General features: G+C 28.5%; 3 protein-coding genes and 1 long non-coding RNA gene across 4 annotated transcripts; 2 read left to right on the plus strand and 2 right to left on the minus strand.

The window, feature by feature from the left end:
- The first annotated feature begins 3491 nt into the window (after positions 1-3491).
- On the plus strand, positions 3492-4506 carry LOC107438005 (uncharacterized). Its single transcript, XM_016050159.5, has one exon. It carries the CDS (start codon positions 3739-3741, stop codon positions 4354-4356), a length of 618 nt encoding a protein of 205 aa, XP_015905645.3. The 5' UTR covers positions 3492-3738; the 3' UTR covers positions 4357-4506.
- Positions 4507-6924: 2418 nt separating this feature from the next.
- On the minus strand, positions 6925-28802 carry Ak1 (Adenylate kinase 1). The gene is made up of 6 exons (XM_043040820.3): positions 28674-28802; positions 28011-28041; positions 22056-22219; positions 12089-12205; positions 10578-10763; positions 6925-7480 (listed from the first exon to the last, which is right to left on the minus strand). The coding sequence occupies exons 1-6, from the start codon at positions 28677-28679 to the stop codon at positions 7409-7411; spliced, it is 576 nt and encodes a 191-aa protein (XP_042896754.1). The 5' UTR covers positions 28680-28802; the 3' UTR covers positions 6925-7408.
- A 4572-nt stretch (positions 28803-33374) lies between these two features.
- Positions 33375-36112, plus strand: LOC147813841 (uncharacterized). Its single transcript, XR_015432583.1, has 3 exons — positions 33375-33574; positions 34213-34351; positions 35964-36112. It is a non-coding gene; the product is annotated as an uncharacterized LOC147813841 (long non-coding RNA).
- Positions 36113-42027: 5915 nt separating this feature from the next.
- LOC107438017 (eukaryotic translation initiation factor 3 subunit G) lies at positions 42028-58276 on the minus strand. Its single transcript, XM_016050175.4, has 10 exons — positions 58060-58276; positions 56292-56335; positions 55566-55654; positions 53057-53116; positions 52860-52964; positions 50328-50484; positions 47443-47556; positions 46749-46882; positions 43362-43468; positions 42028-42293 (listed from the first exon to the last, which is right to left on the minus strand). Exons 1-10 carry the CDS (start codon positions 58074-58076, stop codon positions 42275-42277), a joined length of 846 nt encoding a protein of 281 aa, XP_015905661.2. The 5' UTR covers positions 58077-58276; the 3' UTR covers positions 42028-42274.
- Between the last annotated feature and the right edge of the window lie 1176 nt (positions 58277-59452).

Below are 59452 nucleotides of genomic sequence, written 5' to 3' on the forward strand. Positions count from 1 at the left end.
TTTTGAATGTAAAAAAAAAATCAACGAATGCAAATTTAATTAAAATAAAAAAAAAGCTTGAATGCATGTACACTATTACCAAATGAACAAAAAGTAAATAAAATAATAATAAATTTATTTGGAGATGGAATCAAAAATTTCTCTAAAAACCAGGATTGGAAAAATCTTTTTGTAAACTTTACAGCGTTTGCTAGCCTACAAAATGCATTCCCAGATGAAACTTTTACGTACCCAAATATCTTTTTCGAATGAAAACATATGAATGTAGCGATTATAACATTATATCAACATTAAGATCTTTTATTTTAATTATATATCAGAAGCATTAAGTATTATTAAAGAAGTATGTCTTAGATATCATTAAAGAAGTATTAAAACCGAATAAGCATTGGGAGTTGTTTTACATTTCTCGTTGGTTGTATTGCACGAATAAGTGATGACGGTGTAAATGCAGAACATTATTATTGGCAAAAAAGTTATCTGAAATATTTAGTGTCATTGGCTAGTGCATGCTCTTTAATTTGCCTACTTAATTACGTATAAAACAAGCAATGTTAATGCAATCATAATATCAAGAACAAATGAAGTTAATACACATAATTTTAATATTTTACCAAAACGTTAAAACATATTACAAAAATTTAATGAAACCCTTATCATACACTAAGCTACTTTCACTGCAGAATTGTAAATATGTTAATAGACGCATTTAAGTACAGGCGTATATTTCTGACTCTGATTTAGTAAAAGATAAAATGTATTGAGAAATTTTCAAAAATTCAGAAATTGGGAGGACACACATACAAAATATTTATAATAATTATAAATATTAACCATCTAGGAGGCTTAGCCCCCTGCTCGCTAGCGCTCACCAACCCCCGGAACTGCTTTCGCAGTTCATTTCGGATTGCTTCGCAATCCAATGCTCGCTTTGTTCGCTCATTGGATACGTTCTTAACGTCTAGTTTTTGTATACTTTTTTGAATACTGAAGTTCCGAAAACTTTTCACTGTAGAAAATCCTAAGCCTGTACATTTTAATATTAATTTGAAATTGCAAACAATTCACATATTTTTCTTAATCACACTATTCTAAATTTCAGTTGTTGAGAAAAGTAACTGTTGTAAGTTTTGTTTCAAAGTCTTTCCCACCAGAGGGCTAAAGCCATGTGTTGTAAAACAATATGAAATAGTAGTCTGCCACTGAACGCCGGATGTAAAGCATCGGCTTTGATGAAGATAGTTTTGTATTTTTAATTCTCTGAAGGGCGCCACCTTAATAATATGGAATTTGTAAAATAAATGTATGTATTTTTGATTGTTGATGAAGCCCATCATTTTGTGTTTTCATCAGTGTTCAGAAGCAGAACAACTATAAGTTTTTTTATCTTATCACAAAAATATAAAATGTATAAAAAACAAAGAAAAGAGTAAGAAAATGAGTATAGTCATAGAAAAAGTTAAAATTATAATATAGTATTTGTCAGTTAAAATAAAACTTTTTGTTTAAGTCATTGCTAACAATTCAAATTTCTCCGAGGCAATTCTAAAGTATAAATTAAGGTAGTATTGTTAAGTTGAAACACAAATAATGAAAGTAGAAGTAAAGTTAGCACTGTAAAATTAAAACAATATTTTTAATCAATGAGCCAAGTTCTTCAAGAAGCAGTTGTAGAAGTAGGTTGCTTATTTAAAACTTTTTATAGAATCTTTTTAAGAACACAATTGTTAATTTGGGCATTTGGCGATACAACACTTTTAGAATTGAAGGATTTGTTACGTCAAGCTCTCAGGTATCATATGGCTATGGCTGGCAACAGCATTTTTATTTTTTAAGTTGTTTATTTTTATTTCTTTTAGAATTCGTTATTTTTTAGCGAACTGTTTTTTAACCTAACAGAATTCTTTGCGACTATTTTCTCTATGAATGAAGAAAATGAATTAAATATTTAACTGTAGTGAAACGAATGTTATTTAGTTGTACAAAGTACTTCAGCCAAAATTTGGGAGCCACGTAAGAGAATTATATATTTTAGATCAGAAACACATCATTAAAAGGCAGAAAGCTTTGGTGTTTTCAAAACAAAGCAAACGTTGCCACCGGCGGAAAAGAAATACAGCCAAAATTTGGGAGCCACGTAAGAGAATTATATATAATAGATTTTAAATTATTTGCGAATACTCAACATTCATTAAATTATACAATTTCCTACAAACAAAAAAATTTTAATCCGCAAAATTAGATGATGGTTAATATTTGAAAATTATAGATTATGTTTACAGTTAATATGCTGGATTATTTTTTACAAATTATAAATGTAGACATACTTTTAGATTGATATTTTTTTTTCTCAAATACCAACTGCATAAGGACATCAGATTGAAAATAAACATCTATTACTATTTAATTAATGTTAGAAGAAAAAAATGAATTACGTTAAAGTCTATGCAATTAAGTAACACACTAAAGTTAACACGTTAAAGTTAATGAGTTACGTTAACACGCAAAAATGTAATTCTCCATGCAAATCTGAATAGTTTTTCCTCTAAGCACCCCTTTTACTTAAGCAAAAATATCTTTGTTATAAAGATAAGCAATCATCAGAATAAGTAACGTTAATTCCCGTACAAAATCTCTTTCTTTTTTTTCTCTCTCTCTGTGTGCTTAAGATACGGGATTAAATTTAGAGCTAACACACTACTATTAAAAATTTGCATACAAAAAGATATTAAATTATTCTTTGAACAGTTTTTAATTTGTTCAATTTTGCTATTTAACATCAATAGTTCAAATTATTATTTTTTTTACTGCAATATTAATACTTACGTTTTAAAATTTAAAAAAATATATTTTGCAAATGATATATTTGTTTAGAATTGGAACTTATTTTTCACAATCAATTAGTCTTAACGATCATTTAGAAATAAGCTTTCCTGTAACACGAGATTATTGTTTATTTTTCATGCTTTAAATTTAATAATATTCATTTTATATTTGGTTGTTCGGATTATTTATTTTATTGTACATGCAATTATTGGCAAAATTATTTATTTTATTATTGTCGTGATTCCTGCACTTATGGCCCATGCAATTAAAATTTTCGTAAACCGAAATAACGGAACTTCCATTAATATTAACTTTAGAAGAATTATATATGATATTGAAATTAGTATAATTATACATGCAAGAATTGGAATAAAATTTTTAGTCAGAAAAAATTTTAATTAAATTACGATAAAACTTTTCGACAAAAAACATTAAAAAAAAAATGTAAAAGCAAATCATAGGTTATTTTAATTTTATTTCTAATAAGAGTTATGGACATTTAATTAAATCCAACAGATCAAAGAAGAAAATTAAAATCGTATATGAATAGTTTAATATTTTATGTAAATACTATATTTTTTTTAGTAAGTAGTAGTGTCGCCATCTGTTGTTAAATTTATAAGACGTGGAAAACAACTAAAAAGTTCTGGCCTAACGCCGAATGTGCTGCCATCTACTAGAAATCTCTGGTGCAAACTAGATATTTCTAGAAATTTTCTCCAGAACTATAAATACGGAGTGATCTTTCCATCGAATTATCTTCATTGACTGACGATATACATTTGTTGCTATTGAGTGTTTCAATTTTATTGAGTTCGAGAACTTTTTCTCTGCGAACTAAGCTGTTGCTGCTAATTTACTGCTTCCTGTTTCCAGTGTTGAATTTTCATATTTTTGTGAAGTAAGCGAAATATGGAGCTGTCACTTTTTAATTTGTTCGATGATTTTCCATTGCGAGTTGTAAGTAATGGAAATCCACGAAGAAGAAATGCTACACCAATCATGCGCCGATTCCTTGACTTTATGGAGGAAGATATGGATCAAAAAGTTGGATACATATATCGTCGTTTGCCTGACGCTTTGCATGTTCTGATGAAAGAGTTTGACAAACGTGAGAAATCATCATCATCCAAAAAACGAAAAGCTGACGATTCCCTTACGAGCTATGAGCCTAAATCTAAAGTAAAATTGCTCCAAAAAGATGATAAATTCCAAATTGCTCTTGATACATCGCACTATCAGCCTGAGGAAATAACTGTGAAAGTCATCAAAGATCAACTGGCCATTTCTGCCAAACATGAGAGCAAAAATGATGATTGTTATGAATTCCACGAGATGTACCGATGCTTTTCTTTACCGGATGGTGTGGATCCTGATACCATAACATCCCGATTGGATGCTTCTGGGCAGCTTATGGTGGAAGCTCCCATGAAGGCTATCCAAGATTCTCAAAATGAAAGAACTGTACCAGTGGTCAAGATGAGTGATGATAAAGCTATAGAAAATTCAGAATCACCGACCAAAGCTTGAACTATTGACGGACATTTTTATATTTTTTCATTTGTGTTCATAAGTACTGAACTTTGTTTTCATTTGAATTTGATAAAAATCACATTTTTTTATCTGGATGTGTGTGTGTGTAAAAGTAAGTTTTTTTTAATAAACATATTTCTCTCATAATGTAGTTTTTATTGATTTGAAATTTTTCTAATTTGTTATTTTTTAATTCATATTTTATTTTTAAAGTGACTTTAGCTTGTTTGAAAGTATAAAAAAAGTTTGAAATATTTTTAATTAATTTGAAACTTGATAATTAGTACACTTTTGTTTAGTAGGCTAACAAGAATTTAAATTTTATAAATGAGGTATGATTCAGATAACACATTAAAAATTTTTTTGAAGAACAGTCAAATGTGTAATTTAGGGGAAATAGCTTTAATTATATTAAAAATATTTTTAAATGCTCAATAAAAAAGTTTATTTTGTAATGCTGAGTTGGAAGTTTTAAATATAATAAAATTATTTTATTACTAATTTCTTTTTGTATAAATCAATTGGGAAAATTCCTAATTAATGAGTGCAAAAAATCATCTGAATAATGTTTATAAATGAAATCAGTTTAAAGTCAAGGAAGAGATAATCATTAAAATATAAAATATTCTTCATTTTAATATTTTAAATCAAGGGACATTTTACATTGAGGTGTTTCTTTTTATTAATTGAAATTTACTCTACAAGTAATTTTAATTCTGATTTCTAACTTTTGAATATTTGTAGTGTTCAATTTAAGAAAAAATCATGGTGCTCTATGCTCTGAACCCTTTTTCATACAATATGGTTCAGAGTAAATTTAAAACTTTTTATCAAAAAGTTTAAAACAATTAAATGGATGATTTAGTGACAGTAAATTTTAAGCTCAATTTTTAAAGAAATTAAAAAAAAATTTTAGTTAGTAATTATTTTGTTAAAATAACTTGCTAAGTTTTGTTTACAAATTAGTTATCTTCAAGAATAATTATGATCAATACATTCTGTCAAAAGTTATTTTAAAAATTATGTTTGATTTAAAGATATTTATTTTATTTGAATTTAAGTGTTTTTGACATTTCAGTGAAACATCACATTTTTCCCTTAGGTGACATTTTTATATTAAATTGTTCCTTATCATGTTTTTAGAAGCCTGAATTAATTTGCTTATTATTTTGATTCAAGCCTTAAAATAATTTTACATAAAATTTTGGAAGTGTGGCAAAATAAGATTTTTTTCGGTTTTGATCAATATTAGAATAACTCAAACAAAACATTATTAGAAATTACAAACTTAACTTGGATTATCTATTTGTTGCATGGCATTTAAAATTAACCTGTCAAGAGTTTTAATATTTTAATTTGATCTCTAATGTGACAGTACATAAATATATTTTACTAATCTATTTAAGTGGACTATCAAAATATTGGGTAATTTATTAGCCAAATTTGATTAATGAAATAGTTAAGCACTGTTTTTGAATCTATGAGAAAAAATTATAAAATAAAGGTTAAATTGACTCTTATATGTCAATTGTTAGATTTAAATAGTGTTTAAAAGACCAGAAAATATTGAATTATATAATTAATCAAAACTAGGCATTATTAATGAAAAATAAAGTTATTATTAATAAATTAACTTGAATTTATTTAATAAAAATTGAATTTTCTTTTATATAATTAGTTAATGAAATGGTAAATGATAAATTTGTGAAACTGTAGTGAAATTAAGTAATATAGAGTTATATATACGTAGGTATAATAAAGGTTAAATTTACTCATATATATCGATTGTTAGATAATAAAAGACCAGAAAATATTGAATTAGCAATCAAAACTGTATATTATTAATTTAAAATTAATTTATGAAAATTATTGATTTAAAAATTTAAACCAATTTAGATATGTCTTTACGCACCCTATTAGTTCATCAATATGTTTTATACATTAACATCAACAAAGGAATTTTCATTGGTGTTTTAAACTTTTTGTCTTCAAATAATTATTATAATTTTCTTAATTAAAGTTGTTAAACTATAACTGTGCATATTTATTGCTTTGCTAACTATGGAAATATATAAGTTCTCTAAGATGTATTATAAGATAGGAAAAAAAAAGTAACTGAACTTTATTATTAAGCACAAGCTCATAATCTTTATAAATATAATGAAGTTTTGAAACCTGACTTATGAAATATCATTAATTATCACGAAATTTGTCTATTACATTACATATTTATTTGAAAAATGGAGCAAAAAAACCTCTTAGATTTAAGCACAAAGTGTAAAACATAATGGAGAACAGTTATTTTTCTTCCCTGGATAGTTACATTAATAAACTTTCTTCATTACTAAAGATATCTAACATATTTCTCTGTTTGGCTTTGAGAAATTTTAATTTGCAGATGATAATGCCAAATATCAAATTTTTTATATTGTAGATGATGTTGTGATATTCCCTGCACTGGAAAAAAAAATGTCTTTACTTAGAGTTACTTTGAATTTAAAACAAAACTTTTTTTTAAAAATTAAAAAACTTTGGTAAGTATTGAAAAACAAATATCAAAACCCATTCAACAATACAAATATTTTTAATTTAAACTAAAAGCAAACTAGAATGTCAATACTTAGTTCAAAGTTTCAGAGATTTTGAAAAAATGATGACAAACAATTCACAATCACAAACAGATTGTAAAAATAGCATTTGAAAATATTATAAATTCAGCACCATAAGCACATTCATAAGCTTAGTGAATTTTTTTATCCTTACCCTGCACTAATTTCTTGCTTAAAATTTTGATCCACGTAAAGCTATATTTACTGCTTTGCAGTTTTCACACATTTTTAACACAAAAATTATTTCTTGAACAATTGCTGGTCTAAAATTCTTCATAGCACGGAATTCCGGACATATATTTATTTTTTGCCTTAATTTGTTTTCAAAAGAGGTAGAAGAGGAATCCATGTTAGGATAATGAATGAGTGATGGAAAACCATGGTGGGTGATGTTAAAAAGTTTCTAGTGGGAAAATGGAATGAGTTGAAGAAATCACATTTCAGCATTTGCAGCTGTCGATCACTTTAGTGACTTGAGCAAAAATTTCATCCACTGTTCCAGTAGCGAGTATCTGAAAAAATAATAAACAATTAATGGACATTGAAATTCCTTAAAATCACTGCATTATTTAAAATTTATATTTCACACACAATGGAAATGGGTTTAGCAATTTTCCTAGTAAGTAGATTGCTGTCCTACTTGATGCAAAAAATAATTGGTAAAAAATAATCCCCAATAAATTTTTAAAAAAAAATTACATTTTCAACTTCCCCAATATCCAGAGGATTTCTGAATCAAAGAATTAAATCCACTAAATTTCTTATTAATTATGCAAACAAATAAATAAATAAATAAAAATTTCTTTGCGATAAGAAAATGAAAAGATTTTTTGGTACTTATCTGTTTAAGGGGGCTTTAAAAAACTTCTTACCATACCATATTAAGTACTATTACTGCTTCCACTGTACTCAGTACATATTACCACAATTAAGTACTTTGCCGTCAGTAATTTTTCAACTAATTTTTTATGGCCCCCTATATCGAATAACTACCTACTTTATTTTTTCTCTCTTAGGATGGATGATGTAGAAAAATAATCTAGAAACAGTTTAAAGTTGTTTAAGAAACAAGAGACCTTAATGGAAACTTAGTGTGTTTACTATTTAAACATAAACAATTTTTATACTAAACTTAAATACCCTTGACAATTTTATGAAATAGAGTTTTTAAATCAATGTTGACGCTAGAAACAATATTTTTCGATATGAAAAAATGTTAACGAAACCTCTGATTTGGGTTCAACTTTACGTTACATTTTGTTTCGCATATAACTTAGAAAGGCTATAAAACTTAGAAAATTTAAATCATGAGCGTGTCGAGAATGATTGACTTTTAAACCTCAGGGAGGTAAAATACATGCGCCCTGCAGAATGTGAAAATTCAACATACTGAAAGGGCCATTTGTTTTTTATAAACGTTACACTTTTTGTTTTGGACAACATTTTAATTTGTTTAGAAGTTATTACAGTTAAAAGTTCGAGTTTTTTTCCCTCACTTTTTGCTTAATCAATGCAATGATTATTTATCCATTTATATTGGAAATACGATGCGGTTGGAGGTGTTGATGAGTAATTGAAGATGATGATGAAATATTTTATCCAAATGACTTTCTAAGTGAAATACTAAATTTTGCATTATAATATCAATAAGTACAGACCATGGGCGATAAATCTCATGTGACCTGTCTAATCAAAAGCCATATTAAAAAGTAGCCATATAGTGATATAGTAAGCCTTTATAGTAATATTTAATCCAAATTACTTTTTAAGCGAAATAATTAATTTTGCATTAATTTAATTTAAATAATTAATTTTGCATCAATAAGTACAGACCATGGGAGATAAATCCCCAGTGACCTGTCTAATCAAAAGCCATATTAAAAAGTAGCATTTAATCAACGTTTTTTAGCACATGAAAGATCGATTATAGGCGCATTATCGAAAAAATACAGTGCCAAAAGAAAAGCCAATTCAACCTATCTCACGATTCCTGATTTCAATATCTAAATAATTTGATTACAGCTTAATCATGAAAAAGACCATGAAAAATTAATATAACCCTGTAACTGAAACATTTTTATGATTAGAGAAATAAAGCAGCTTAAAGAATAGAGTTAAAAATAGATTTTGATGTTCGTTTTAGTCCCGAGAGTGAATTAATGAGTTTATACATTTGTATCGAAATAAAAAGTTAGCCGTTATTGATTGTTAAGAAGAGAATAAAATATTTATATTTGCTTTTTATAAAATGTAATGAAAATTAGATAATTGGTATAATTTAATTAAAATTAGAATAAGATAAAAAAATTAATTAGGAAATTAAAGAAATTAAAAAAATTAGGAAATATGTAATGCAATGGGCATCACATCATTGTTGTAGAAATCCATTGGTGCATCTCTCTCGAGATCTTCTTATGAATTCACACTTAAATAGATATCAAAAGTAACAAAGAGAGATTAGATGTTACCAGACCATAAATCTTATTTATATTGAAATTTTTAAAAATACAAGACTTAAATCCAAAAAGATAAAAACCGTTTGTAATTTGATTTGTTAATTTGATAATTAATGAAATAATTTGAATTTATTTCTTCTTATTGTGTCCCACGTTCAGTATTCCGAAGTTTAATTTTTTTCCTGTACAGTTAATTTTTTTTATAATCCACCTTAATCGGCTCATTTCGTTATGATTAACTTATTAACAAAATGTTCTTTCATAAAATTATAATAATTATAAATTTCACTAAAACAATTATATTAAATATATATAGAGAGAATAAAACGACTTATAGAATAAAACGATGATGGATGAGAAGCAATTGTAGGAGTTGGTAAGCGGAGCCTTCTAGTAGTATAAAAAATGAAAGTTGGGTTTTAAAGACATTGTAGTGTAGCTAAATCGTAGAAGTTCAGATCATGCCATACTGCAGGTATTCTTAAGTTGTTTGCTGAACTGTAAAGAGACTTGATTTGATTTCGTTTGGCCCTCACAGACCTATGTCTTAAAGAGCAGTTTCATTTTATAAACTTCGTTCAACAGCCGACCCATTTCTGAGTTTACGACTAACAATGCCTTGTAATTTTGAACCCAATCCAGAAGACAAGAGAACTGATTGATCAAGTATTGGGAGTAATTTGCTTTCGTCAAGGACTGTTTGATGAAATCACATTTGAGTTACATGGAGAGGGAAACCGCGAAAACTTCCCCCCGGTTAGCCCGACAGCTAGGGGATTCTATTCCATGATCCGTCTACCTCTGTCTGAGGATATTTTACATCAGCACTGTGGTCGGTGCTAGCCGGATGCCGTAGCTGTATCTCGAATGCAGCTCACTTCATTGGGAAGCGAGTGCTCTATCTCTTGAGCCACCGTTACCCTATAGAGCAATTATCACATGAAGTTAAAAGATTTAACCATTCAGTCTCACATAACAACATATTCCTTAAGCATGTGGAACTAGTAGAAGCCATGCCGGAAAAAAAGCAAGACTGGATGAAAGGTGGCCAAAACTAGATACTGATTTAAGGTCTTTATTAAGTGGCTGTTCAGTATAGTACTATACGACTAAAATCTTAATGTAACCAAAAATAAGTAAAAAGAAAACTAACTTTCTTAACTTTGTCTCCATAGTAGTCTAGAATAGGCTGAGTGAACTTGTGAAAAGTCTCCAACCTTTTAGCTATTGTTTCTGCATTGTCGTCGGCTCTTCCACTTGTTTTACCTCTGTTTAGTAACCTCTCTATCATAACATCGTCCGGAACATCAAAATACAGCAAGAAGGAACATTTGCATATCTGTGGAGGGTATAACAACGTTACATTATTATGCAAGATATTACGGTTTCGAGGTTAAATATCCAGTAATATCTGAAGAATTAAGTTTCAAATTAAATCCATTCTAATTAGCCAAGTCCATTATAAAAAATTTTAAAAGCAAAAAATATCGATCATAAAGACATTTCTACTTTTAGAAAATATTTCTTTACTTATCTTTTGTGATTTTATGAAATTTTAAATAGCAAAATACAAAATTTGAACAAAATCGGTCAATTAGTTCTCGAGAAATAAAATTCTAACTATACGACTTTTTAAAAAAAAATTAACTCAGAAACTATTCGACCTATTTATTTCCAATTTTGTATTTTGCCCTTTAAATGTATATTTTTTAAAATGATATAAAATTTGTATACCTTACAATTCAAAATGTATCGACTATTTTTTTTAAAATAATAATCATTCTAAATTATTTACAGCGTGTAAAAATTATCTTTGGATTTGTGTACAAAAATATTTCAATTTGCTTTAAAAGTTCTCGAAATATGGCGAAATGCACAAATTGTAAATTTAACATCAAAGAATTTGAATCTGTCGATAAAAAATTCTGTTTATTCAGAGAAAGCACATTTTTGCGTCTGATTTCATTGCTTAAAAGATTGTCTGCAGTAACTGATTAGTAGATTTAAAGTGAGGTTCGATCTCGAACCATTCAAAATCATCTTGGTATGTCAAAATCCAATCATTAGATAAAAAGTTATTTAGGATGTTCACTTTTTTTTAGCACTGTATACCATTAATAAGAAATAATTTTATATTATTTATATTTAATAAGTTTTCACCCAACACAACTTAATACCAATGCGATAAACATATATACTGTTCTTCCACTGTAATAAAACGTATATCTAGACTTGTTTTAGTAACAACTGATTAAAGATAACAGATATCATAATGTAATTATATTTGTTCTTAATCTATAATAATAATAAACTTTTATTCTTCTCTTTTTCAGTTATATATTTTGTAAAATTTTAGAAAAAATTCGGGAATTTTTTAAAGAAAACCCATACATTTATAACCTAAAATACATGTCGGTACTTTTCCATTTTGCCGGCGCAATTATATATAAATTCAGCTGTTTTATTTATTTATTTAATTTTGAAAAAAATAACCACCATACACCTTTTAGGGCGAAAAAATAGTTTAATTTTTTGAGTCCGGTGATTTGCATTGGCGACTTTATCACCGACTTCAGCCAAATAGAGAAGTAACTCAATTTTCTCACAGAACACATGCGTACATTTCAGTTCAATGTGTAGTATTTCAATTTTCGAAATGCTCACCTGGTTTTCAAATTCCACAGCTTGGCCAGCTTCTCTTGGATAACCATCTATGAGAAAACCATGAGAATTCGCAAGATTTTTCTGTATAGCTTCCTTTAGTAAAGTCAGCACTTGATCCTAAAATGTTTTGTAAATTTATATTCCTTAATGAGATTCCCAATGTATAAATTTTTTCATTAGAAGTTCAGTTCTAAATATTTAAAACAAACAATACAATTACGATATATATTAAACTATTATGCTACGCAACTTTACTTGCTTTTATGCCAGTCTGTTTTGTGAGGGCAAATCTTGCAATCGCAATTTTCACCATTTTTCCCTAAATAAGGTGCTTAAATGTTGACTAAAACTCTGTGCAACACAAATTTTTATATCTTATTAAAATAAATAGAACTAAAACGAATACGAAGGAAATAATTTTATGTCTGTCGAAACCTGACATGAGAAACTTATAGTTATGAAATCAACTTCGATCACTATCTAAAAGTCTCCCTTATGTTTTTTGTAAATGATTCACCCTAAGCTTGTGATTTTAGGTGTAACAAAAATATAATTATTTACTGTTTTCTAACTCACTTCAAAAACGTATTTTTTTTTATTTAGCTTTTATTTTATAATGATTTTCTTGACCTATGCTTTTGTATAAAAAGTATGTATCAATACGCTTTTTTTCGGATAAAAGCTTTTTGAAGTTATAACTTCAGTAATAAATATTCATTTATTCTGAATATATAATTAACCAGAAATATAAATTCTACTCTACATTAAAAAATTTGCAGGACCCTTTTGAAATAGATTCATATATGTTACTTTCATACCAAAATAAAGGTTATTGAAGTTATACTTCTTATGCGACTACCAACAAGGTTGCGTTAAACGTTTAACGATACATTTTTATTGGCCGGGAAATCACGTGGTAGGATTCAGTTTTCCCTCATTCATTTCCATATTGTTTTGGTTCTCACTAGCATAAAAATAATAAAAGTATTGTTTTTCTATAAATATTTTTTTAATTTGATTTGATACACATGTAATTTAATAGGATTCGCGATCGCAACGCTCGAGTACTCCGTCTAGCGGGAGCCTGTAAATATCGGACATTAATTTATCACGTTTTCATTTAGTTCCATCAAAGTCATTGACTGAATCAGACGCCATTTTTTAGCAGCAAATAAGAAACAAAATTTCACTAAGGAAAAGGCCGAAGAACTTGAAAAAAATCGCCAGAATATTAGTAAATCTTTCAGGAACAGAACACGCCAAACATTTGAAGAAAAATTCCTCAATAATTTTTAATTTCTATTATCAACAAACTTGCAACTGCTGACTTCCGATTTCGGATACTGTTACAGATGTGTGTATTAAGGTAAAATGCATTTCTGCTGTCTTCAATTCATTACGAATTAAAGTGAAGTCAACATTGCTTTCGTCATTCCAGTGGATAAATATGAATTCAGAACATACAGAATTGTAATAGTTATAGCATATTCTTCTTCGTTATAGAATAGTATATATTTCTGTATCCATATAATTCGGAAAACAACAATAAAAAATTATCCAAGTTACTTGAAATAGTGCCATTTGTGCTGATTCTTAATTAATTTAAATCGTTTTCTTGGTAAGTTTTTTTTAATTTTGAAAGAATAAGTTCAACTAGAATTCAGCTATTCTGTTTTTAGCTACATATTCAAATTCATATCAATTATAAAATTTTGCTGTGTAGTATGTTATCTAAAAGTAATGAAGGTATAAACTATGTATCTATTATTTGAGAATAAAGTTTTCAAACAAGGAACTTATCATTTTGGAATTCTCCGGGAATCATAAATCAGGTAAGTGCAATGATTTTTACAATAAAAAATTTGCTTGTAAATAATTTTTTTTTCATTTGATGATGGTTCTCTACAGAATGGTTTTTTACGTCTGATTAAGAACTATAAGAATAATAAAAAAAGAAACAATATGAAAGTTTTTATTTCAATGTTAAGAATTCTTAAAATCGTTTTTTTTATCCTAAGAATTCTTTATTTTCCGTTTTTTAGTTTATAATTTTTTGATAAAAATTGTTCTCAAAATACTTTTGAAAAATTAAATGGTATAACATTATGTGTTTATGTATACTTCTTGTATATTCCAATGTTTGAAATAATATGATTCAGAAAAGTATGGAATAAAAATTCGGTACTTACTTATTAACGCCACCGCCGCTACAGATTTGGCGGTTTTTAAGTGCCGCCAATCTACACTTAAAATTTTTGCGACAATTCATAAAATAAAACACTTTATTTAAAATCAAAATAGTTAATCGGATTTCGGTGGAAAATGAGCCGATATAGAGTTTAGCATAGATTCAAAACAATCATATCGCCATATGAACTCTGATGAATAAGATTCCAAATGAAATAACATTTCCAAAACGTACGTTTACCAAGATAAAGTTTTATGTTGTGGGAATTGGTACATTTTCGTTTTTTCGGTAAAATATTTCCCTCCTGAAAAAATAAAATTGCATCTTGTTTTGTTTTTGGCAAATCCCAAAGACGAATATTCGTAGCACTAAAAATGGCGACAAAAAAAGAATTTTTTTTTTTTTTTTGTTTCGTCAGCATTCTTTATTTTACGTTTCTTAGTTTCTAAATAATGATTTTTATTGAAACTTGAAATTTTTTGATAAAAATTGTTGTCAAAAAACGTTGTTTACAAAATTAAATTTCATAAAATTATGAGGCTTATGTATACTTTTTGTTCATTTTAATTTTTGAACTAATATGATTCTTAAAACTATAGAATGTAAAGTTTAAATGGGCCTTTCATGTTATATCATTAAATTTAGTAATACTATTTCTCGGGCATTAGGTTTTAACTTTTATAAGAATATACATATTTTTTTCTGTTAATGTACAAATATTTTTCCGATGTGTTTCGGATGTTCATTCTCTAATAAAAAGAGATACCATTTTGTTTTCGGTTGTACAAGAAAGAATATCAAGCATTTTTCTTTTTTAAATTTAATAAGCCACATTAAAGAAGGAACGTTGCAATGCTACACGCTACATTAAAGACGTCTCCAGAGTAACTGAATGACGGTTCATATAGAAATCGCAGGTATGCGTCTCATACAACAACGCCCCCTATAGTTCGTTGCGATCGCGAATAGCACTTTTTATTTTCAAATTTAGTGGATAACAATTGTAAAAAATGAGTGAAAACAATCCCACGGACAATGCGACGGATTTAAGGATATGTCAAGGTACGTCTCTTGTGAATATCAATTGATTGTCAGGTTTTCTCTTTTGAAATTACATTATGACGCATTCACATGCATTATTAATACAAATACATTTTCCATGGCGAGACGATGAGGCAACCACAAGCACTTCCACTGGTTCAAGAGGTCCACGAGAGAAAAATGCACAATATTACGGTTATTATAGAGCACGGAAGCGAGCGGAGCAAGAAAAAGAGTCATTGAATAGAACTAGTGATCCTTCTACGACTGCTGATTCTTCTACAATTAACGTCGCAGGTTGCGAAGTTTAACTTCTTCCGCGCGGAGGGACTCCACGCACTATGAGTTTAAGGGCTATCTGAACATATGAGGTACATTTTCCAATGAAATTTTTGATACTAAATTGAAGGATGTAAAATTTAATTTAATGTGGTAAATAATTTTAAAGTTATAAGTCTTTTTATGAGGAACGCAATTCAAAAATATTAAATACTAGGAGGCTTCGCCCCCTGCTCGCTAGCGCTCGCCAACCCCCGGAACTGCTTTCGCAGTTCCGGGGTTCCGATGCTCGCTTTGCTCGCTCATTGGATACGTTCTTAACGTCTAGCTTTTGTATACTTTTTTGAACACTGAAGTTCCGAAAACTTTTCACTGTAGAAAATTCTAAACCTGTGGATTTCAATATTAATTTGAAATTGAAAACAGTTTGCATATTTTTCTTAATCACACTATTCTAAATTTCAGTTGTTGAGAAAAGTAACTGTTGTAAGTTTTGTTTTAAAGTCTTTCCCACCAGAGGGCTGAAACCATGTGTTGTAAAACAATATGTAATAGTACTGAACGCCCAGGGCCGGCTTATGCATGTCGCGGCCTCAAGGCAATGCTCGTCTCGGGCCCCCTCCCCTACCGTCTTCTAACTTCCTAATTATTATATATCACAGTATATTATATATAGTATATTATCACATTATTCAATAAAAATATTGAATCAAACGAAAAGAATATAAGTAATTAATATATGCATTTAAAAAAATCATACAATAAGCTTATATATTAACTCTTCTAACTTTTTTTGTTACAAAATCGTTCAAGACATCCTGAAAGTTAACCTTTTCCAATACATCATTTTCAATTGCCATTATGGCCAATGAATTTAAACGGTTTTGAGACATAGTTGAACGAAGACAGTTTTTAATTAATTTCAATTCTCGGTGGCTAGTTCTTCCCCTTTGTGGTTCTGTATGAGAAGAAATTTAAGGAAACGTTCAGCCGAAGTGAAAATTCAATTGCACGAAGTGAAAATTCAACGATTACATTAAAAATGTTTCAAAAATGTTGTCTATGACACAATACAACGTAAGTATTTAGCGGATCGGGGAATTCCCCAGTCATGCGACGAACGAACCAGTACTGCCAACCTTATTTTTAGCTTGGCCATAGAATATACATACCTATGGTAGGTACCAGAACAGTAAGTGGGCATTCACAACGTAGAATTTTGCGCGTTTTTCAAGCGTGTTGTGTTAAAAAAGCTGCACTTGCATTCATCTGATTAGTCGGCGTTAAAATTACCGCGATAAAATTGCTTGCGATTATATTACTGCGTTATATATGAACTAACTACCATAATATTAATATCTAATTTGGAATGCGTTCAGAAATGTACTAAAATAGCGTCGATGTAATGTACAGAGCAAGACAATCGTCATTGAAATTACGAATTAAATTTTTACTGTTTAAGAAACATTGTCAATTTTTTTCTCTGTAGCACAGGGCCCCTGAACGTGGCGGGCCCCTAGGCAGTTGCCTACAGTGCCTAATGGATAAAACGGCTCTGTGAACGCCGGATGTAAAGCATCGGCTTCGATGAAGATAATTTTTGCGAGAATTTTCTTGATAATTCGGTGAGAATTCACCCGATATGATACTCACTACATGCTCTTGCGCGCCGAAGCCTATCAATTAAAACGTATTAGCGTTTTATATAATGTAGATTAGCCATATGATGCTCACTACGTGCTCTTGCGCGCCGAAGCCTATCAATTAAAAATGAAAACTGTTGCCAACGCGAGAAAAGAAATATCATCGGTTTTATTGATGCATACGTACGTATTAGCGTTTTATATAATATAGAAGATTATATAAAGAAAAGTTTTTTTTTTCATCTTTTGAATTTTAACTTTTTGATTCCTGTTCTGAACTACTGGTCTGAAATGAAACCAAGTCTCGGAATTCGTTTCATTCAATTCAGGGCGAAACATGACGTAAAATAATTATTTATTCATTATTTAAAAGTTCAAAAGTGAGTCTAAACTTTTAACCAGTATGTTCATTTTTTTTCACTCAAGTCATTTCAAAAAGTAATTCAACGTTTCAACTATTAAGTAATACACCGTTTAAATAAACTAAACTCAGCGGCGCGACAGCCCATAGAGGGCCAAGGCCTACTGTGCCCATCTCAGTTTTCTTGACCTTGAGCTCTGGGGTGCAGGAGCAGATGTTCCGGTCAGGTGGTCAACCGAACGCAGAACCCCCAGTGTTTAGTCCCCAAGCATGCTTGGTACTACTCATTTGTCGACCCACTGAAGGGATGAAAGGCTGAGTCATCCTTGCCCGGCCGGAGGATCGAACCAGGGACCTATGGCACGACAGCGCGAAGCGCTACCGCTCAGCCACCGTGCGTCACCGATTAAATAATGCTGTTAAAATAAAAAGACCATGCATTACAAGATTAATTTTAGTTTCCTTATAGAGTTTTAAAAAAATCGATTAACAATAATGTTTTTGAGATGTCTGTGCCAGGAGAGAGATCTCTTCTGTCTGAACTATACTAAAATATTAACAGTCAGGGGACATCAAGTTGAATTTTGCACGCTAACTTAAAGTCGATTACACAACGTCTAAGTTCATAATTTCTTACGAAGATTAAACGATAAGCCTTTCTTGTCCGATCAGTTAAAGTTTGCGTTAACTGATCGGATGCTTTAAAATAAAGTGATACAAAGTTTCACTTCATTAAAATGAAAGGATAATATTTTAGGCACAGTGTAGTTATCAAAAACATCGATTCACCATTAAATTTCTCAACCATCACTCAAAATAAAAGGCTATTTAATGGACGTTAATGTAATTGCACAATTCATTCTATTTTATTATTTAGTTAGTGTATTTCTTTTCTAGCAATTTGATAGCTAAAAGTTGTAAGACACGACTCACAAGAATAAATTACTTTATCTACAATGAAGAGAAGTTGTAATCATTGAAATTGGCGTGTCTGCGGTTCATTTTTCATAACTTAATTTAAAAATAGAAAATACTTTTAATGGATGGTTTCTTCTGAATAGAAAAGAAGCGTAGAATAACAAGGGGAGAATAATTTACTCGAGTCAATTATATTCTTTGATAAGTAGTGGTTGATTCACGAATTTTACAGAAACTGCATCACGATGAATATGGTAACTTCTGCCGCTGCTTAAAAAATCATTTTCAAGCAAAATCGACGGCACATTTGGAATGTGATAAACATTTTTATATGCGACGCCTTCAATTCAAAAAAGTTGTATTTTTTAAGGAACATCAATTACAGTAAAATTATATAGTTTATTTCTTTGACGCGATGGAACACCGGTGTTTCTTTAAGATTTTTTTTAATTTCGAGTTACAAGCAAAAATTTATTTTGGTATTTTTGCTTGTAATTAGAGCGTCATATATTTCGATATAAAAAAAACAGTCTAATAGTAACTGTTGTCATTCCCTGGGAAGGATAGCTACGAAGTCTTTTTCTCTTTACACCGCCAGATGGCGTTCTTTTTAAATTTGTATGTGTTTGTTTGCTTTTTGTTAATAAACTTTACTTTCTGTCTGAATCTCGATCCACGGACTACAGTAACTAAAAAAATCTGTTATATTATCGGAATTATATTTGTACTGAAATATAAAATCCAAAAAAAGTAGTCTGAATTTTTTTTTTCATTCATAGTCACAAACTTATCAGTAATTGGTTTTGTAAATTAAAGAAATTTCAATGATAGATAATTGTTTCTCTTAGCTCCAAAAAAATGCAAATTTGAATAATTATTATTGTTTGGAAGATTTTGCCTTTAACGCAGAAAAAGACACCGGAGTTTCATGTTGCATTTCATCTTAACCATAATATATTAAAATGTTAACTATAATATTTTTCATTTATTTTATTCAAAATTAAAGCAAAACAATGAAAAGAGTATGAAAAATACGTTTAATAAAAATTCAGCGTCAAAGGTTTTTGAGGGCAGATAGCTATGTTCAAATTGAACACAATTGTAGTATAATTAAGATTTTTTAAAAAAAAGTATAATGTAGATTGAGTAATAAGAAATGAACTGTTAAAAAGCATTGCCATATGTTCATTTTGAAATGTCATGCATCAGAAAAGTATATGTTTACATTTCATGAAAATTATTTTTTCCATGAATTAATAATTTAATTTTTTAAATAACCAATCTTATTAATGAAAGCAATTTAAGTTACGTAATAATAAAAAAAGACTTTTTTAGGATGTATATTAATTTAAAGAAAACGTTAATAGCATAGTAAATTCATTGTAATCTTTTTTTATTTTTTTTCTATTTAAAAGCATAGAACAGTTGAAGAAATATTATAGCACAGGGGTTTCCAATTTACATGAGGCCGGGGGCCACAATTAAAAACACCAGTCAAATGGCGGGCCGCAACTTTATCAAAATTTTATATAGCACTCTTTTATGTATGAAAGAACTTTAAATATTACTATCAGACTTTTATCAAGTTGTACAAAACAAAAGTATTGAATTACAAATTGAAATAAAAAGTAAATTTTTTACCTGAGAAATAAATTTTTTTGCACCGTTTGTATGTAAAATTTCCCAGAAACGAAGAAATTGGGTTTTTTTTAACGAAAGAAAATTATTTTAAACCCATATAGATTTTTTACGAAAATTGTCTGCAAAAAATGCTCGCTAGTTGGTAACCACTGTTATAGCATATATTAATATAAAATATACAAACATTTATGAATGATAATTTAAATCTTTTACGCTGCAGATTTATAATTTCTTAAATTTGTCGACATTGGAGAAATTTATTGTTTATCGGCGTGATGAACATATATTACTTAAAATTCTAAGATAGTAAAAAGCTCTTTGTTAGTTTTTTTTTCTTTCTCTTTTTTTTAAAAAGTTTTGTACTTAAGCAAAATATATCTTCTAACTATACAAATTGCCAAAATACTCAGAAAATTGAACCTATAAACTACTGATAGAAACTGATAGCTGATAACTTCTCCCATTTTCGATTTATCGAAAAATAAAATGCTAAGTACTTCATTCATTGGATCCTGAATGTATTTTAACCTGAAAGTTTTGGATTTATAAATTTATAGTAATTGCTATTTGAGGAAGAAAACGCTGCTTTCTCCTCTCAGTAACTTCATTGAAGCCAGAAACGATTAAAAATAGTTTCGAATCCAATAAAAGTTGTTCGAGCTAAATCACTATTGAGAAAATTTATCACAAGTTAGAAAAAGTAATTTTGAATGGGTGTCCCAAAAGTAATCGAGGATTTGAAAAAATTAATTATAGAAAGATAAAAAGAGATTTAAATTTTCAGTAAGCTGTATCACCGAGGAAATCAGATTTTTTTAAACAAAAATTTAAATAAGTTACAAAATTTGTCAGAAGATGGCTTGGTGACAGGAAAACCTATAAAGCCTTTCCTGTATCACGTCAGACCATTTCAACTGAAATATTTGCACCAGATACCAATTAATTACCTCAGACTTCACTACGTAGTTATTTTGAAAATAATGTACTACAGTTTTCACTTGTTAGCCGCGCCATCTGTTGCTGAAACTTGTAATTAAATTGGTAACTTGGTGAGAAGGAAAAATCTAGTTTCCAATGCAGCATGCGGTAAACCGTACATTTCTACTATCGTCAGTTTTTTTTTTTTTAAATTTATTTTTCAACAGAAACTACAAGATGACTAAAACAAAAACTAAAAAGGAACATCAAAATCTTAAGCTAAATAAAAGTTATTCAACAAATAGTTTTAGCCCCGAACAGAAGTAGCAGATCACTGTAGTTTCATAAAAGTTCATGAAAATTTTACATAGAGTTCGAGACCGAAACCTTTTTTTCAATAAACGAACATCTCATCCGTCTCGTCATCCGTGTCATTCGGTCAGTCTCATCTCTACTCATTCAGGGTGCGCAGCCAAATTATTCAACAAAAAACAAGCACCTTTTAAGCACTCAAAAAATATTTTTAAGCACTTTAAAAAAATATCATAATTAGGCAGGGCTGTAAAGTTTTTGACAATTGATGGTTTTACCTGGTTTTACAATTCATGTAAAGAAAAAACCTTTTAGCATTGTTTTAGACAATTGTCAAAAATCATGAAATTTAGAATCATGTAAAACGAATGGCATTTTCATACGCTAGGGACTGACAATACGCCGAAATAGATTGGGGTTAAATTAATAGTGAAAACGTTGAATAGAACAATGTGAGTGTCTTTTTGCATAATTCTTAGCAAAAATCAACATGGTAAGGGAAAAATCTCATTTTGAAAAAGGGAAAATTAAGCACTTTTTAAAAACATCCAATGAAAAAAGCACCTTTGAGGGCTTTTAAAAAACGAAAATCGAAAATAAGCACCTCTAAGCACTTTTTAAAAACGCTACGCACCCTGTCATTATATAAAATAATTAAATATTTACATTTGAGACTAGTTGTCCTTTTTTCATGGTATCCGCTAATTTGGTTCCACGATCTGATCCAGAAGCACATTCTGCGCGAAGCAAGTCTCCCGTTGAGAGGTGAGTAAAACCATATTTCTCGACTATTTTTTCACACTGTGTTCCTTTACCAGATCCCGGACCACCTAAAAAATGAATTTCCCATTGATAATAAAAAGACACAATTGAATAATAAGCAATAGGATAAATCACTAATTAAAGTTCATGGCTTGTAACTTTCATCATTTATTGTTGGGTACAGGGTATCCTAGAAGTCGTTGATGTGAAAAATGGTTTTCAAAAAATAAAAAGGGATAGAAATATACGGTTTACTGTTTTTTCTCTAAGTTAGTTACTAAATCTTAGACCTGAAAATTTTGAATTTTCAGTTAGTAGCCAATGGCCGGTAGACTCTTATAGCTATTTTTCCCTAAGCCTAATAAGTTGGTGACCGATATTAATAGATCCTTTTCATATTTAATAGCTACTTTTTGCAAAACCATTTTTTAACTTGGATTAAATTATAAAAATTAAAAAAATTATTAAATTAAAAAAATCTACAGCTTTAAAAAGTTAATTCAACGATACAAATAATATAAATATATGACAAAATTTAGCTGAACAATATTTACTTTAAAGAACTCTAAAAATATTTACGAAGACAAAATAAGTCAATGTATACATTACAACTTTGAAATGTGTTAATTCCACATGAATCTTTCCATCGAAAATTGATGGATTCTGAAAGATCAAAATTTTGAACGGAGACATTGGGCATTTTAATGAGAATTCTGTTTTCAAGAGTGTTTCTGCATTGATGTATTTTTATCAATAAACAATAAATAAAAAAAAACGATTGGAAAAGTGACCGCTTGTTTATATCATTTATTTCATTTTCGAATGTCTAGTAATTTTTGTCGGCTCTACTAAGTCTGTTAACAGAAAGCGCTGTCGAGAAAAACTGTAAAACAAAGGAATCAAAATAACCAACAAAGTGGCTCGGGTTCATATGCCTGTCTCATCTCTATTAAAAACCAAATAATATTATAAATTATGTCTGACTCAAAAACAAAACGGATCGCTAGGACAGAAGCACACTATATGACGAACTCTTTTATCCACCTTTAATACGCTATCATTCTGTACAAAATTAAGAATATTTTACCATCAGGTAATTAAACTGTTTTCAATAACTCGTACAATTTATGAAAAAGAAACTCTGACATCTAATTTAGACACTACATAGATCTGTAAACGGTCCCATCCACATGATTTTCAATACAGCATTTTATGTCAATAAATGTTACAGCTTAATTGAGAGTAATCAGACTGTGCACTTTTTATCTTTCATTACATTTGCAGTCATGAGTTTTTTCTTCTTCTTTTTCGGCACTACAGTCCGGGATAAGCCAAGTCAATCTCAATAAGTTTTTGACACCTTGCCCTGTTAGTCAACATTGTCCACCATCTTCCAGAACCAATCACTTGGAGATATTTTTCAGCGCTGCCTTGCCAGCTAAGGGCCTCGATTACGGGCTAAATCTGGTTTCGAAAATGTCACTTTCTTGGTTGCTTCGTTGTCATCCAATCTATAGACATGTCCTTCCTAACCATCTAATGCGATTAGATTTAATGACATGGACGATATTTGGTTGCTTACAGAATTTCTTGTAAATCTCGAAATCGTAAAAGATGAGCCACCTGTTCTTTTCGTTGACAGCGCCAAAAATTATTCTAATCTTTTTCCTCACAAACCCCATCAATTTGCTCTCTTCTGATTTAGTGAGAGCCCAGCACACACTCCCATATGTTAATACTGGTCGCATATGGGTTTTTTCTTTATTATTAGATCCTATTAAATACTTATTTTAATTAAGTATAAGTTTGTTATTTAATAACGACAAGCTAAAATTCAAAGATTTTAAATGACTAAGAGTTCTTGAACTATTTAAAATAAAAAATAAAAAAATAGACTTAAAACTATTTCATTATTATTAATTAAAACATTGATTAAATGATCAAAACAAGGTTTCATGAATAGAAAGCGTTTCTTACCCAGTTTATGCTTATTTATGATTCTCCAGATATAATTTAAAAAAATCCTTAAAATTTGACTAGAGCTATTTTCTGTTTAGGAAATAATAAATCGTGCATCTTTAAGTTGCGTAAAATCAATTTAGAAAAAGTTCGAGACGTAACCTTAAGTCTAGTCTCACACGGTTCTAAAAAACACGAGCATAAATTAAAAGGCTTGCAATGGACAAAAACAATGGACCTTACATTTAGAAATAGAAGTATTTTTATAGTTCACGATTTTCAAAGCTACGAGAAAATATCAAGGCAACAAAGATGTAAACATAGCTTCGAAAATGTTTTGCTATGAAGTCAAGGAAGCGTAAAAAATGAATTGAATATTGCAAAAATTTTACATAATTTTCGCCAGCTACTCAAATTAAATTCAGTTGTAAAACTTAGAATACCAGATTACTAATTAATAGTTTTTACTTTAAATTCTTGCACTTGCTGATTTATAGCTGTATTTTCTACGTTTTAACGGGGGCTTTTTACTTCAAACAAACAAGGTTATTTTGATCAATTATTTTAACATATTTATTAATTTTGCATTAATATTTTGTCCACTGTGAAGTTAGCCTCACTTATAAACAAACACTAAAGACGAAAGGAAATAAATTTTTAAAAATTTGAATAATTTCAACAACATAGTAATTTTATGAATTCGGTACAACAATTTTACACTTATAAACTTAATAACCAACTATTTATAGAGAAAGATATAATTTTTTGCACACATTTAACTTAACATTTTCTGACATAATTTTTGATAGAATATTTTATTTTAATACCACAAATCATGCTTTTTTACATTCATTTTATCCTGAAAGATATGTTTTGTTGTTACAGATTTGGAAATCAATGAAATATTGCATAAATAATAAAAATAAGCACCTGAGAAATCAAAACATTAATTCTATAAAATTAAAAAAAAAATTCAAATAATTTGAAACTATTTGTTTTTTTATTTACAGCAGATTTCCGTACAGTAAAATAAATGAAAGAGATGTGCATTTTATTAAAAAAAAAAAAAAATTAAGAGTTTTCGAAAAGATAAAAAGATTTAATTTACACAAATATTTTTTACTCTGGGTGTTTTTTTCGTCCTCTAAGATCATTTTTAAATAATGGAAAACATTAAAAATGCTAAGAGCATTAGTTAGAAAAGAAAAGGAAGATAGGATGATATTGATTGTAATCTTCGAAAAAATTTAAGCTAGCGTGAAATTTAATTTCATATTTCAAGATATATATGTTAGATAAGATCGATAGTGACACAAAGATTCGAAAAAAACAAGTCTATGCAAATACTACTTAGAATACTGAACTCGCGTTACTATGGTTACGAAACAAGAAAATCCTATTATTTATGGATAGTGTTTTGTGTTGTCTCAAATATATAAATCATTGTTTATTTAAAAACTTTTAGTTTTCTTTCATTATTTTCTCCACTATATCAGAATTTAACAAAAAGCGGTTTTTATTTGCACTTTAGTTCTGATCATATTAATCTCTGACAGATTAATCTTGAATGATTAGCACAAGAAAAAATAGTATCCATTTTATTTTGTATTTTATGACTGTCAATGAACAGCCAATGAGAATTTGAGTGTACGTCTACCAATGTTCAACTCCATAGCCTTGTTATTTTGAACCCAACCCGGAAGACAAGGGAACTCCTAGATCAAGTATTGAGAAAAATTTTGCCTTCGTAGAGGACTCTTTGTTAGAACTAACTCGCATTCGGCGTTACATGGAGATGAGAATCACGAAAACCTCCCACGGTTTACCTGGCGGCAAGGGGACTCTAACCCATGATTCGTTTACCATCGAGGGCATTTTACTTCAGCACTGTGGTCAATGTGAGCCGGGTGCAGAATTCGTATCCACCAGTCATTGCTGGGATTCAAACCTGGGTCATCTTATTGAGAGGTGAGCACTCCATTTCCTGAGCCACCATGACTCTTGTATCGTCCATTATGAAAAAAGGACAGTTTTCCCGGAAGAGTCTAATGTGAACTAGGGGCATGGAGATTAAAACCTCAGAAGTCATAACCCCGGCCTGTTGATAACGATGTAGTTAGCCTTGCGCATCGACTGCCTTTACTTCCCAGTTATTTAGGTACTCATAAATCTGCAGCTGGGTTGGCTTCAAGCTACCACTGTATTCATTATTTACGGATACAACAATAATTTCCAAAATAAAATAAAATACTTTTCTACTGGATAATTAAAACCAATATTAAAAGTAGGTTTTATTTATCATTATCAACACGAGTAAAATATTAACAGATTTATAAATTATTTTGCTTCTGTATTTAGCAAGATGAGTAAATTCAAGAAGCTAGTAACCATTTAGTAAAATAAATAAAACTAGGTTTCAATTTAAAAGTAACAAGCTCATCCAACAAAAGAATGTTGGCAATTTGCCTGCACTGCTTGTAAAGCCTATTATTACAATTTGTCTCCCACTTCTATCAAATAAAACATTTCCGGTGATTTGTTAACTAATGAAAATAGATTTTTTTTTTTAAAAAAACAATAATTTTTTTTGTCTAATCTGAAATATTTATTCTATAATTATTTTCTAAACTATAGTTGTAGTAAAAATTTAAAAATACATTCTCGAAAAAGATTGCTACATTTTATTTTAACTTTACTAAGCAGTTCTTTAATAATATGTTACATTCATTAATAATATGTTAATATATCTGGTTATTTTCAACGAATTTCATGTCCCCCGTTTTTTTATTTACTATCCTTACAACGATGTCATTTTTAATCATAATATTTTAATGGACAATAAAATGAAAAATTTCAATGCGAAATTACAGTTGGAAATTTTAATGGAGAATCAAATGCGGAAAATTTCGATGCAAAATCAAATTTGGTAAATTTAAATTCGAAATCAGATGTAGAAATTCATTATACATCTATCTGTAATATAAATCTCCATACATGCATTATGCATGCTATATTGTCAAAGATATGACCTAATCTCAAACAATAAAAGAGTTTCGCCTAATAATCATAATTCGAATGGAAACCGTTGTACCAGTGTACATTTTTATTCGATATAAAAATTTTGCTCAGCCCCGTTGTTAGAATTTCATAAGTTACCTTCTCCTTGCAGGTGAGAGGCAGCCCACCATGAGTGGGTTTGGCTGGTTACATTTTATATTTTTAATTGAAAATTTATTAATCCAGATTTGTTTTTTTATTTATTAAATATTAAAATAAATATATTTATTCTGGAATAAATATTAACTTTATTTACATCTTAATTTCTTATTTGAATCACCTTTTCTTTATAAAGTAAATAAATTTAAAAAAAATTCAATTGAGGCGTTACTTTAATGCGTTATTTTGGAATAGGCGACAATTTTCAAAATTACACCAAAAACCCACGCCGCATATAAACCGTCTATTGATACCTTATATTATTGAAATTATCATTAATTATAATTATTAGTAATTCTGTTACTGATATATATCGGTGAGGTGTTGATCCTATACTGCCCTAAATACTTTTATTACATTTAAAATTATTTAAATGCTACATTTATTTGAAAGAAAAGTTATTTTATAACGCATGCTCTTTTTTTCACTGAGCGTTAGCAAATATTTATTTTCTCCGTAAAGCTCAGTGAAGGAAGAAAAAAGTTAAAATAATTAGCATTTTGAAAAATTGAATTTTCTTAAAATAAAATTTAAAACTTATTAAGGGAATGTATACTTTAAACTATTTTTTTAATAACAGCAAGTTAATAAATAAATTTAGTTAATAATATAACTGACAAATCAAAATCATAGAAACAATTTCCATGCATAATGCAAAAATTATTTTCAAACATGTAATCTTACCAATCACAAATATTACCGGCACATTAATTTCCTAAAAACAAAAAATAAAGAGAGATATATAGAAAATATATAAAGAACATATAGAATGTATAGAGAACATATAGAAAATAGTAATAAAAACAGTTATCAAACTATTTTTATCACTGAGTTCAGAAACTTAGTAAATTAAAATTTAAATAATATTCAAGGAAGTAAATATAAAATATAGTTACATCTTATGTTCGAATGAACAAAATTATTAAAACATTAGGTATTAAAATTAAAAATTTTTGCAAACGATAAATAAAAATAAATAAATGAATGGAAATATAAAATAAAAACAGTTACCAAACTATTTTATGACGGAATAATTTGTAAATAATAATATTAATAATCATCAAAAAACCATGAAATGGAACTAAATTTGACGCTCGAATGAATAAAAATTTTAAAATATTAGGCATAAATAATTAGCACGAAATTTTAATTAATCAAAAGATTTAAAATGACACATAGAAACCGTCAACAATCTCATTTCTAATATTAGGCCAAAATATAAAAGCAAAGAAATAATAGTAAAATCATCGTTGAAGAGCGAAACGTAAAGAAAAACAAATTTGCGGGGAAAGACATCAAAATCTGTCAATAAATCAAAGTGAGAAACGTTTAGAAATTCTAACTTACCGCCATGACTTTCTCAGCTGGTTAAGTGGAGAAATTAGGTCATCGACAGAAGGGTGACCTTATCCTGCGCGAGCTGGAACAGTGAAACCATGCGAGATGCAATGAAACAGTTTTGCGTCATCGCCTTTTCCTGAGCGAGCCAAGAAAATTGATCCAAATTTAATTAACGATTTTATCGCCATCTAGCGACTTTAAAATATACTTTTTGTTGTCCTTAGAATTCGAAGCTTTAATAAGTCAAATTAAAGTACAAAAAAAATGTTTTGGGTTTTAAAGAATTTGATTGTTACAGGAAGAAAAAAAAATACAATAGTAAAAATAATACACAATTGAATATTTTTAATTAGCATAGAGTGCTTTAAAAAAACTTCATTTTCTGGAAAAGCGAATTAAATTAACTTTTAAAAAAAATTATTTCCTTTGGAATCATTTCATCATTCTCAATCGTAAGCCAAAAACGAGGTTTGGATTCACGCTCTAAACGTTACTAGTGCATAATAAAATTTCTGATTCCAATGAAATTCCCCTTTTACCCCATATTTTCCTTTTATGTATGGAAATTTAGGATTTTATTTTCTCTTAAAAACATTCTCTGCGATAAGAATTGGTATTCACTGTAATGTCGTTCATTCCCATTTTTTATTTTTTTAATTTTTATAATTTGTTTTTTCCTTACCGGAAAAGTATTTGACTGACGTTCGACGGAAGAAATAAAGTCATGTTTCTCCTAAAAGAGAAAAAAATAAATATATAAAATAAAGCGATATTTAAATTTCTCCAAATAGTTTTTGCGTGAATATTATTGATATAAATCAAAACAATAAAATTGAGATTTTTTTTTTTCATTGCATTTGTCTTATACGTTTACGTTTCTCTCTATATTAAAGAAAAATTTCCAGTCGCCATCACCATTGTTTCTGGGAAATTTCACCGAGACTACTTTTCTCTGACATAACTCTAAAATTGGAGATTAGACAATGTGAAATTTTGCACATTTCACATTCACTAAAGAAATGTTTTAAGAACATTCAGATACCATGATGTTATTGATGCAATTAGAATTTTTGGTGTTATTTTACATCAATTTTAAATAATTTATTTTTTCTGCTATGTTTAATTTAGTTTAGCTAAACTGCTGGCAAGAGAATAATGATATTTTAGAGGCTATATGTACTTTGATGTCTGTAAATGGGTAACTCGTCTCACATTGTTTCAATTTCGAGTTAGATTTGGAGTACCTAATTAAATAGTTTATACTATCGGTTTATCGATGTAAAAGAAAAATTAATCACAGTAAAGGTATAGTTTTTTCTTCTTTTTTTTGCAGCCACGTACTCTACTGACGTATGATAAAATTTCGAATTCGAATTTGTTTTGGAATTTAAAAATGAAAGGACAACGAAAAATGTTTATTTTTTCCACATCTTTCGGGTTGATCCATAACCAAATATTCTCCTTTATTTTATAATAGGATAATTTTAATTAAATGGTCTTGTTAATATTTACATGAATTAATATAGAGAGTTCTCTTTTTTCCACGCCCTGCAGCGCTTTCTTTTCCCTTTCCGGTGACGTCAAACAATCAATTTCTTTACCTCCTTCCGCTGTTTTTTTATCATGTCTCAGCTATTTTTCCATTTAAATCTTTACAATTCAAACTTTTAAAAAAAATTTTATTTAAAATTTCAACTTCTTTCGGGCTGAATTTGATGAATTAAAAATATTTACCAACGGGTACAAACAATAGCTAGCAAGGGGCAGGAGGTATAATCTTTAATTGTAGTTTAAATAAGAGAATATTAGTTTTTGAGTTATTTTAAGTCAAACTTGATGATTCTTTATAGCCCTGAATTGAGTGTAGAGAAAACTATTAGCAGGAGAATTTAGGATTTTTACCCTCTGTAGTTACAACGTCTGAGGATGGACAAAGCGTCTTACTTTGTCTAATTTATTTCGAGTAATTTAATTACAAAATTGCGTTTTACAAAGAACAAATACGATTTGTTTGCCACACGATGGGTAATTTCATTCATAGATGGATGAGCTGGACATCTATGACAGATGAAAAAAGCAAGCGAAGCGATCTGTAAAGTACCGAACAAGCAGTCCCGAGGATTGGAGAACGGTAATACCGAAGGCATAGGTTTTAATATAATTAAACTATAAAAGTCATTAAGTCATAAAAAACTATAGAATATTAAACGAGACTTAGGAGTAAAGAATTAGAGAAGGGAATGAAAAGGAACTTGGTCAGCAGTTTTGTTGGTTGGTTGGTGATAGCAAACAGAAGACGGAGCCTCCTAGTGTCGATCTGAAACAAAATAATATTAAAAAAAATTAACATAAATACAAAACAAATAAAAGTTCAATAATTTAAATGAAAACTTAGATCGAAAAATAGTAGGGGGGAAATGGGGGTTCTGCCGTGGCAGGAGGTGTACAACTCAATATTTCAGATTCGGCTACTGCCGCAGCAGCAGAAATACAACTCAACAATCTATGACGACAGGGGTTTTTCTGAGATTGTGAGATCCCTACTTTAGATAAGGTTTTATCAGATGGTTTATTTTTATCTCTTCTTTAGAAAGGGAAAGAATTATTTTTATTTTCGGGACTAATTATTTCCCTTTCTAAAGAAGAGATAAAAATAAACCATCTGATAAAACCTTATCTAAAGTAGGGATCTCACAATCTCAGAAAAACCCCTGTCGTCATAGATTGTTGAGTTCTATTTCTGCTGCTGCGGCAGTAGCCGAATCTGAAATGTTGAGTTGTACACCTCCTGCTGCGGCAGAACCCCCATTTTTCCCCTACTAAAAATTTTGAGACAAATTTTTTCTTCCTAGGGAAAACTAGCCAGACCTTTTTATTTGAATTAAGTTAGTTTACCTGAAGTTTAAATTTTACAGATTTACTGTACATAGACAGTTGTGGAGAATTTTTCGATTTCATGATGAGCGACAGGATCAATAAACATGAAATTTAACACATGTATAGCGGTGCGTAGCACTCATCGAAACGGGATATTGAAACCGATTCATTGGAAAGTAAAAACAGAACACATATGTGCATGTGGGCGTGTACAATACATGGGGGAAAATATGGTATGGTCTTTCCTTTCCTCCTGTTTATTTTCAGTGAAAATCGACAGTTTAGATGTTCTGTGGCAATTGACCATTCCTGACCGCTGCGAACAGAATTTATTGCTATATGATCGATAAAGTGGAATTACCGTCAATAAGAATCTAATTATTTTAAGATTTACTAGAACACTCAAAATCTGAATTAAAGTTCTCTGTACTGGGCGACAATACAACAGTGAATTATATTCAGACCATTACAAGAAGAATTTATTCCGATATTATAGTTAAAAGATATTTATTGTCAATAAAATTTCCGCAAACTTTGAGACTAGCATAAAGCACTAAAATTTTATCTTAAGCTCTGTGTTAAATGACATCACAAGTCAGATCGCTGCATCTTATTATCGCCAAGGAAAATGTATCAATTTACAATTTTTGCTCTAACAAGCCAATTTGATCAAATTTCAACTGGAGTTCTGTGTCTGATTTCAGTACAAGTTTAAAACGCTTCCCGATTGCTAAAAATGGAAGTTATTGTTGTCCGCGCCCTCATTGGCGAGATTGTAATGCGCCAAGCGTAGCTTTCTAACATTCTTTTCTCATTCAATAAAAAATTACCAAACGTTACAGTCCACTTGACTCTATTAGCTCCGACAATTGTTATATTATTTCTAATTTAAATTTTCGACCACTATCTGATTAGCTAAAAAGGCACGAATTATAAGTGCATCTCTGTATTGTTGGAAATGCAAGTTTCTATCATTTTCTGACTGCTAGAGTCAGATTTTATAGTCATATTATCTCCAAACAGAAATTTTTGTTAATGTAAATTTTAAACGCTTTTCGACCAGTGACACTTTTCTATATCTGTTAATAAGTTTTAATGGTTACCTGAGTGGTGTGCACAGAGATTAGCGGAAGGGGCAAAAATCCCAGGCATACAGAAAAGGGGGACGAATCCAATTGACGACTAACGGCACTAAAACTTCAGTCCATTAGATTTACTCTTATTATGAAATTCAACATTTCAACTTTTGTGAAGGAAAAAATATGATTTTAAATAAAATTACCATTTTAAATTTTAATGAAGTTATACGTCATTAAAATTTAAATATTTTTACATTCTGCAATTTCAAAATATTTTGTTGGAAATAATAAGTTTTTTACCATATAATAATTTAAGCATACATTTACGTAAAAAAGTATTGAGAAAATAATGATTAAAAAATGAATATATGTATACCATTTCTTTTTTTTTAGAGTTAAATAGGATACCTGCAAGTGACGTAGTGTGGGTATCTCGATCCTGATTGGTTGCTGAAATGTAGCATTTGTTTACGTAAGCAACTGTTCTTTCTATTCTATTTCGAGTAAGCCAAGCTCGCAAGCATCAATTCTCTATAGTGACACGTTCTATATTCTTTCCTAAAGATTTCTATTCTTTCACTATATATTTCATATTTAACACAAAGACAGGCACAAAGCCATGTAGATATTAAACTAATTATGCATTGCTAGGTACACAAAACAATAATATATCACGGTTAGAATAAAATCCCATACAGCAAATTTCGTCCTAAAGACATCCCAAAACATTCCGAACACTCCTGGAACAGTCATATCCGTAAAGTGCCAGAAGAAAGAATTTCGTAGGATGTCCCAAATAGACAGCAATATGACAGGCCTTTCAAAGGAGTGTTTTAGGAGTCTTGTAGGATCATCGTTCAGCGCATGCGTGTTAACTTCAATTTTACCGTTAATGTTATTTCTTTTATCCAGCGACAAGAGCAATTCTGCTAGTGAAATCTAAATAATAAGGTATTTATAAGCTCAAATATCTTTATTAGTTTCTTTTTTGTTTATCTTTCTTTTTTTCATAATCTATTTATATAATTGATTTATAAGTGTACTTGAACCCCGTCATTATCTTTAATATCTCAATTGCAATGTTTACATGCATGTTTGCAATGTTTACATACATTACTAAAAATTTAAATGCGGAGTTTATTTAATTTTTTCATAATTATTGAGAAAGCTTTATTTTTATTATTTCGTGAGGCAAATTTTTATTTGTTCTGATTACTCATTCTTTCTATTATTTTTGTTTTCTTCCTTTAAGTTCAACTTGTTATTTGGCATGTTTTTTTTGGTAACCCTAAATTAATCATTTCTTCTAATTACAGATGAAATGACATTTAAATTATCTCAATGTTGCTATTCATCTTCATTATTTAGTATATTGTTATTTTACCATTTCTACATAATTTTTTCTATAAATTGTCTATGAATGGTGTTCTCAATATGAATGTAAACAATAACAATCTCCAACTCAATACTTGCTTCTGCTTATTCTGCTTGGCTATATTTTCAATAAATTTTTAATGATTGTGTCATTTACATGTCAATTCGCTTTTTTAAAATATTGTTATTTGTATAATTTTTTTTCTTTCTCATAGTCTGCTAGATTGCAAAGTCTTGATGGAACTGATTTTAAAGAACATACAAGACGAGCTATTCGTCACATCATGCCTGATGATGTTGTTGAACTCTAAAGCTGGATGGGCGATAATGAAAAAAAAGATATTTTGGTTATTGGTAATATTTAATCTCTGTTTATACATATATATATATATATATATATATATATATATATATATATATATATATATATATATATATATATTATTCCATTTGTAGTTTGATAGTATATAGTTAAAATTTGTGTTGCTAAAGTTGCATTTCTAGAAAATAAATCTTATTTTTAAAAGTATTTATACCCATTAAAATGGTATTATTATTAAATTTAGTTGTCAAATAAACATCTATAGCCAGCTTTATTAAGCATCTATAACCAGCTTTTTTTTAAACTTTTTAATGTACTATACTTTTAGTATTCCATAAATTTTCAATGAGTTTATAAATTTCTAACATTAGAATAATTTATGAGTGTGTAATTGTTTGAAATAATATTGTTATTAGTATCACCATCTTCTTTTCCAGTCACAGTAGAATGGTAATCATACTATACTTAAGTTATCCAACACTTCTTTTGACTTGCACTTTAAAATATTCTTATCATAGTTACATGTGTTTGTACTAACAGCTTTAGCATTATTACAGTTGTTATAACTAGATTCTTCTTATAACAATGAATCAAAAATGTATCAAATCATTTTACTTTTTATGAACTAGTATTAAGTTACGTATGATGGGCAATTGAAAAAGCAGCTTAACAAGGTCACCCCATAATATTTTCCCTGAGAGTAATTGAAATCTGGGCTTCTACTAATTTAGTTTGAGATACCTTTTAAATAGGTTCTGAAATAATTTTATGTTTATTCATAAAAATACCTACTGGTTTGTTTATATTTTCTTTTTGTTATGTTTTAGAGCAGTGATTCTCAACCTTTTTTTTGTCGCGGCACACTTTTAAAGATTTCGAAAATTGACGGCACACAATGAAAAAAATTAGTTTAAAAGTTGTTTAATTACCTATAATACACTGTGTTAAATAGTTTGTGATAATAGTTTTGAATGTGAAATAAAATAATATGTACTACAAAAACACATTTATTAAGGGATTAATTATTTCTTTCGACTAATTTTTTATTAGTTAGTAACAGTTTTTTTTGCTAGTTATTAATTGTTAGCTTGTTTTCCATAGTTATTAACTGTTAGTTTTTTTACATTAATTATTATTTTTTGTGATTTCTTGTTTGTTAGTTTTTTGCTAATTATGTTAGCTTATTTTTTTTTGCTAGTTATCCTTTGTTAATTTGTTTTTATAACTATTAATTGCATAGCTTACTTTAATGATTAGCTTTTATTTTCGCTTGGAAGTTAGTATTTAGCTTGTTTTAGCCTTTGTTAATTAATAATTTTAATAGTCATTAAATTTCCTACTGATTTCAACATTATTTAAAATTGTGTGTCAAAGACAATTTAAACACTTCCTTCTTATTTTAAGATTGTCAGAGACAAGGCAATTGCCCACAAAGAGATTTTCACGTGGTTAAAGCGCGGAAAAATTATAAAAAGTATATATATAATATTATATATCTATACACTTTTCTTTAGTTTAAACTTCACTTGTAATAAAAAGAGCATTAATTTCTATTGTATCATTTCTAATATTTGGCGGCACATTTTAAGAATTTGGCGGCACACAAAAGTGCCGCGGCACAGTGGTTGAGAATCACTGTTTTAGAGGCTGTTTGCAGGTATTTTCACAAACACTTAAGTAAATGAAGTTGGAAGCATTATTAGAGGCTGGTTGTACCATGCTAAAGAAAGAAGAGTTTATTCTGTAAAAAAATTAAAGAAATAATTGTGCAAATAAAAGTTTTTCTTATGTGATTCTAATATTGTTTATTTTTTTCTATTCTCATATTTATTTGCATACACTAAATTTATGCTGCAAAAAATAGATAAATCCTTGAAACATGTTATCATTTTTGATATCTTCAAGATACTGATTTAAGTATGCCTTCAGCTAACAATCCTTCAGCAAAACATGGCAACAGCTGTTTTAGTTTGTATATAAAAACAAATAATTTTCTAATTTTATTTGTTTTTTAAATTGCATCATTGACACAATAACTAAACAATAAAGTATGTGATCCATAAACATCTATTTTGAGTTTTTGATAAAATAGTCACAACTTCATTTAAACTATTTATAATATAAAATATTTTTTAGTAAATTTTGCAGAAGAATGTAATGAGAATTATTTTGCCAATTAACTAGTTTCAATTGATAATACGAGAAATTTAAATATTAATGCGAAGTTCTCAGTATTAGAGCAGCATTAAAAAGAAAATTATTCATTATTTTATTATAAGATACAGTGAAACCTCGATTTTACGTTCCCCGAATTTACGTTTTTCCCGCATTTTACGTTTTTTTCATCAGGACCCAGTTTTTTCGTATACCTTGAATGTTAATTTTTCCCGGATTGTAAGTTTTTAATTTACGGAATTTCCCGCATTTTACGTTTTTTGTAGAAATAAAAAAAATTAAAAAATGTTTTAATAAGCAATATTTTTTCTATGTTTGCTTTTTTAAAGCTCATCCACGTTGTTGAAAGTAAATCTATGAAAGCAGAAACGCATTCCACAGACTACTGTTTTCTAGACTTTTGCAGAAACTGCAAAATAACCGCAAAATAATTTTGTTCATCGATCAATGCAGTGCACATCCGGATTTGCTGCTATCTAATGTGCGTGTTGAGTTTTTTTCTGCAAACTGTACAAGCAAATTACAGCTTTGTGATCTCGGCATTATTCGATCACTTAAGGTTTTTTACAGAAAGCAACTTGTCCGGAAAGCTGTAGCTGAACTAGAGAACGGAAACCTAAATGACGCCTGCAAACTGAAGTTAAGTGTTCTGGAGGCTATGCATTTTATTTCTGCTGCTTGGAGAAGCGTTACACAAAAGTGCATTTCCCACTGTTTTGAAGAGAAGCGGAATCGTAGTTTCTAATGAACCGTTAACAGATGCAGGATTAGATAGACTAGACTCGGAGAATGACAATGAAACAGTTAGCTATGACTTCGACGAGTACATCCGAGAAAACTTAGCAACATGCGAAGCTGAGAGAACCACTGCTCCATCCGTGGACGATGTTATGAACTTTTCATCCGCCGATGAAGATGAACAAGAAGAAACAGAAGCACATCCCGTTCCTTCTTTCAACACAGCATTGAGAAGTTTGCTAATAGTAAAAGACTATTTTCTATCATACAAAGACCAGGAAAAAAATTTGCAAAAGATTTCAGTTCTGGAAGATGAGGCATTTACTTTGAACTCAATGTCTAAAAAACAATCTACTATTACGCACTATTTTGCACCTAAATTACATGATTCTTAACAAAAATTGTAAAAGTGATCTTGAACTGGTATGTTTTTTTCTTTAAATACTAATATTCTTTTCGTAAAATATAGATTTTAATAGTACCTTTTGAAAGAGTCATCTTTACTACCTTTAGTTTGTTTTATTTTCCCATTATTATTATATGATTTTTTGCTATCTAAGTATTTCCCGTATTTTACGTTTTCCCGGATTTTACGTTTTTTTTTACCCAGTCCCCTGAGAAACGTAAAATCGGGGTTTCACTGTATTTAATGAATCTACTACATTAAACAATATGAGCAATAATGAAGCAATCGTAAATTACAATGTACATAAAAGATTCAACAAGTCTCATAATTTAATTTAATAAGAAATATTCTTTACAGAAAACTAATGCTAATTAGGAGAATGGTAACCTTCCTTGGTGTTCAAAGGGTACATTCAATTAGACTTTTTAATAATGGCCAAGTTTTTATTCCAAACAATAGAAAAGTGAAATCCAATTATCTTGCATATTTTTGTATTAAAATGATACATTATTCTTTTCTTTAGATACGTTTGTTTATTAACTGTTTTACTCCCTTTTCCTTTACTAATTTTCCTAAAAAAAATAGTAGAGGAATAGCCCATTTTTCTGGAAAAATAAGAGTGGTATACAAATTAAAAACTATCACCTTTTTTTTCATTTAGAAAACATTTTTCTGACCTCTAATTCAGTAAATTTAAAAGAAAAACCTTATTTAAGTTGCTAAAATTAATAAAAATTTCGAAGATGAAATTTATTTCCAAAATAAGACACCCTCCTATTACTATCATACCATTTCCAACATGCATCCCACAAGTTATCTAAATCCTTACTAAACAGGTCTTATTATGTCCTAATGCCATCCTAAAGCGTTCTAAAGGTATCCTGAAACTGTCCTAGTTATGACATCATTAAGATATCTGCAGGTGGGACATTCTAACACGCAGATGACATCCGTAGGACATTTAGCGGTAAATATAGGACTTCCTCTGGAAGTCACAGAATCCTAAAGATGACAACTTTAGGATGTCATAACGAAGTCAATGTGCTGTATGGGAATACATGAACAAATAATAAATTTTAGTTAAGTAAAAAACATAGAAGCGGAAGAGTTATATTTCAACAAATTCGATAAGCAATACGGCGCTGTATTTAATTAACTTTACGTTAATTAAATTAACTTTAATTTTGTAATTAACTTTACGTTAATTAACATTCTAACTTACGTGGAGAAACTTAGCTCAACTTTAACATGCCATTTTGCTTATAGACGATCAGCTGGCACTGACATTATTGTAGTTCATTTACGTCGCACTAGAGCTGTACAATGGGCTATTGGCGACGGTCTGGGAAACATCCCTGGGGATGATCCGAAGACATGCCATCACAATTTTGATCCTCCGCAGAGGGGTCTGCATTATTGATCACATGTGTGAGCATACGTGATCTTCTTCTTCAAATGTAAATACGCAATTGACTTTTTTTTTTGCCCCTTCCTTGATTACATTATTATTATTCTATTTTCAAAATTGAGTTATCAAATTGAAAAGTTTGCCTTGAGCATCCACACACGTTTACACACCATTGTTTCCTGACAACAAGAAACGCATTTATCGCCAGAATTCATTATCAATTAATCAAACGCCTAACTATCTAACAAGTTGAAATTGTAACTGTTTCTCCGCGTTTGACTTACCAATGCATGTTTCAATCCTTCCCTGTCAAACACAAGCAGAATTTATCGTAATCGCCATCAGGAATTCCTCGCAAATCAAAATTTTGATCCCTTTTTAAGTAGCTGAAACGCAGCAATTTTAATTCAATTGAATTTCATTACAGAATTTTCAATCGTTTTCAAACCGCATTTTATCGCAAAAGCAATGTAAATTTAAGTTGTGAAAAAGTTGAACGTTTGCATTGTTAAGCTAATAAGAAGAAAAGACATGAACACAGAGGAAAATGCTAACTGTTTAACATAGAAGGAATGGATGATCTTAATAAGGTTGACAAGGCGTTGAAAGACTACAAATGAAATTATTGTCCTGTCTAAACCCTACCCTCTCAAGGAAAAATTACTAATCCGAAAGGAATTTCTAATGAAAGGCAGTATGTAGCGGTTTAGAGATAATGCATGAGAATATTAAAGGCTTGATTTAAAAATTTATTTGAAAAAAGTAAAAATATTTTTTTTGTAGGCTTAACGACAAAACATGAAAAAAATCGAACCTATTGATCTATTAATAATAACAATGCGATATCCATTCTTTTCATTGTAAACTACTTTCATTTATCACTGTATATTTCCTTTACTTTTTGTACTTGGATAAAAGAATATCATTATTGCTTTAGAAACATAACTAAATAAGGATGACAAACTGGGAGAGTAAAACTCGCAAGTAACGTTCTGACCAGTGCAACATAATGTTTTCAAAAGTTTTTTTTTAAAAAAAAAAACCTTAAAGACAAAAAGCACATTTTTACAATTGTTTATTAAAAATGTTATGTAGCGAGAATTATAAAAAAAAAAAAAATTGGGCAAAATACACAGGCAATATGTGAAAAAGTAGGTATTTTTTGGAGAAAAAAAATATTGAAAGTGTTAAATATTATAAACAAATTAATAATAGTTCAGAAAAATTCTAATATTAAATTAATCATTTGCACTCAGAGTATTTTAAAAGGCTATGAAAATGAATGTAAGCACTATTAACTTAAAATACATTATGCAACATTTTCCAAGTAATAAAATATTAAGATACATATTAAAAATTTTATATTTCACAATGGTAACTTGATATTCTGTTAAAAGGCTAAGGATTAATATATGTTTTCCGTCATACAGATATAAAAAAAACACTGTAAAATAGGGAATTTCGAAAATATTTAATCCCTGTTTGATGATCTCCTCCTTCTATGAAATGATATTTTTTTTTTTCACAAGAGATATAGGAAGAATAAAGGGTGACATTTAATTTTCTACGAGTGAAATTGCAGTTTTGGTAGCAAGGGTATGAAAAACCTGTTTTGTCTATAAAAAAACAAGTACTCAACAGTGAAAAACCTTCAATAACTTTTGCTATTTTAAAATAACAAATGATTTTTATTAACTTCTTGAATAAATTCCTCATTAAACACGTTTAATATTTTTTTTCATTTGATTTTTTTTTGTTGAAAAAATTATGATGGATAACATGATTTAAAAGTTTTTTACAAAGAAGCATTATTTTATTTCTAACATTTAATCATTTTTATTACTTTCTAAATTACTCAACACATTGTCGACCAGCGACAAGTCAATTCACCATTGCATTTGCATTATCTATTTTAATTTATAAAACACAGACCAATATCGATTGTTCCAAAGTATAGTTTCATTTAATTCAGAATAAATAAAATTTATTGGAATTTGTATAGAATGCTTTACTTTACTTAATAGCAAACAGCCAGTGACATGACATAGTTTGAGTAAAACTGCAGGTCAATTAAGTGTTAACAATTCACATATTCGAATTTTTTTTTCAATTTCTTTTCACGATTCTTTATATAAAATAATAAAATAAATTGCGTGTGACAACAAAATGATTTCAAACCATGTTTAATTACATAAAAAATTGTTTAATGCATGTAGTTTAATAAAATATATAATTTTGATTCTTTCAGTTACAGCTCAGAAATTTTAAAATTTTTTTCAGAACTTAAAATTATATATACCTTTATACACAATAAAAAACTAATAACTAGATCACATCTTTATCAGTTATAGTTAAAACATAATTAAAACGTAAGCTCAAAAGAATTTCGCAAAATTTTGCCTTTTTCTTAGGAATTTTCTAGCCAGTGCAAATAGTTCATGCCTTTTATCGCTTCTGAGAAAGTCTTTGGAAATTCTCACATGTGATCAATTTAATTTAGACTGGGTACATAGACTATCTAATTTAACAAACGTAATAAAATGATAACATAATGCTTATTACCAAATTGTTTTTTAAGAGAAAATTTTAAGAGTATATTAATGCAATATTGAAAGTCTTCAGGATGAATTATTAAAACATGGAATGAATGGAGTTGCTTTTAAATAGGAAGAAAATTGCATACAATTTGAGCTAAGTAAAGTGTTATAAATTCGAAAATTAAGGAGCTGTTTTTAAGTAACTAGCATTAAAGGCATAAGTAAGATTAGTTTATAAGGATAAGAATTGAGTTTGGTCATATTTGATAAATTCATTCTCATAGATGGGTGGTATCACGTTCAAAAAAAAAAGTTAATTTTTTTGCTACCAACTTACAAATAGTACCTTAGTATACTTTTTCACAAATAGTACCGTAGCTTTATAATGAAATACATACATAAAATTAACAAGCATAATAAATAAGACAAAATACACAAAGAAACTCACTGATAATAGAAATTTAAATTTTATTTGATGAGTCTATTTGTAGAATATTTCATAATAAAAATCTAATAGGATTTTTTTTTGTGAGTTCTATTGAATTTTATTACATAATAAGCCTAAAAGTATTAAAACATGTTCAAAAGTTTTTTAACAAACAAATACAATTGTATTTTATTATATAAGTCCAGTTATACAGATATTTCATAGTATAAATCCAAAAGTCATTTTGCAAATGAACAGTTATTTTCAATTTGTTCCAGAAGGCCTGAAAAAAATTATCTTATTACAAAATGTTTCAAATACATTTTCTTAACAAGCTAAAAAGATTTTAAGAAGATGAATACTGAGTTTGATCTTCCCATAAGAATATAACAAAAAGTTAACATTATAGAAGCAACACTTAGTTTAAATTTTTATGAATACTTCTTTTTTAAAATGACAAAAAAGTTCATAAAATTTCCACTCCTTCAACTATAGGAAAACTTTTGATGGAAGCTGCAAAAGATTAGGTTATCTTCTTTTCAGAAAAACAATTAAAAAGAATAAATTTTAATTAAGTTATCCAAAATAAATCAGACAGATGGGATTTTCCATTATTACTCAATTAGCATATGACTTTTAAACAAGAATAATTCAAAATCCTTATTATTCATGCATACTATCCAGTTGCATTATACAATATTATGATACTATGTCCTATTAATACACATAGAAATCAATTTCTCAAGTTATCTTTATTAAGTTACACCAGGCACAGAAATATCTTTTAAAACAAAATAATTAAAAAGGGTCTTAAATTATTAACAAAAATTAAATGATTTATGTTATTAAATGTTATTCATTATTATGTTACTAAATGTTATTATTATGTAATTAAATGTTTACTAAAAAATGTAGTAAAAATGTATTTATTTTTGCAAATTATTTTTGTTTGGCATTTTCTTTAAATTGTGGTTGCAGTTATAATTTTATGAAAGTAATCCCATTAAATGTAGCAAATTATATTCAAATTAAAATATGCATTATTTTAAAATAAATATGCTTATTATAGGTAGGTTTATTAATACGTAATATCTAAAAGCAAGGTAATTTCTGTTTGTTTACCATCGCTTAATCATAATTATTTAATAAGGTTACATACTAAATGTAGGCGTGCTTAAAATAATTTTTTTATATATTTTTAAAAAAGTACTTATTCATCTATGATTGTTAGTGTGTTACAATGGAATTGAATTATAGAACGTTTTATCATGATTTAGTGGATATTATATTTTCTTTTAAAATAAAAAAGAGAAGAAAAAAAACAATTTTAATGTATGAATTAATGACATACTTGGCCCACTCAACACTTAGAATAAGATTATCATAACCAAAGCCATCAACACTTTGAATTGCTCTAGCAGCATCTTCTCGCCGATGGTAGCTGATGAATGCAAATCCCTGCAAAATAGTGTAAATCAATTTTTAAAACAGAAATTTTAAAAAAAGAAGAAAAAAAAGTTTACAATGCATCAAAACATTAAAAGTGAAAAACAATATCAGATAAGTAAATACACATATTAATAATACTTCTTATTGTAATAAATGACCTTATGCAAATGTTAAACTATTCCTTATACTCACATAGACAATGAGCTTATTTGTTTTAGCACTTTCTAAAACATTTTAAAGACTGATGGCTGAAGGACAAGTTGACTATACACCCAATTATATAATTAAGGGCGTAAGAGAAATGATGAAAAAAGGATCAGTGTGTGAGGCTGCTTTTTCTCTTTCCTCCCCTTTCTAAGGAAATTTCAGTCTGTCCTTCTCTAAGTGGTTCTATGGGGAAAAAGTCCAGAGTCACCATTGCCAAGAAATTGTTTTCCAGCCATACTTTTGTGTAAGAAAGGGCTAACAAAGTATTTTGTAGAGAAATGCAGCCTACCTACAGTTCTATTGGATTTTGCAAGACAGTTAATCACCATCTATAAATTTAGATTCTATTATCATAATGTACTCCTTGGCAGATAAGTGGACTTTCTAAAAGTTAAGCGGGAAAGTTATCATATATACTGACAATTAAGTCGGGCATGTGTTGATTGTTAAATAATGATGCACTGTAAACAATAAGATAAATATGAATAACCCTAGATTAATCTACCCCTTTCAAAACCTATTCTTAATAATGTAACACAATAAATTTTACATTTTCTTAACACATTTAGTTTTTTTAGTTACAATACTATAAATTTCACCCAGAAAAAAAAAATTATGATAACTAATTAAGTTATACTAATTTATACAAGAGTATTTCAAAACTTACTCTGGAAGCTGTTGAAGTACTATGAAATTAATATAAAAACAGTACACAAGTTATTAATGCCTACCAACAATATTTTTAATTGCTATTAAGTGGACTATGAAGAGAGTATCAGAGAATAAAAGGGGTATAAGATGTAACCTTGCTGTATCTTTCCGACTATGATTTTCCAGACGACTTATGTTTACTGAACAACACCTTTCAGAACATGCAAACTAACACAAATATTTTAAACGTAGAAGTAAAGAAAATGAAATTTAACTGAAATTTTGAAAATAAAACTGAAATTTTGAAAGTTAACTACTACCCTACACAATTAGAAAATAGCAAACTAGAAGAGGTAAACAGTTTAACGTATCTTGGAAGTATAATAAACAAAAGAGAAACTGATGAAGATATACTAAATAAATTAAACAAAGCTTGAAACAGTTATGCAATTTTCAATAAATTCTGGAAAAACAAAAACATAACAAATTCAATAAAAATTAGAATTTTCAATACTAATGTTAAATCTGTCCTGCAATAAATATTGCAAATAAAAAATAATATTTATAAACAACAGTATAAGTAGAATCTTGCATAACAAGTGGCTTCATAAAATTTGTAATGAAGAAATCCTTAGAAAATAAAACAGACACCAATTGAACTGAAAATTAAAAAAAGTAAATGGAAATGGATTGGTCATGTTCTACATAAACTTGAAAAATTTAAAGTAAAACAAGTTTTTGATTGGAAACCTCTGGGCAATTGAAAAAGAGGAAGACCTAAAAATACTTGGCACAGGGCGATTGTAAGGAAATTGAAAACAATAGGAAAAACATGGAGAGAGGCAAAATATCAAGTAAAAGGTAGAGTGAGATGATTGAAGCTCCATGCTTCAGAGTGAAGAGGAACATGTATGTACAGTACACTCTCGATTATCCGTGTGCGGATTATCCGTGCTCCTTTCGGAGTCACAAAATTTTTTTAAAGAGAAACATTTTCAAGATTATGATGCATGTAAAATATATGAATAGAAATCTTGTCAAGTCAGTCTCGCCATTTATTAACAGAATATGAATCTAATGTTTTTTATTGATAATAATCGCTGCAATAGTGAGTCATGAAGTTATAACACTTTTTGAAAGCAATATTCATTATTGGATGCAGTATATCAGCAGTTTCCACGTTTATTAAGATTTTACAATAAAACAGCACTTTTCGTAGTTAGTTTTACTGCAGTTGAGATACCAGAAATTTGTCATTACATAATAAAAATAGGGGTCAACTTACATAAGAGGTCAATTAATACACTGGGATATATGGTATTAATTCTCACCTGTTAATTTTCCTAAAATTAAGTTAAATTCGAAGAAGTTATAACAATTGAATTAAGAGATTCCCACGGTGTAGCATTTGCCATATTGACTCCTTCTTGCCATAATACTGAGTTAATATGCAATCAGTCAGGGAAATTTTACTTTTTCAAACAGTAAACTAACCCCAGTTATAAAAATAATCTCTACTAAGAACATCAGAAAAATTTAGAAGAGATACAGAGTATACTATTTAAGTTAAAATGAAAATGAGTTTACATTGAATATTTTTTTAACGTTAAAGTGTGCAGAAATGCTTTGACTTATTGATCACGATTTTTCTGCTTTTCCTCTTTTTTTCTCTCTAGGCCTCTTTTTTTTAGTTTTGTCTTTCCCCTTCATTTTAAAATTTTTTGATGACAACTTTGTGTTTTTTAGTTTAAAACATTTTTGATTCTTTCATTCACGCCTGGAAAGTCTTGAAAATGGGCACCTATTTTTGAAGAACTTGAAACATATCGACTGTCATTTCTTAATTGCATATTTTTGAAACGCAGATATACATAAGTAATGTGTAAATATATTATTTAATTTTTTATTCAATAATATGAAAGGCATAACTGAAACATTATTATAATAAAACAAAAGAATTTACATCATTTCTGAAATATTTATATCAAGTAAAAAAAAAATATACCTACTTATTTTAATGATTTTTGTTACATTAATTATCTGATTCATATTTTAATGGTTACTTCAAATTAAAATTAGAAAATGCTTAATATTTACTTAGAAAGTTATTGAAATCTATTTTATATAGCAGGATTGTTTCAATTTATTTGTACATTTTGTTATTGTTTTTTTTATTTAACTATTTAAGTTATATATATATATATGCGTGTGTGTATTTAGAACATGTGTTAAGTCTGTAATCAACACCAACACCTGCTTTGGTATAGTAAAATCTGGCGCAGCGTGTGTGGTGGTGTGGCATACCAGACGAAAAATTTTATTTCTAGCCGATTTTTGAGGGCGCGGCTTGTATACCAGGGCAGCGCTTCTCTGCAAAATTACGGTGCGGTGGTCTTTTTTTTTAACAATAATAAAGCTAAAAACAAATTACCTTTGATTGCCCAGTAGATTTATCTTTAGCTAAGTATATTCTTGCAATAGTTCCAAAGGGTCTAAAAAGTTCCTGCAGATCTGAATCTCTCACATCTTCTGAAAGATTGGTTACTCGAATTGTAGGCGTTTCATCTAAATAAATATGAATTATGTTAGTAAGTATAAAATATAATGCAATATAAAATGAAAGCTCTTAGCTACTCCTAAAGACTAACAAAATATAATAGTTATAAGAATTTGATTTCCTTTAAACTATAAAGTACAAAATATTTGATTAGATTAGCTAAACATTTTCAATGATATTTTTAAATATTTCTACAGTTGTTTAAATATTCCTTTTGTGCTAAAATAAAAAAACTGTTTTATGTTTGAGAAATATATTTTATATACATATCTTTACATCTATACATGCATACTTATAAATTGCTTTAGAAAGCATTTAATTGTATTTCTATTTTACCTTAAGAAATAATTTCTTTTAAAAACACCATCACTTACAATTTGAAAAAATATATGGAACTTGAATGTTTTAAACATGACAAAACTATATAATACATGAATATAGATATTACTGATTTTAATTTAGCACTTTACTAGTGTTGAATTTCTTTGTTATCTTTAAATAATAAAAATCCATGCTTTTAATTTAACAATAGTTTAACTAATCAGAAATTGAAAATGAAATAAAATACCTCTTCTAGAGGGTGTCATAGATTCTCCTCTTCTATTTGCTCCTTCCCTCATACTTGGAGGGACATATTTTCCTGCTTTTACTTTCTCTTCAGCTTGAGGACTCGGTGCTGCAGCTAGAACAATACGAAAATTCTTCATTAGACAACAATAAATATGTAATGCAGTTAGATAATACAGACACACAAGTGCACACCGTGCAAGGATACATTGGTGGCAATTCTCCAAATACTTCTTTAATATTTATTATAATATTTAAAAAAAAGTATCCGCGCACACACAAAAAAAGTTTGCAGTGGGGAAAAGAAAATATGAAGCAGACAGCGTAATCATGTATGTAAAAATATTTTAATGTAATTTCATTTGAGGTAAATTACTAATATTGCTTAATAGGATAATTACTTTATATGAATGTAGTTCTATGTATAACTATTAATATTTTTTTAATGCTCTTAATGTTAATGTGCATGTATATATAGATGTTTTTTGTCAAGAATAAATAAAAATATTAAACAGTTAACGGTTTTCGTAAATTTAATAAAATTATTCTATTATTAAAAATATGGGCTTGCAGATACTTTTGGATTGGGTGTGCAGATACTTTATGTTTTTATCTTACTATGGTGTAATGTAGAACAATTTCAGCAAATACAATTTTCATTTTCATTAACATTATTTTTTTTTTCACTAAATGTATATTATGGTACCTACAATTTTTTAAAGAAAAATACTTAGGTAATTATGAGGTGCATTTTTCTTCTGCAGTACTTACACTACACAAATAACAAAAGTAATTTCTTTAAATGCTCAGTTTCTTAAGTTCATTATTCTTACAATATAGTGAAAATACAAATATTGCAGTTGTGTTTTTAAACTCTAAACATCTTGAAAGATTGCTGTAAAATAATTCTGAACATATTTATTCAAAGGTTCATGATACACCATGTTAATTCTGCTTTAGTAATTTATTGTATTGTTTCTGTACCTTGCATCAGATTAAAAAACAGACACTATTATTAAAATCATATACTACAAAAAAAAACTAAAACTAAATTTTTAAAACATCAGTTGACATCATTGACCTTCCGAAACAAAGTATCTTTGAGCTAAACTTGAAGAAAGCTAAACAAAATGAATAAAGGAGGGGGTGGGGAAAGCAGACATTTAATCTATTTTGACATAGCGGAAAATTCTATTTTAACAAAGAGGGAATTCATAGAACTGAAACTAAGAAGTAAAACTGTTTTAAGCCATTACTTGCTTTTCCTTTACCTTGGTCAGCTTTCACAAATCTTTCTTAAGAAAACATCAATTTGTTAATTGTTTATAAAATTGAAAACAGTACTTTTAACATAAATATGTCTATTTACTCACCACGGTTATAGATTAATCGTTTTATTTATTTTAAGCGTAGTAGTTGTATATCTGAGCGTATCTGAAGCACAGTTTCAGTACATTGTTCATTGTCGAGGATTTTCTTAACAGCATTTTACTTCATATTAATTTAAAAAACTGATTAGCTAACGGGTTTTTTAACTTAACATTTCCATTTCTGCTTTAATTTAATACCAGAGTCAAAGCACTTAACTATTTTATCTAAAAAAGATTTTAGTAGTAATTTTTTTTAGCTAAAATCTTTTTAACTTGAAATCTTTTGAAATAATTGTAGATAACAAAAACGATCACCTAATAAATTTCTGAAATTAACGCACCTTCTTTTTTCGGGAATAGAGAAAATATTGCGTCAACTCTGGGTTGCAATTTTTGATTACGAAATAGCAAATGTCTGGTAGGTCGGGTGTATAAGTCGACCGCTGTTCGTAAGCCGATCATTATTCCTTCAGACGTCATGTGACAAATTATACTGGACCTGTGGAAAATGTGGACTCAAATGTTATTATAATATATACTAAATTCCAAATTCTTTGGATGGGGGTGAAAATAATTTTTTGTGGGACTCAGCAGACGAGGATGGAGTAGATCCATTGCAGATTGGGATCCGTGTGACAATAATGCTTACGCTAATGAATCTGACACAAATGATGATCAGGAATCTTTTATGATACGTTTACGCTTTTTATGATTCGTTTTAAAAGTTTTCATTGAGTTATATTTTTTGAAATTTTCTTGAATATTTGATAATATCTTCTGATTATTTTTATTATTTTCCTCGAAGAAACAACGACAGTTATTTCATCAGTTTGACACGAAATTTCTGTTTGGAGCATATACTAGGAAACGGTTTTGTCAAAAACGAAGAAAGTTTAGTGAAATTTGAGTGTTCATTTTTACAGTGTTTATACGATAAACACTTTTTTCCCTATTATAATATGCACAAATTTCTCAGAAAAACACTTTTTTCCCTTTTTTTGTTTTGCTTTTGAAAATCACGGACTTACTATATGCAACTTTCTTTTTATTTTATGCCGAAAAATAATAAAATTAAAATATCCTCAGGCAAGAATTCATTTTAGACTTGTCTGTATTAAAATGTCGAAGTAAAAAGCAGTTCCGAGAACAGTTCATGAAACAATTGAAAGCTTTCTGAGAAATGAGTAGACACATGTCCTAACTAGAGATGCTTAATATGCCACATGAATCAGGCGACAGGCTAGAACAAAAATTTCTTACAGAATTTTTTATAATTTTTATTGAAAAGTCAAATATTTAAAAATTTCTTTCAAAAATTTTTCAAAAAAAAAAAAAAAAATATTTAGAGGTAATTCAAACTAAACCAAGCCATTTTATAGGGAGAAATTTCAAGTTTTTGTGGCCACTTTGATTACTGTCATTCAGTTGTAACCAAGAAGTCTGACTTGTCTCAGAATGCTTAACAATAACCTATCGCAAGCGTAAAGAGTAAAATACCTTAAAATTTGACACATACCAGGTTTAGGTTCTTCCTTCAACAAATCTGGTAAAGTACCAAGCTTATCCTTGTAGGGACACTGAGTTGTCCAGTGATCATCTTTGCAAATACGGCATTTCACCATTTTTTGACCTTTCAATTTAGCTAATGGATCTTCTTCCTGTCCCTTCTCTTCCTGCAACACAAGCAATAAAACTTTATTAAATTATCACTCACTTTGCATAATTTGAAAAAAAAATTTAAAAAAAATAAAATATTTGGAACGCAGATTTTTTCTGGTAAATTGCATTTCTAAAAACTATTACAACTACCAAAAAAGAAAATAATTATGTATCTTAAAGTGAATTTAGAGATGTAATGTTCCTTCTAACTAAATTTTTTAAAACCTCATTTTTTAAAAGCTGAACCCCAGCACTGCTAATGTATATCTGAAATTAATTCCATCAGAATTTATCATTTAAACTTTGATAGAGTAAATATTATAAAGAATGTCAGTCCAAGGGGCTTTACGATTTGGTTAGATGAAAATAATTATCACAAAATTTTAACATCTAAAAACATAATGCTTTTCAATTCTCTTGATATGAAAAATTACATAAAAACAAGTTTTGATTCCTTTAACATAATTTTAAATAACTCTCAAGAATTGCAATTTCTCCTATATAATTGATTAACAATAAAACATGAAATTAAAATATAATTTAAAATCATTAAACATCTTTTTTTAATAGATAGTAATTCATAATACAATAAAGCATCATAGCACATATGAAAACAATAACTTTTTAAGTATAAGAGTAGGAACCAGGTTTATCAATACCCAGAATTCATTAAATTAGAATTTTTTGTAAGATTGGTGGGTAACAAAACAATTCCGCATTTACCCTAATTAGTAATTGCACCAAAAACACAAAAACAATATTTTTATCACAGTAAATTTTGACTCAGAAGAAAGTTTTCCGTTGTAAAACTTAAATGATTTCATGTTGCTTTACTGTGTGTTCTTTTCACATTGTTTAGCTGTATATACAGTAGGGAACCGATTATCCGGAACGATCGGGACCATCGCTATTCCGGATAACTGATTTTTCCGGTTTTCTGAATCGCTACAAAAAGCCGTTTTTTTTTTATTGTTAAACTCAACCCAAAAAAAAAAAAAAAAAATGGAAATAATCTGAAAAAGAAGAAAAAACGATGAAGTAATACACTAATGATTCTTTCCAAAACGATGGTAAGGTAACCATCTTTCAAAATAGAAGAAGAAAAAATTCTAAAATCTTATGAGGAATTTTTTTTTTTTTTTTTTAAATGGCAGGAAAATGTATCAAATTTTGTTCCGGTTTTTTGGTTTTCTGATTTCCGGATAACGGGTTCTGTACTGTATAAGACAAAGTTAACATTTTTCTCACTTTAAATCAATCAAGTGGTATCAAGATGCGTATAAACTTCCAACCATTTCTTTCAGAAAATATATTTTCTCAAAGCAATAACATTTTTTATTAAAACAAACTTATTGCAAAATTTAAAAACTAAAATGGTTGCTAAAATAAGAAAATTTAACTTTGATTTTAACAATATAGTATAGTTATATAGTATAGTATAATATAGTATAATTACCAGCCTGTACTTGGCTGGTAATTAATGTGCTAATTAAATTTGTTTAAGTTTTGTTCCTACTTTATTTCATTAATGATAAAATTATGAATTACATTTTTCAGTTCTATCTTCTTTACCTTACAGATATAATCTGTATAATTTTATTAAACTACGGCACCTAATCTGATATAATTTTATTTTTTCATGTTAGAAAAGATTTTTTTAAAACTAAAACTTAACTAAAAATCCTACATTATTTAAAAGAAGTAAAAGCATTATTGAATGCTCCATAAAATACTGATTTTAATATATTTTTAAAACTTAAATTAATAATCCTAGTAGTAGAATATTAAATGAAAAGATAATAATGAATAAATAAAAATGCTTTTAAGTACTTTTCAAGCTCTTTAAAAATGTTTCTTCTTTGTTTGAAAAAGAAAAAAAAAGCATGATTAGGATTTGCACTGTTGTAAATTTTTATTCTTTCAATTGTTAAAAGTTCTTCATATACATAAAATCAACAAAATGCAAAAACATTTTCAATTACTTTACATAAACATAATAAAATAACTACTTTCTGTTGAAGGTAAGGAAAAATTCAGTAAATCATGCTTTGTTTGCAATTTAAGACGACAATTGACAAAGAGAAAATATCACTTTGAAAAAAGAGACAATTAAGCACTTTTTACAATCCCACAATGAATAAAGCAAGGCCTTTTAAAAAACATAAATTTAAAAAAAACACCTTTTAAAAATTATACGCACTCTGGTTTATAGCACTTTTTAACTATAATATTTTTTTTCCATTAAATTTTTTCAAGTGTTATCTGTCGAAAAGTAGCTTGTATGTCTCTAAATAATAATACGTCTAATACGTAATTAATTGCACACTATGAAGTGACATAAACACGGCATGAAATGAAATGAAAATATATCAATTAAAAATATACAAACCTCTTTATTTGATAAAAATTGCATGAAGATTTCTTCACATACAATAGTATTCGAGGGATTTGGACCAGGAGGATCATTTGATGCTGCTCCAAACTTCTTCCAAGCCTTAAAGGGAAAAATAAAGAATTTTTTTTAAAGATGAAATCTGATATCTCACAATTGCTTTTTCAAGACAAGAAAAATAATAACTTCATTACCTTACGAACAGCAATAGACTTAGAAACCATTTTTCTTTCAATCTTATAGTACCTCACAATCTAAAAATAATAAATAATTTTAATATAATACAGAAATTATATGAATGTACCAGGGTTGGGGTTTTGGACGTCCTAAACTGGTTTTGGACAGGACACGTGGGTTTTACTGTCTTAAACTGGGTAAAACTGTCCTAAACTGGGTAAAACTGTCCTAAACTGGGTAAAACTGTCCTAAACTGGGTTAAACTATCCTAAAGTGTCCAATACCTTGAACTTTTGTAAAAGGTAAAAATTCTATAGGTGTAACCATTGTACACATAATAATTACATGTATCAATAAATATTTGATATTTTTTATACAATTTACTATTAAAAGAAAATAATATAATAGGAAAAGGTTTATAATTTTTGAAGCTCCACAATTCATTGAACAACAAAAGTGAATACCTAATCCTTTAAATAAAAATATGCTTTTAATACTGATAAATAATATTTTTGCATAAGAATAAATATGGCAATATTAAAAAATAATAATTTTTCTTAAAAAAAAATACTAAATTTGTTTAAAAATTAACCTTTTATTTTTCACAATATTTTTTTAAAAATATGTTATAAAATCTGCATCACAGGATGATAAAAATAGACATCTATTTTAAAAAAAATTGTTTTTAAAGATAATTTTATTAGTTTAAATTGAAAATACAAAATAACTGAAAAATGTATAAACAGTTTTGAAGGGCATAACATCAGTTTCAGTTACTGACACTGGTTATGTATCACCACTATGCTAAAAGAATTGAACATGAATGAAATAAAAGTATTCTTGAATAGTACTATAGATAAATAAACCTGTTTATGACGAACCAAGCACTTAGTCCCTAATATTTTAACCTGTATGGCAAGGCCAAACTTCAGTTATGTACTATTGAATGAGAGGACCAATTAAACTTGATTAATGATTAATCTACCTTTGTTTAAATTGAATAGTCAAACAATATTAATAAAACATTATACTTTTAAAAACAAATATTCTCTAGTATATTTAATTATCAATATGTTATTAGTTCTATGTTTATTTTACCTCTTAAATATTGTTCAGATAAAATTGTGACATAATTTGAGTAAAAGGGTTTTGGACAGTTTAGGATAGTTTTGGACAGGACGGTTTAAACCGTGGATTAATCCATTCTGTCCTAAACCTTACCAACCCTGGAATGTACAAATAGCCTCTAAAGGTTAATAGATGCAACTGTAATATAAAACTCTGCACTACTAAAATATTACTAAAGTAATATAAAAAATTATTACAGTGGACACAAAGGCTGAATAATAATGAGGAAAATATTTCAGAAATTGCTGAAGTTAAGAATATAGAAAAATAAATTATAAAAATAAAGTGTGTATTTCCTCGAACCATGTATTTCAGTTTTAAACCTTGAACTATATATTGCTCAATTATTGACTAAATAAATAAAAACTAGTAAGAAACTCAAAATAAACAAGTTTTTCATCAATCAATAACTTTTTTTAGTATGGTCTACACACAGCTATTAATTTTTTTTCACATTAAGATTAAAATGCTTTGAAAGACAGAAATAAGACAATGAATCTATACATTTGCTGAATTAATGTTTTATTTTTAAATTCACATAGAAGATATTAACATTAAAACTAAACATTTTCTTTCTTTGTTTCGATATTCATAAAAACTGTGGGTGTATATCTAGCACAAATCAACACTTCTCAAATTTCACGGAATTAAAACTCTTCAACATATATGGTTATTGTGTAAGTTACTTCCACATCCTTCTATAGAAAGAAAAAATGAAAAGAAAAATGTGCTAAAACACATCTTGACTATAAAGAAATATTTTAAACAAAGTTGGTACACATAACATTGTTATACAACTTTATACATAAAGAAAAAAGTGTCTTCATCTACTAATAGTTGAGTGGAACTCATAGATTTATTAAAACCCTGATAAATTTGATAAAGACCTAGAAGCTATTCTGAAAGATTTCTTTTTTTTAAATAAATAAGTTTTAGACACTTTATGTGTTTGTTAATGTTAATATTTATGGGCTAGTTTAACCCTTAATATTAGCATATATTTTTCAAATCTGATTTCATTGTTGTTGAGCACTATTGAATCTGGCACCCAGGGGCAAAGATCAGATATGCATTGACAATATTATTTTAATGTATACTTTCTTTTATTAATAAGTATGTTTCTCGCTAAATATTGGTCTACTGTTCTCAAAATTAATGTTTCAATGCAAAGACCTGACATATGCTGACCATTTTTTTAAAAAATTATTTTGTTTGAAGCAATAAAAAGAAATTTTTGAATATAATAAGGTTGGCAAACTTGTTTTTAGCACCAATAAAAGTGACCTTTCAAAAGAATAGGAATGAAAAAAAAACCAGAAGAGCATCAACAAACCAAATCAGAAAACATCAAAACAAAAAGACTACATAATTTCAACTTAGTATAGGCTTATTACTTACTTTAACTTTTTTCCCTTCATCATTATGCTTATATTCAGTAACTATCTTCTTATCACCTGAAATAACTTCTCCAGCAGGTTGTAAATCAGCTAAAAGTAAAATATAATTTGAAAACTATTAATAAGGTTATAAATTCAAATAAAAAAACATAAGAAAATATGTATTTTTATAGAAAGAAAAGGGAAAAAAGATTTAAATTAAATCTATAGTTTTAGATGTCTTTAGTTAATTTAAGTCTTTGAGTTTTGATGCCTCCATATAACAAAGGAATACCAAAATAAATAAATAAAGTTAAGAACAACATATTTTTTACTTAACAATGCAATGCAAGTTTTTATACTACATTAGAGTGGTACCACCAAGCTTATAATACACTTATAAATAGGTATTTAGATATCTAAGATATATTAGAACAGAAATCATTTGGATTGGAATGGGTAGCAGAGAGGAAGACAATCAAATTAGCAGTTACAAAACAAAATTACATGTAAGACTATCACTTAAAACTCCAAAATAATGGTTTAAGCGAAATTTTAGAAAATTTTGTCTGAATGAGTTAGTTTTAAAATAAATATTCATTAAGTAGTGATGCAAAGACTCCATAAGTAGAGGTGATGAAATGTTAGATTTTTAGGACTATGTAAAATCAATCACACAAATATATATAACTAATTTCAATTCAACGAAAAACATAAAATAGTAAATATTAAATTGATGATATATTACCTTCTCCTTGTTCAACTTGATCAGCCCAACTGATTGGCTTGGAACTAAAAAAAAAAAGGAGGAAAAAAATTATAATCAATGTATTAGCTAAATTTGATTTAAAAAATAATGTTATGCTCAAAAACTCCAATTTTCATAAATGTGACCATAATAAAATGCAGTACCTTTCACTGCTCAGTAAGCATAGAAATATAAAAATTTAGTCTTTGAGCAAATAAATAAAAATAAACCAATGTTGTTTCGAAACACCACACACTTTTAATTTAATATCCTTAGAAAAAATATTTACATAATGTAAAAGTTACAACTTCTAATTATTAAATTCTCTAATTTTGAAATTAAGAGTAGGTGGTTAAAAAATGCAAAAACAAAAAAAAGTAAACAGACATCATAAATAAATATTAAAAACTATTAAAAAAAAAAAAACAGATTCTGTCATGAGCAATTGGAAAATGGGGTCAAGAATACAAAGAATAAGTAAATAATTAATTAAGAAGAGTTTAATATTTTGGTACAACAGTTTCAGAATCCTATTTTCCAAATTGAATAGGTATATTTTAGGATTAAAAAAATAAAAATTTCCCCAAAGAAAATACATTTGCAGGGGAATTTTTTAAAATGCAATCAATAATTAGTATATTGCTACGAATTAACTAAGTTTAATAACTTATCTACTTCTCTTATACTGTGTATATCTCAATGAGAGAAAATGTGTTCATAACTCTGAATGTTACTTCAAGGTATTCACTGTAAACTTATTATTTTTAAAATTTTGGACAGTTTAAATCATACTTAATTTATTTCTAACTTTCAGAGAATAATCTTTGTTTTCTTCAAAGTTTGGGCTTGACACAAAATAAACAATGAACATTAATTAGAAAACTTGGGAGAGCTCTTGACATTACTATATGTACAACATATGACATAATATCAATAGAAAAATATAATATATTATTTTAAAGAGAACTTTTAGGCTTAGTCACCTTAAACTGAAAAAAGTTTTGAAAAATATTAAATCGTTATTCTGCTCTGAATATAATATTTTCGATTAACTGAGCCAAACTACTTACATATTAAAGCTAAACCTTTGTAACAAGTAAAATAAAATAGCTGCCTACTATTGTAAGCACTGCAGAAAACCTGTTTATAATTCATATCTGTACGACTTAAAATGTTTAAAATTTTATATATATATGCTGCTAGAAAAGAAGTTCCTATTTTTATCAAATAAAACTAAGATCACTCGTTAAAAAATTCCTATACTTTTGTAGGTCACTAGTAATAACAGCTACATAATTATTGTTAAGGTTACATATATAAAATTATTACAAAAGGGTAGCTAGTTAAATTAAACGAAAAAAATTCCCCATTACGACTTCTAAATATCAATAAAAAGGTTTTAATAAGGCACAAAAATTATTTGGATCCAATAATTTATTTCGATCCTCGTATGTTACCCTGAAAATCACGTTCATTCAACTTTGTAAAAAAGTTTTAATATCAGCTCAATCCAATTTGTTAAATATAAAAAGAGGAACAAGCCCTTATCCTGAGATTTTAATTTTCGTTCTTAAAAACACCAAATATAAATAAAATAAAAAACACTAGTTGAAGTTTTAAAACATGCATAGGAGTTTTATAATAGAGCAGGGAGAGCTATACAGTGAGAAAATTGTTCTATTAACAGAAGCAGATCGAATAGTTTTTTGAAACTTAAACTTAATGGAATATATTATTCTCTATAAAAGCCAAAATTTTTAAAACTTACTCCATCGCTGACGGCATTGTTAAGTAAGTCGTATCGTCAACAAATTATTTGGTAAGCGGGATTGCATTACTTCCCTTCACTTCATCAATGCGGTAAAAAAATTACTGAATCTATGAAGTTTACGCTTTGAGCTTTTATATTGACTTTATTAAAAATTTTAAACAGATGGCAATATAGTAGCAAAAAAATTCTGGGTCCTGCGTTGAAGGAGAATCTGATTAGCAAAAAATATTTTGCAGGTTCAAAATAAATTAAAAAATTCAAAAATACAATCAGGTTCTCCATTTTTCTTTGCAGGGATAAGAAGTGCTTGAATCGCATTCAGCGAGAAATGCTCTATTCTATTTTCCATTGATTTCTTATTTTCACGACAAGGCATAGAATTGAAAGTTGTGGAATCGGTCGTTAAATTCCAACAAATATTAAATATATATTTTACTTTATGTACGCACGATTAGAGTTAAAGGTATTCTGTTTAAAATTACATTTCATATTACGCCGACCGGCTTGTGTGGAGGTCAGGGAATTGGCCTTGCATCCGAAGGGTTCTGGTTCAAATCCCAGTCAAGGCATGAATGTTCTTTTATTCTCTGTACCATCTGTCCTTACTGGGGGGGGGCAACATTGGCGCAGATAATATAGTGCCCCAAAAAGAGTGGCAAAGAATTCTGTTCATCAAATGCCTGTATAACTTAGGTCATTCTCCAGGTGGGCCTTGGAGAAAAAAAATATTTTATATTATAACTTTTGAGGAAATAAACTTTTAACAAAATAATATTTGTATAAAATATTAAAATTGCATACAAAATCAATACGAGAAAAGAGCAAGATATTAATAACCCAGTGACACTGGTAAGTTTGACAAGCATCATGCTCAGTAACAGCTTGAATAATTTTCTCCCCTTTGTAGAACTTTTCTTTATTTACATGTTCCAGATAGTTTATTGGAACTGTAGGAGCCTGTTGAATAAACGACAATGGTTGCGGACGTTCTATTTTATTCATGTGGAATATTTATGTATGTAAGAGAATTTCTTCAACACAATTTTCTATTTATAGCCAAGATCATGGTGAACGACGGAGCGGTGGATTCATCACAGCTATCAACAGCTATTATCCACCCAGACTCAATGAACAGTCCTTCAATACTCTGAATTCTTCAATGAAGAACTCCTGGGCATCAGGAACTCTTCCTGTGGTGTGGAAATCCTCAATGGCGGTTCCCATTTACTTGTCCCGGAATGTAACGCCTTCTGACTACATTTTACCACCCCATATCTCTCACAAGCGTTCTATGAAAAAAAATGGAACGCATCATTCCTAAACGTGAGGTAACATCATTTTGAACTTCAAAACTCTCTTTACCCATACCTTCACGGATTTCTTCTTCGTC

Source organism: Parasteatoda tepidariorum, chromosome 3 (genome assembly GCF_982258835.1).
Source record: "Parasteatoda tepidariorum strain Cologne lab strain chromosome 3, Ptep-v5.0, whole genome shotgun sequence".
Classification (NCBI taxonomy): Eukaryota; Metazoa; Arthropoda; class Arachnida; order Araneae; family Theridiidae; genus Parasteatoda; species Parasteatoda tepidariorum.

Excerpts from the sequence above, each read along its gene's own strand:
- LOC107438005 (XM_016050159.5), top strand. The coding sequence starts at position 3,739 with ATGGAGCTGTCACTTTTTAATTTGTTCGATGATTTTCCATTGCGAGTT.
- Ak1 (XM_043040820.3), bottom strand. Across the intron at positions 12,206-22,055 it reads AAGGACAACTAGTCTCAAAT|GATCAAGTGCTGACTTTACT; the intron begins GTAAATATTTAA and ends AAAACATTTTAG. Across the intron at positions 10,764-12,088 it reads CTGTGGAATTTGAAAACCAG|ATATGCAAATGTTCCTTCTT; the intron begins GTGAGCATTTCG and ends TACCCTCCACAG.
- LOC107438017 (XM_016050175.4), bottom strand. Across the intron at positions 55,655-56,291 it reads TCAAGTTGAACAAGGAGAAG|CTGATTTACAACCTGCTGGA; the intron begins GTAATATATCAT and ends TTTTACTTTTAG. Across the intron at positions 52,965-53,056 it reads AGTCTATTGCTGTTCGTAAG|GCTTGGAAGAAGTTTGGAGC; the intron begins GTAATGAAGTTA and ends TTTCCCTTTAAG.